This window comes from Zingiber officinale, chromosome 1B, assembly GCF_018446385.1.
Source record: "Zingiber officinale cultivar Zhangliang chromosome 1B, Zo_v1.1, whole genome shotgun sequence".
In the NCBI taxonomy this organism is placed as follows: domain Eukaryota; kingdom Viridiplantae; phylum Streptophyta; class Magnoliopsida; order Zingiberales; family Zingiberaceae; genus Zingiber; species Zingiber officinale.
The window spans coordinates 28,517,082-28,589,170 of record NC_055986.1 but is presented as its reverse complement, the minus strand read 5'-3'; the positions used below and the strand labels follow the sequence as shown (position 1 = coordinate 28,589,170).

At 41.5% G+C, this 72,089-nt stretch overlaps 2 protein-coding genes and 1 pseudogene across 2 annotated transcripts; all 3 read left to right on the top strand.

Moving 5' to 3' along the window:
• The first annotated feature begins 19,143 nt into the window (after window positions 1-19,143).
• On the top strand, window positions 19,144-20,476 carry LOC122054111 (transcription factor MYB61-like). The gene is made up of 3 exons (XM_042615943.1): window positions 19,144-19,406; window positions 19,495-19,624; window positions 19,698-20,476. Exons 1-3 carry the CDS (start codon window positions 19,274-19,276, stop codon window positions 20,281-20,283), a joined length of 849 nt encoding a protein of 282 aa, XP_042471877.1. The 5' UTR covers window positions 19,144-19,273; the 3' UTR covers window positions 20,284-20,476.
• Window positions 20,477-21,752: 1,276 nt separating this feature from the next.
• LOC122035865 lies at window positions 21,753-22,314 on the top strand (annotated as a pseudogene).
• A 272-nt stretch (window positions 22,315-22,586) lies between these two features.
• LOC122054099 (flap endonuclease 1-A) lies at window positions 22,587-27,177 on the top strand. The gene is made up of 17 exons (XM_042615932.1): window positions 22,587-22,849; window positions 22,940-23,056; window positions 23,250-23,308; window positions 23,444-23,503; window positions 23,583-23,636; window positions 23,733-23,781; window positions 23,877-23,924; window positions 24,123-24,188; window positions 24,363-24,413; window positions 24,494-24,613; window positions 24,676-24,760; window positions 25,931-26,012; window positions 26,151-26,259; window positions 26,333-26,389; window positions 26,490-26,536; window positions 26,618-26,672; window positions 26,852-27,177. The coding sequence occupies exons 1-17, from the start codon at window positions 22,838-22,840 to the stop codon at window positions 26,924-26,926; spliced, it is 1,146 nt and encodes a 381-aa protein (XP_042471866.1). The 5' UTR covers window positions 22,587-22,837; the 3' UTR covers window positions 26,927-27,177.
• Window positions 27,178-72,089: the final 44,912 nt, after the last annotated feature.

Here is a 72,089-nt window from a genome sequence, read left to right as displayed (position 1 = left end):
CAAGTATAACCTAGCTTTAGATGCCAAAGATATAATTGGTTCATTTCCGAAGGTTGCTTTCTCTTAAAATTAGAAGATGTGTTACTAATTTCCATTTGTTGCATCGTGGGAGTTATTTGATTTTAAATTGTCAACCATCATACCAGAATAGATAACTTTCCTATTTTTCTTGATAACAACTTTGTTATCAAAATAGACACAATATCTATAATAGTTTAGAAACTAAAATCAGGTTCTTTCTAAACTTGGTACGTAAAGATAATTTCTTAAAATCCATATTTTATTCTTATCATAAGATAAACATCTCCCACTGCAACAGCTACCACTTTTACAGTAGTGCCCATGTGGACGGTGATTTACTTTTCATTTAGTTGTCGGGTTTCCTGGAACCCTGCAATGAATTGCAGACATGATTAATGGCATCTTGTATCTACACTCCAGGTTCTGGTAAATAACACCACTAGACATGTTTCAACTAATGAATTAAATACACCTAAATTGTTCTTAGTTCTAAGAAGACAGTCTACCTTAATGTCCAAGTCCTATTTCCAATCATTACAATTGGGACTACTAAGTCTTTTCCTATAGTATGACTACTAGGGATTGACAAACATCCTAAGAATTACAAAAATATTTGGTCAAGATCAATTCCTTAAAATCTCCATGAATTTTGTGTATACAAAATCGAAGAGGAGATTTTATTCATTAATTTTATGATCTCGTCAACTTTACTTTATGACGAATAAAATTAATAGTTGATCTGTCTTTGATCAAATATTTGATCAAAACTCTTTGAATTTAAAATAACATTGATTCCTCAAACAATATTATTTAAATTTACCAACACCTCAAACACCATGAATTTTGCATGCCACGTTAGTGTGGACGTATACAAATTCAACATTTGTAAAAGGAGGGTTCTACCCATTAACTATCTTGTCAACGTATCTTTATGACAAATAAAATTATCTCAAACACCGTTAATTTTGTATGCCACGTTAGTGTGGACGTATACAAAATCAATCATTTGTAAGAGGGGTTTTAACCATTTAATTTTATTATCTTGTCAACCTAGTTTTATGACAAATTAATAGTTGGTTTCATTTGGTCACACAAATAATGGCAGTGACTCCGATGGGGAGGATACTATTAGATGTGTCTAAGTGTATACCATTACTTGACACTAAGTCCATTAATAAGATTATGCCCCTTCCGTTGGGGAAGATCACACGCTCTTAATTAACTTCCTATAGTCATCCAAAAATGGAAGTCTGTTCTAGTGATCCACAAACAAGCTCATCCGTTATGGAGGAAGGCACTCAGAGCCAACGCGCAAGCTTGTTTGCATCACTTACAAACCAGTAATGGAGACCATGGGATTTATTTAAAAATCTCTCTCCCACTTAGTTATTTATAAACGAGGAATTTTAACAATGCTAGCCTACCAGTCATGTATACTACCATGCACACATGACAATATAGAAGCAATAAATAGAAAATCTAATTTTCAACTATTATGGCTTTTATCTCTAGTTGTCCTCCGTGTGTTGTCATCCCAAGCTGCTGCCATATTTGGCCACCGCCACCGGGTCTAGCTGTCGCATCCATCTTGCTCCTAGTTCGCTACGCCTCTGGTCCTTAGAAGGTTCCACGCTTTGCAAGATTCGATCCATGACATAAATAGAATTTTACATTTTGATCCTATATTCCATAAAAGGAATGTACATGTATCTAGATCAAAAATAAAATCCTAATAAAACTAAATACAGCTTGTATTTTATAATACAATCATGCACATACAATAAAATGCCCTTGACATGTCCAAGGGTCCAATCACACATAATAACTATAAGCCATAATAGTTGGATCCTGCATCCACAAAGTTAGCACATCCTACTATTATCCTGCCTAAATTATGTATGACATGTGCATGATTAAACTAATACCAAATACACAGAGGCAAAACCCTAGCTCTGATACCAATTGTTGGAAAGCCTAGAGGTTCCACTGTACAAAAATTTTGTACAAAGGTCTGAACCTTTTCCTAGCTAACATGTGTTCTTTTAAATTAAATTTTGGATCGCCTGCGGAACTTAACACGTTTGATCCAAAACTTAATCTATTTGTTCTTTTAGGTTTTGACTTGGATCTCCTGCGGAACTTAACACGTTCGACCCAAACCACCTTAAGTTATTAATTCCATTAAATATTAATTTCCATAATTGGTTCCCAGTACTGACGTGGCGAGGCACATGGCCTTCTTGGATATGGGAGCAACCACCACCGACTAGACAAAACCTTTTATAGAAATCTAATATTTAATTTCCTAAAATAACTTTAGGTTAACCGAAAATAACCATCAAATCACAAGGAAAAATAAAACAAAAGAACACAACTTCGAAAAACATATTTGAAATACTAGAATCGTAAGCCTCTTGTATTTGATATTATTTCCAAAAATAACTAGTATGATGCGGAAAGAAAAAATACTAGTTATACCTTTTAGAAAGACCTCTTGATCTTCTACCGTATTCCTCTTCTAACCTCAGACGTTGTGTGGGCAACGATCTTCCGAGATGAGAATCCACTAAAGCACCTTCTTCTCCTTTCTTCAAGTTTCGGCCAAGCACAAAGCTTCCAAAAGATGAAGATCTTTTTCCACCAACCAAGCTCCAAGGGATACAAGCTTTCTCTCCTTCTTCTTCTTCTTCTCCAAGTAGTATCCGGCCACCACAAGAGCTCCAAGCAAATAGAGAAGGTTCGGCCACCACCAAGAGGAAGAGAGGTTGGCCGGCTACAACACCAAGGAAAAGAGGGAGAGAAATAATAGAGGTTGTTCTCAATGAAGCCTTCTCTACCCCCTCTTTTATAATCCTTGGTCTTGGCAAATAAGGAAATTTAATTAAAAACTTCCTTAATTCTTTTGCCATGAAAAGGAAAAATTTATTTAATTAAAACAATTTTCCTTTTCTCAATTTACATGGCCGGCCACACCAAAGCTACAAACAAGGAGAGTTTTAATTAATTAAAACTTCCTAATTTGTCTCCAGAAATTTATAAAATTTCTTCAATAATTTAATCCCTTCATGATTGGTTTATAAAAAGGAAATTTAATAAATTAAAATCTTTCTTTTAAACATGTGGATAAAAAGAAAGTTATCTCTAAAAATTAAAATCTCTTTTAATCTACAAATAAGGAAAGATATCAAATCTTTTCTCAATCTTTTGTAGAAACTAATAAAAGAGAATTATTAATTTTTAAACTTTCTTTTAAATCATGAACGTGGTTAAAAAGGAAAGTTTTCTTAAAATTTAAAATCCTCCTTTAATCAACAAATAAGGAAAGATTTCAAATTTTAAACTCTTTTTTAAACATGTAGATGATTTACAAATAAGGAAAGTTTTTACCAAAAATTAAAACCATCCTTTTAATCTACAAATAAGAAAAGAGATTAATCTCTTCTCTTAATCTTTTGTAGAAAGTTATAAAAGGAAATTTTTAATTTTTAAACTCTCTTTTAAAATCATGATATCCACATAAGAAATAATTTTAATAAAAATCCTTTTAATATTCTAGTGGCCGGCCACCTATGCTTGGGACCCAAGCTTTGGCCGGCCACCTCATGACTTATCCACTTGGTCTTGGCCGGCCATAGCTTGGGTTCCAAGCTAGCTTGACCGGCCCCATTGGATGGGTAAGAAGGTGGGTATGCGGTGGGTATAAATCTCTATATACTAGAGGCTACGATAGGGACCGAGAGGAGGAATTGGTTTTGGTCTCCCGATGAAATTAAGCATCCGTGTTCGCCCTGAACACACAACTTAATTTCATCAATAATAATTCATTCCACTAAAGAACTATTATTGAACTACGCACCAATCCCAAATTACATTTTGGGCTCCTTCTTATTATGAGTGTGTTAGTCTCCATGTGTTTAAGATAACAATGTCCACTAATTAAGTAAGTTACGACAACTCACTTAATTAATATCTAGCTCCAAGAGTAGTACCACTCAACTTCATCGTCATGTCGGACTATGTCCACCGCAGGGTTTAACATGACAATCCTTATGAGCTCCTCTTGGGGACATTCTCAACCTAGATCACTAGGACACGCTTCCTTCTATAATCAACAACACACACTATAAGTGATATCATTTCCCAACTTATCGGGCTTATTGATTCATCGAACTAAATCTCACCCATTGATAAATTAAAGAAATAAATATCAAATATATGTGCTTGTTATTATATTAGGATTAAGAGCACACACTTCCATAATAACTGAGGTCTTTGTTTCTTTATAAAGTCAGTATAAAAGAAACGACCTCTAATGATCCTACTCAATACACTCTAAGTGTACTAGTGTAATTATATAGTTAAGATAAACTAATACCTAATTACACTACGACCTTCCAATGGTTTGTTCCTTTCCATTATGGTCGTGAGCTACTGTTTATAATTTATAAGGTACTGATAACATGATCCTCTGTGTGTGACACCACACACCATGTTATCTACAATATAAATTAACTGAACAACTTCATTTATCATAAATGTAGACATTTGACCAATGTGATTCTTATTTCTAGATAAATGTTTATACCAAAAGCCAGGCTTTTAGTATACACTCTAACATGGTCAAGTGGCGACCTTAAACCCTGGTCTACCTCAATGGTCGAGCGACGACCTTAAACCCTAGTTTTCATCAACGGTCGAGTGGCGTCCTTAAATCCTAGTCTTTATCAACGGTCGAGCGGCGACCTTAAACCCTCATCTTCCTCAATGGTCGAGCAGTGACCTTAAAACCTGGTCTACCTCAACGGTCAAGTGGCGACCTTAAACCCTAGTCTTCATCAATGGACGAGCGACGACCTTAAACCCTCATCTTTCTCAATGGTCGAGCGGCGACCTTAAACCCTAGTCTACCTCAATGGTCGAGCGGCGACCTTAAACCCTAGTCCTCATCAACGATCGAACGATGACCTTAAACTCTAATCTTCATCAACGGTCAAGCGGCGACTTTAAATCCTAGTCTTCACCCAATCTTCATCAACGGTCGAGCGACGACCTTAAAGCCTTGGCTCAGTGAGCGGGCAAGCGTCGATCTTATAATTCAAGAATGATGAATGGCCAACCATGAAATATAGTGACCACAAAATCGGAAGGTCACAATATCATAATGAGCAACTCTGAAAACAAAATAGATCGATTGGCTAGATAGACTAGTCGTTGTCGATCGGAGGAGCCATTAGGCCACAAGTTTATGCAATGTTTGAAAGACAAGTTGAAAAAGCAAATACTAGAAGAAGATAAAGCTTAGCCGGATGGACAAGCATTCATTGAAACTTCAAAATTTTACAAAAATGAAACTCTCAACGTCACTCAAGGTAATCTAAGGCATCATCACACAGTGATTCAGTCAGCTTGTCCCGACTGATGACCTTACTCGATAAAGCAGCAGAGATGTAGCTGCCTATCTGGAGTTGGTTGAATGTCCCTTCTATTGCTAGGTCGAACATGCAAAGTGCTCGGTCGGCGACCTTATCGTTAAAAGCGTCTGAGCGGATGTAGTTTTTCTTCATAGCCTCAAATCGGCTAGGCTCAGCATCTTGATAAGCTTTCAAAGTCGCTCGGGAGGCCTCCAACTCTTCCTTCATGGTGGCCATCTCATCATTTTTTACGGAGAGTTGGCCTCGAAGGGAAGTTTCTTCGGGCGACTGGCTTTTCCATTCGGCGACTAAAAAATCTTCAGCTTCTTTGAATTTCTTAGTAAAAGTCCGAGCCTCTTTATTCTTCAAGTTCAAGTCTTTGATGGCCCGGAGTTTCCTCGCATTAGCTAATTCAATCTTGGCATTAAAGGTGCTGATTTACTTGTTAAGCTGAGCCAACAGAGAGGCCTGTTCTACACTCTTTCCTCGCTTGGCCTCGAGCAACTTAGTGCTCTTCGCTAGAGCGGCCCTCAGCTTAGCTACCTTAGCATTCATCTACTCCTGAGAGGTGGATGATTGGCCGCTCGACGCCTTCAATTTCTTGACCTCCTCCTCTAGAAAGGCGAGCCTCTGGCACATGGTCAGACTCTCCACCCAATACTGTGAATAATCAGGAAAGTATAAGCGTCGACTAGGGATAAATTGAGAAAATACAATAAAATACAACACTTACCCCAGTGGATATCTGAGTGTGGTTGTCCGCAAGCGCCCTCAGAGGCATCATCGCTGCACGGGCTCGGGCGTTAGCTCATATCTATGCGAGCGACCCCTGGATAATTATTTGGTGCTCAGGGGCTCGGGATTCAGCGGTAGCTGACTCAAGCCATTCCTCAGTTGGCAGATGAAGAACCGTCGTTATATGGTGCTGGCTGCTCGAGGTTGATTGGGCAGAGGTCACTCGGCCGAACGACCGAGACAAGGATGCCGAACGGATGCCAGACTTTTTGACCTTCGATGGCGGTGGCATGAAGGCCATTGGCGGCGCAAAGAGTTCCCTGCAACAGATCGGATAACGATGGTGTCCGATCAGATGACGTGGGGGCAACATTCTCTTGAACTGGAGTTGGGGTTGAAGTTTCAACCCGCTCGGCGGTCCGCACTACCGAAGAAGCGGAGCGTGATGAAGGCTCCACCTGGCATCTCTTACGCCTGATCAGTGGCTCTCTTGAGGAGGCCGAGCTCGAGACCCCCTCAACCTGAATGATCGGAAGCCGTTCGGAGGGAGGGTGTGATCCACCAGCCGCTCCACCGCTTGGCGTCTGGTTGGCTGCCCCTCCGCTCACCAAGACTAGAGCCGCTTCGCTCTCGTCTTGTGGATCTTCTTGAGAGCCGACTGGCTGCAGACCGCGGCTCTCCAACTCCTCTACAGCAGCCGCATTGATCGCGACATCCACAAGCTTAGCGCTCCGGCCAGACACGCACGTAGTATGACTTCAGCTGCAAAAAAGGAAGAAAAATCAGTTAGAATCAAAGGAATGAGTGAAGAAATTGCATACCTAGGCTGGACGGAAGCAAGGTGCAGATCGAACTCATGCCGAAAATGTAGAAGACACCCTCCAGCAGCAACTTGTGGATGTCATAGTTTTGACCTGCCAACATTGAAGCTACGTTGAGGTAGTCCGATCGGCTCTTGTATTATTTCAAGGGAGGTTGACTCGCCACTTCGAGCTACCAGTTAGTCTGGAAGTCTGGCCACTCGAGAAGGCGTACAAAAAAGTATTCCCTCCAATGTTTGTTGGAGGTCTGCATTTTGTCAAAGAAAATTAGGCCCACTCGGGTTTGGAAGAGAAAAGTCCCCGGCTCGGATAATTTGGGATAATAAAAGTAATGAAAAATCTGGGGAGTGAGAGGAATCCCATGCAGGCGGAACAGAATCACTACCCCGCATAGCAGCCGAAAGGAGTTCGACACTAATTGATGAAGGGAGATGCAAAAGTATTTACAAACGGCAGGAAAGAATGGATGAATGGGAAACCACAAACTGGCAGTTAACTGATCCCTAAAGAAACAAAGATACTCGAGCGACGGATAATTTGGTCGATCGGAAGGATAAGGAAGAACAACTTTGTAGTCAGAAGGAAACTCAAAGGCAGTTGTCAGGCTCTCAGCATCACCGGCGTCAAACCTAGACTCAGTGGAGGTGTACCAAGGCCCAGGGACGTCGACGGGAGGTTGTGAGGAACTCGCCATCGCAAAAACGCAAAGGAGAGCGAATAGATGCGATTGGAAGGGAGAAAAGCTTACTGGGGTGTCGCCGGAGAGCAATGGAGGAAGAAAAATCGCGGAGGAACAAGGACAGAATGTCGCTGGAGGAAGGAAGTCGCTGAGAAACACAAGCGGTTATTGCCGAAGAGCTCAAGGACGGGGATGCGAAGGAGGAGAAGGTGATGTGCACATGCTTATAAGCCTCGGGGCCCGCCGACCGGAGCCGTCCGATCTAGGTTACGGAAACCTAGGTAGAAATTGGACCATTAAATTCAAAGCGTCAAATGTCATATCACCAGCGGATATCCGCCTGTCATGTCAAACGTGCGGCGACAGCGGGCAGGACACATAGCGCCTCGCCACGGGCCGACATTTAATAGAGGCAATTAAGGAGGTATGGGTCGTGCTCAGCCATCATAAGTCGGGATTTACACGGTCTCCCAAAAATATGATTGACGCCAGCCCGAATTGCGCTCGCCCAAGGCATCGCAAGAAAAGGTTTTTTCAAGCATGAATGTTCGTTGTGCTGATCGACGTAAAGAATGGGGCATGCCGCCGAATGACAGCCTCCAACATGTCGATCGGTGGTAAATGCTGTTAACATTGGCTCAGTTACAGAAGAGTAATCCCATAGCTGATCGACGAATTGTGTTGAGCAGATCAGAAGATAAGGAACGTCATAAACCAAGCAGGTGAAAAGCTTCACAAATAATTTTGTCTAGTCAGTCAGATTTGCAGTCTCCTTCGACTAGACTTAAGGGGGAGGCATGTGATTGGGTGATAAGAAGGGACCCATCTTGTGGGGGATAGCTGTCACGGTGGAGGTCAAAGTCAAGGCGGTCAATGCTCAGATATCATCGGTCGGTCGGGCAATCAGGTCAACGCTCAGATATCATCGGTCGATCAGGCGATCAGGTCAACGCTCAGATATCATCGGTCGATCAGGCGATCAGGTCAACGCTCAGATATCATCGGTCGGTCGGGTGATCAGGTCAACGTTCAGATATCATCGGTCGATCGGGCGATCAGGTCAACGCTCAGATATCATCGGTCGGTCGAGCGATCAGGTCAACGCTCCGATATCATCGGTCGGTTGGGCGATCATGTCAACGCTTAGATATCATCGTCTAGTCGAATGATCAGGTCAACAATCAGATATCATCGGTTGGTCAGGCGATCATGCCTTGCCTGGGGGGGGGAGAAGTTTCCGATCCGATCCTGCCTTTGACATGAGGATGTGTCAAATGACCCAAGCTTAATGGAGTAGTGGACGCCGGACGGAAGATGAGACAATATACAGAAGCCGAGCCGAGCAGCTACCCCGCTTGGCTAGGCGACAAGACTCGACATTGGCAAAGCGAAACTTCGGCCGAGCGAACGTAACACAAGCATAAGGGAGTTCTGACTGAGCGGACGTGACACATGCAACGAAATCCCTGGCCGAGCGGGTGGTACACAGGAATAGCGAAGTCCCGGCCGAGCGGCTATTCCGCTCGGCCTAGAAGCAGACCCCCTGTGTCATCCATCGACATCCTTTTGGGAGTTAGTGCCGCTAACACCAGGCATGATCAACCAGAAGATTGTACGGCGGAAGCTTCCACTGTTACTTCAGAGATATGCTCGGTCTGTTAAGGTATTTTATTAGACACATTTTACTAACAAGTATTTTCAGGGAAATTTTTGAGGCGCGCACCCACCTAGGGAAGCATGCACGCCTGCTACAAAAACTCTATATAAAAGGGAGTCCAAACATCGACGAAGGTACGCAATAGACACTAGTCATGCTACTGTTCATTCTTGTTGTTGCTCCGCCTTCTACTTCATCCCCGATGACTGACTTGAGCGTCGGAGGGCCAACACCGGGGACCCCTTCCTTGACTCGACACTGACGTCATCTGTGTTGCAGGGTGGAGCGAAGTCTACAGGCGGTCAGTGGGAGCGATACATCCCTAGCTTTCTATCTCATCGACTTTCGGATATGATCACTCACATACGAATCAACTTAATTCAGTGTAATTTGAACCTTAAATTTGTTGGTGCAACCTTAGGTCAAGGTTGACCTGGTTGACCCGACTCGAGTTGACTTGACTCGAGTTGTATTTTGATGTTTGACTTGGGAAGATTGTCGGTGCAACCTTAGGTCAAGGTTGACCTAGTTGTGTTGCATGTTGATGTTTGACACTCGTGAGAGAGTTCTATTCTTGATGTGGGACAAGAATAGATGTTTGGGAGATTATTGGTGCAACCGTAGGTCAAGGTTGACCTGGTTGACCTGATTCGGGAAAAGTCCAAGTATGGAGACTTGGCACGGAAAAGTCCAAGCAGGGAGCTTGGCACTGGAAAAGTCCAAGTATGGAGACTTGGCACGGAAAAGTCCAAGCAGGGAGCTTGGCACGCGAAAAGTCCAAGTATGGAGACTTGGCACGGGGAAAGTCCAAACAGGGAGTTTGGCACGGGGAAAAGTCCTGGTGAGTGAAGCCAGGCAGTCGGGAAATCCTGGTGAGTGAATCCAGGTGAAAATCCTAGTGAGTGAAGCTAGGTGAAGGTGAAAGTCCTGGTGAGTGAAGCCAGGAAAATCCTGGTGAGTGAAGCCAGGTGAAAATCCTAGTGAGTGAAGCTAGGTGAATGGGAAGTCCTAACTGGGATGTTAGGCAGTGTGGAAAATCCTGGTGAGTGAAGCCAGGTGAAAATCCTAGTGAGTGAAGCTAGGTGAATGAGAAAGTCCTAACTGGGATGTTAGGCAGTGTGGAAAGTCCTGGTGAGTGAAGCCAGGCAGTGGAAAGTCCTAACTGGGATGTTAGGCAGTTGGAAAGTCCTGGTGAGGGATATTAGGCAATGGAAATCCAGTGGGTGAAAGTCCCGGTGAGTGAAGCCAGGCAAGGGAAAATCCAGATGGATCGGATGATCGGACTTCTGTTGAAAGTCCAAGTAGGTCAAAGGATTGACCGGACACTTAGGGAGTTCTAGCAGGTCAAGGGAGTGACCAGATGTTAGGGATGAAGTACCAATAGGTCAAGGTTGACCGGATATTGGTTGAAGTCTTGGGACTTGGTTTGGGCTAAAAAGCTCCGGATCGGTCACCAAACCGATCCAGGTGATACTTGTTGCTCGATCGGTCCGTGACCGATCGATATCAAGCTCTGTTCGTTGCTATCGATCGGTGACCGATCGCCAAGCGAGGCAAAGAGAGGCGGTGATCGGTCCACGCATCGATCAGTTACGTCCCGATCGGGGACCGATCGAGACGATGTCGCTGAGGTTGGGATCGGTGCGGACCGATCCAGGCTTTGATCGGTCCACGCACCGATCGTAACCCGCACAAAAGGTGGGCGTCAGAAGGCGATCGGTCCGGGACCGATCGAATAGGTCCCGATCGGTCCCCGACGATCAGCACTGCCGGCGTCGCAACGCCAGACTTCTTCGTGTTTTCTTCGCTTTCGCAGTTATAAAGGAGGCTACGGCGAGCCAAACGCGTTTTCCGCTTCTTCTGAATCTTTTCGCTTCGCCGAGCTTTGGTTGAGCTCTCATTGTGCCGAGTTCTGTTGAACTCGTCCTGCTGCGTGGTTTTCTAGCTGAGTTTGGATCCAGAAGCCGCTTTTCATCAAGGTTCCATCGACAACAAGAGGCAAGCAAGTGTATTACAATTTCTATTGTTCTTGTTTGTTTTCTCCATTGTTGTACTCCTTTGTTTGCTGTTGCAAAAGAGTGTGGCGAGGTTTCTCCACCCATAAGGAGTTTATATTAGCCGGTTCTCCGGGGACTCATCCACCGACGGATTGACCGGACTCGTCCACCTTACGGACACGCCGAGGAGTAGGAGCCCTAATCTCCGAACCTCGTTACATCCATCGAGTTTGAGGTTTGATTTCTTTCTTTGTCGCTTCTATTGTTTTATTTCCGCTGCGCTAACTCGACATTGTAGAAAGAATCGAACGAATTGGGGTCGGCTATTCACACCCCCCTCTCTAGCCGTACAAAGGATCCTAACAAGTGGTATCAGAGCGAGGTCGCTCTTCATCGGATTCACACCCGTGGGAGCACAAGCGCTAGAGATGGATCAATTCGGAGAAGACATCACCATTCCACCCTTCTACAACGACAACTTCGCATATTGGAAGGTAAGGATGATGTATTTTCTTAGGACTAATATGTGGAATTGGTTTTGTGTACAAGAAGGGTTTACTCCTCCAATGGATAAAGAAGGAGAGCCTCTAGAGAAGAACAAGTGGACAAAGGAACAAGTCCATCAATCAACGATCAACAATGAGGTAACTAAAACAATTGAATTTTCATTACCTACTAATATTTTGCGTAAGATAGGTGAATACAACAATGCCAAGGAGTTGTGGGATAACTTGGCCAAGTTCCATGAGGAGAGCTCAAATTCAAGCCATGAAGAGGAGCTAAGTGAGCCAAGTAGCTCACATCATGGAGGGAGCGAATTGGGAGTTGAGGGCTACTCAACATCCAAGGAAGAAGAGGAGGAGAGTTCCTCTTGTTCAAGTTCGGAGCAAGAAGAAGAGACATCTACCTCCGGAAGGGATGAGGAAGAGAGCTCACACCCATCCCCAAACCTAGGTAACTCAATCATTTCAATTTCAAATAAGTTACATATAATATGCTTTGAGTGTAGGGAACATGGACATTACAAGAGTAAGTGTCCAAAGAGGGTAAGAAAGACTCCACCGGCGCCAAAGTTCAAGGAAGCCGGAGTCCCAAAACGCAAGGGCAAGGAGCACATCGTGTGCTTCCAATGCAAGCAAAGGGGACACTATAGGAGCCATTGTCCGAAGGGGAGGCAACCTCACAAGGGCAAGAGACCGGGCACATCGATAGGGGGAGCTAAGGCAAACCCTAAGGTAACCTCTAAGGTTCATTATTGCAATTCTAATAAAACTCATGCTAGTAGTTTTGTTGCAATTGTTAATAATGATAAGCATGTTAACTTTAGGAACCAATACATGTGCTTAGGAGCTAAACATGTTAGCCTAGGTAAGGATAACACTAGAAATACCAACCCTAGGATTAACGCTTCTAAAGTTAAGGAAAACCTAGGTAGAAATCCCAAAAAGACTAGACACATGCCTAGGAATATCTCAAGAGAAAATGACAAATTAAAACTTGAGGTATTAGAGAGGGAAAATCAAGTCTTGAGGTCAAGACTTGATAATTTAGAAAAGGCTCTTAAAAACATGGAGAAGTCATCTCTAGGGTTTAAGGGTCAAAAACCAAAGCCCAAGGACAAGAAAGGTTTGGGTCACAAACCTAAGTCCCAAGTGGTCAAGCCCACTTACCACAATGTTCCATTCGATTATGGAATAAAACCTAGGGCTAGGAAGATCACCACCAAGGTCACAAGGGGTCACCCCTAGAGTTGATCTTGATGAGACCCAAATGACCAAGGCTTTAAAGCCTAAGAGGGTCATTAGGAGGGTTGCTAGGGAAGTCATCCCTAGTGAATTTTTAGTGAACCCAATGAGCTCAAGTAGGTATTGGGTTCCTAGGAGCATTTTCTCTACCCCATAGATGGGTTAGAGAGTGTCAACTCCAAGAAGAAGGGTAGTTAACCCAACTTTGAGGAAATTGACACTCAAGGAGCATTTTCAAGGTTTTGGGAACCTTTGAAAATGAAAGGGGATAATCTTTATCATTCACTCCTTGGAAGAGTAAAGTGTGCCAAAGTGAGAATATTTTAATCTTATTTGGCACAATTTAAGGAAACCTAGAGAAAAACCATAATTGGGATTTTGGTTTTCTCTTAGGGATATATGGGCAATCTAGGATTAGAATTTAAGTTAACTAAGAGATTAAGGATACTTAGATAGGTAATCTAGGTATTTTATTTGTGTTAACTTACCATGGTTGTTTGCCATATGACATGTCATGACATCATGTTTAGTTTTATCATCATTTGAAATGTCATGATAGTGCTAGGCTAGTTTATATGTCATGCTTTATTTAAGTTTTCAAACTTTATGCCATGACATCATGACATTGGCACATGTTTTTACTTATGATATCATTATATGCCATGTCATCATCTCTTGCATTATAATCAATGTAATTGATTTAAGGAAAAACACATTTTGATATTGAGATCAAATTGATGTTTAGAAAATGCATGAGAACTTAGCCTAAGTTGACCTTAACCCATATCTCACATCAAATTGACTTGAATGTGGTTTGATACACTTTAGATGTGTGTGAGATATTAGGATCATGAGTTAGGATCAAGGTGCATAATTCTTGTACCTAGATGACCCTAATTCAAGAAATGGAGGATCATAGGGAAAGCTTATGTACAAGTCATGTACATTTAGCCCTAAGATTATGGTCCTAAATTCAAATGGTTTTAAAAGCATTTTAAAATTGATTTGAAAAACCTTGATGAAGCTTTCCTAGTGATAGCATTCATCATTGAACATTATGATACAAAGTTGAGTTAAAACTTGAACTATTTCAAAGTTTTGAACTTTGTATCAAGATTTGAAAATGGAAACTATTTTCATAGAAAATTATTTTTCCATGGTAGTGTATGATATGAGGAATGTATCCTCAAAATTTCACAATTTTTCGAATTTTCTGGAATTTATTAGGGGTTTCTGAATTTCGGGAGAGGAAAAATCAGAAATCCCTGTGATCAGGGTCTGGAGCGGTCGCTGGACCGATCCAGGGAGGGCTGGATCGGTCACTGGACCGATCCAGAGTGCTGTGGATCCAGTGAGGTCTGATAGCGTGCCAATGTGCTGAAATTCGACTGCATGTCTGAAATTTCGGCTGAAAGTTGGTTTTTAGATTTCTAAAGGTTTGAAACTCTCCAAGACATTGTTGGTGCAATGGTCAAGGGGGAGTTGGCCTTTAGGGGGAGTTTTAACTATTAGTCAAGGGGAGTTGACTTTTAGGGGGAGTTTTTACTCCTTGAGGATTAGTGATATGGGATTATCACTAAGTGGACTGTTGAGCTTAGTATCAAGGGGAAAATAAGAGTTTCAATGAAAGGTATGAGACTTTAATTAGGAAGAAACTCTTGACCTTGATACCCTCCTTATTCTTTTTGATGTGTGTCAAAGAGGGGAGAGTGTTCATTGGAGAATTATTGGAGAACCCAAGTTAGGTTATCGGTTTAACCTAAGCTAGGGGAAGATTGTCAAGGAATGTTCGAGGAAGAACATTGGAATACTTTTTGATGTGTGTCAAAAAGGGGGAGAATTATTAGAGAACCCAAGTTAGGTTATCAGGTTAACCTAAGGGGAGAATGTCTAGAGAATGTTCAAGGAAAGAACATTGGACATTGGAAGATGGTTGGAAAACCTAAGTTAGGTTATCGGGTTAACCTAACTTGATTATGGTTTTGTCAAACATCAAAAAGGGGGAGATTGTTGGTGCAACCTTAGGTCAAGGTTGACCTGGTTGACCCGACTCGAGTTGACTTGACTCGAGTTGTATTTTGATGTTTGACTTGGGAAGATTGTCGGTGCAACCTTAGGTCAAGGTTGACCTAGTTGTGTTGCATGTTGATGTTTGACACTCGTGAGAGAGTTCTATTCTTGATGTGGGACAAGAATAGATGTTTGGGAGATTATTGCAACCGTAGGTCAAGGTTGACTGGTTGACTGATTGGAAAAGTCCAAGTATGGAGACTTGGCACGGAAAGTCGGCACGCGAAAAGTCCAAGTATGGGGACTTGGCACGGAAAAGTCCAAGCAGGAGCTTGGCGAAAAGTCCAAGTATGGAGACTTGGCGGGGAAAAGTCCAAGCAGTGGAGCTAGGGGAAAGTCCCGTGAGTGAAGCCGAGCAATCTGGTGAGTGAATCCAGGTGAAAATCCTAGTGAGTGAAGCTAGGTGAAGGTGAAAGTCCGGTGAGTGAAGCCGGGCATTGGAAAATCCTGGTGAGTGAAGCGGTGAAAATCCTAGTGAGTGAAGCTAGGTGAATGGGAAGTCCTAACTGGGATGTTAGGCGGTGTGGAAAATCCCGGTGAGTGAAGCCGGTGAAAATCCTAGTGAGTGAAGCTAGGTGAATGAGAAAGTCCTAACTGGGATGTTAGGCGGTGTGGAAAGTCACAGTGAGTGAAGCAGGCGGTGTGGAAAGTCCTGGTGAGTGAAGCCAGGCAGTGGGAAAGTCCTAACTGGGATATTAGGCAATGTGGAAATCCCAGTGAGTGAAGCCGGGCAAGGGAAAATCCAGATGGATCAGGGATGATCGGACTTGGTGTTGGAAAGTCCAAGTAGGTCAAAGGGATTGACCGGACACTTGGCGAGGAGTTCTAGCAGGTCGAGGGAGTGACCAGATGTTGGGATGAAGTACCAATAGGTCAAGGTTGACCGGATATTGGTTCGAAGTCTTGGGACTTGGTTTGGGCAAACCCAAGCTCGGATCGGTCACCAAACCGATCCAGGTGATACTGTTGCTCGATCGGTCCCGTGACCGATCGGATCTGAAAAGCTCTGTTGATTCGATCGGTGACCGATCGAACAGAGGCAAAGAGCGGTGATCGGTCCACATCGTCATCTGATCGGCGGGGACCGATCGAGACGATGTCGGCGAGGTTGGGATCGATGTGGACCGATCCGGTCGATCGGTCCGCATCGATCGAACCCGCAAGGTGGGCGGCTGAAAGGCGATCGGTCCGGGACCGATCGAATAGGTCTGATCGGTCCCGATCGATTCAGTGCCGTTGCGCGGCTGACTTCTTCCGTGTTTTCTTCGCTTTCGCGTTATAAAGGAGGCTACTGCGAGCCAAACGTTTTTGCTCTTCTTCGCCGAATCTTTTCGCTTCTGCCGAGCTTTGGTTGAGCTCTCATTGTGCTGAGTTCTGTTGAACTCGTGAGTTTCCTAGCTGAGTTTGGATCCAGAAGCCGCTGTTTCATCAAGGTTCCAGTCGACAACAAGAGGCAAGCAAGTGTATTACAATTTCTATTGTTCTTGTTTGTTTTCTCCATTGTTGTACTCCTTTGTTTGCTGTTGCAAAAGAGTGTGGCGAGGTTTCTCCACCCATAAGGAGTTTATATTAGCCGGTTCTCCGGGGACTCATCCACCGACGGATTGACCGGACTCGTCCACCTTACGGAGACGCCGAGGAGTAGGAGCCCTAATCTCCGAACCTCGTTACATCCATCGAGTTTGAGGTTTGATTTCTTTCTTTGTCGCTTCTATTGTTTTATTTCCGCTGCGCTAACTCGACATTGTAGAAAGAATCGAACGAATTGGGGTCGGCTATTCACACCCCCCTCTCTAGCCGTACAAAGGATCCTAACAAAATTTTCACCTTCTACGACTCACTCATAAGAGAAAGTCTCTTCTTATTTATATGTTTATAACATCAATACTTAAAGCATCCACAATGCTTCATCGTTATAACACTCACCACCTCATCAAAAAATATAGAGTCCACTGCCACATACTCATTATAACATCTTTCTTTCACTCACATTCCTTTTAATATTAACCCTAATTATTTATGGGTCTCACAATCTATTCAATTATCTTAAAATTATATTATATTAAATAAAATTTTATGTATACATATTAATAAATATTTATAGATGAAATTTCAAACTAACCGTTAGTTAAAAATAACTGTTAAAAAAGTAATCTTTTTATTCAATTATTAATTTTAAAATTTTAATTTTTTAATAAATATTTTTTTAAAAAAAAAAAACACACGCTTGGTTAGAACTGGCCCACCCCCACATTGTAATTGAACGCATTCAATTATTTGAACCCATTCAAAATGGGAAGTATACTAATACCGTCCACAATGGATGATTAACATCAAGGGATATTATAATACCCCTATTAACGAGTATTACATATGCTCTTATGATACGTTATATTACTTGTGAGACCGTTGCTATTCCTCTCTTCATTTTCATTCACATGTCCAACATGCATGCTGATCTTAATTAAGCTACTCACGTACAAATCCCATTAAGTTCCGGACCACGACGTAAAATGTCTTCGGTGCAGACGGAGCAAACCGGAGGAGCCTCCCCACACATGAGTTGGCGTCGACTGTTTCATTCTCATTTTCCGGGAACCTTCTTTGGCACCTCCCTTTCAGTGCGCATACAGTCTCGCAGCATGCAACGTGGACCCGGTTCATCTTCGCTGAGGACAAGAAGGCATCGAAAGGACGAGGCGCGTTCGCATCGCCAATATGCTGCCTCGCTATCTTCCAGCTGTGGCCAAGTAATTACGGTTCCCCGTCAAACTTCCTTTGCAATTTAGTCCATGCTTCGTCCCAATAATTGATGGCTGTGTGCTCTTTTTTATGGCCTTCCAGGGACAGCATAAGAGGACAAGCGCGGCTTGGCACGGTCGTATTTTTTTAGCAGTCATGGAGGCGACGACAGGAAGAGGAAGTATAAAAAACAGAGCAGGCATTCCAATGCCTGATTGTCCGCATCCCGTGCATGGAATAACAGTCAAAGTCCTCTTGAAGCTGATGAACTACGGTGGATGCATTTTTAAAAGACTGATTTCCTCACTTTATTATCTTATCTTGTATTGATTTCAAGGACTGGACCAGTCTTTGCAACAGCTGCGAGTACTATTCTCTTACTTTATTTTCATATAATATTGATGTTTGGACTTTAGGGCAGATGGTCCTTTAAAAAGGTTCCGGGCGGTGAAAGCGAATGTGTTCTTTAAGGATTCGACGTAAAGTTAAAGCTATTAAGTCAACTCACTATATGTAAGTTCTTTGAGCTTGCTTGAATGGGCAAGAATTTAACGAAAATTACTTCATATCAAATGAATCGACCGATTGGATTCGAAGGCTTAACAATTTTTATTTCGGCTTATAATTGGGATCACATGAAACAGCATCGTGCCACCGAAACAAAATTAATAATTGACGACAAATGGAATAAATTAAACTATACTGTGGAATAACTAATTAAGGCTCGGACTATTGCAGTTTAATGAGTTGAGGGAACGAAATAGTATAGAAAGATTCCTAACTATTTAATAAGAGTTTGTCCTCGCAGACAATCGAGATTATAACAAAAAGATGTACTCAATTGAATTAGCTTTCAGATAAAGGCAAACACAAGGCACTCGTACCATGGTAAAAGGTTTTTGAGTGCCAAATCGAAGCATTCTCCTCGTTTCATGCATTCACAATCGTCGAGCCAGTTCTTCTGTCTGCCCAAGACTTCTGGTAACTCCAACGAAATCAAAGGCCCGCCTCATTTGACCACTAAAGTCGGCTGCCCACGTTTTACCACGAGCACTACTAAATTAGAGTATCATCTTACATGTAGGAGGGAGAAGAGAGTTGCATGTAGATGAGAAAAATTAAAAAAATTTATTTTAACCACGTCAATTCGTCCACGTTGGACGTTGCCAAGTCAGATCAACCCATTTCAATCTTGTGCAAGCCAAATATGATAGAGTTCATTACGGGCTATGTCGAGCGCGACCAGTGACATTATAAATCCATGGATGGCCTGGCTGGACCTATTTGACACCAACAGCCACCATCTCCCCTGCTTCTTTCCCTTGTCTTTCTCTCTTTTTAGCTCAGGCCTCATTCTGTCCGATCAATCTCATTGCCCACGTTGGAGAGCACTTCATGGGGAGGCACTCTTGCTGCTACAAGCAGAAGCTGAGGAAAGGCCTGTGGTCGCCCGATGAGGACGAGAAGCTCTTCAACCACATAACCAAGCATGGCCATGGATGTTGGAGTTCTGTCCCAAAGTTTGCAGGTATATCTCCACCCAATTCTGTTTGTTTATTCGTGGCCTTTTCGTTGTAAAGAAAGAATCATCGAGGGGGAGCAATGGAAAATCTCAGGTTTGCAGAGGTGCGGGAAGAGCTGCAGGTTGAGGTGGATAAACTATCTGAGGCCTGATCTCAAAAGAGGCATGTTCTCAGAGGAGGAGGAGAGGCTCATAATTGAACTCCATGCAGCGTTAGGCAACAGGTGCATCGGATTAACGCGTCAAATTTCTTCCATTGCTGTGACATTTGACATCTTTTTTCCTCTCTGTGTTCAGATGGTCGCAGATTGCCTCAAGGTTGCCTGGAAGAACCGATAACGAGATCAAGAACTTCTGGAACTCCTGCATCAAGAAGAAGCTGAAGCAGAATGGCATTGACCCTGACACCCACAAGCCACCCAAAGAGGATAAACCCCACAAGGATGAGCCTGTCGCTCCATCAATCATCGAGAATTCAGATTTGTCCAACTCCGGGACGTCCGAAAGCCAGTCCTTGAGCCAGAGCCTGCCGCTCCGGTTTGAGCAAAGCGACATGGCTCTGAATGTGATTCCTGAGTTCAGTACTGGCTACAACAACGACAACACTCTCACTTCAATTATGAATCTCCCTCAAGATGCTTCATTTCAGCCTTTCCAGTACTTGGAAGGTGGTATCGATGTCAATCCGAGTAGCAGCAGTGGGAGCAGTGGGAATAGCAGCAGCGCAATGCAGTTGCAGAGCTACTTTCCATGGTCAGAGTTGCTGCCCGATGGAGGTGCTGAAACCCACATCGGAGATGAGCCAGAGGACCTCAAGTGGTCAGAGTACCTCAATGGCACCATTCGATGCATGTACGGGATGCACAAAGATAGCAGCATTTGAATTCTTGGCACCGTGATTGAATAATTGAAAGACGTGTTGAATTTGTAAGGTGTGTGAATTGCGTGCCGTAGATTTTTTATTTTTTATCCTCCTCATGTACAGAAGGACTACTCATCATATCACAGTTCTTAACTATGTGAACTTTGAACTTGGCAGAAAATAAAAGCCTTCTGCTCTGGCAGATTGATGTTGATTTTCCTTTCTTTTCTTTTCGATGACTTAACAAGGAGAATCTTTGTGTTAAGGTGAGTCTGCATCAGTTTCCTACTTCATAAACAGCAGCATTCAAGTGATGGGATTGATGTGTATCTGAAGAATGCTATTGCCAGTCAACCTGGTGCAATTATGCGAAGACAAGTGCATTCGGCTTTCTACATGTACCTTCTTCACTGCTGTCTTAAGACCAAACAAAAATAATAATAAAAAAAATGTGCGAATTGGAAGGATGAATGTTTAGGTCGTGGAGGAGGCTTCCTGGTTGCGTGTTGCATTCTGCCATTATCAATGGAGACTTCTAGTGTCGTGATGTTTTTATTAAATGTATATTCCGAAGCATCGAATACCATTGACTTTAAAGACAAGGACAGGGAAGGAACAATAAGATAGTGATGAAAGAATGAGGAAGAACAAGGTAGCGAGTTCTCGAGCATCGCCAAGTCGATCTATGCGGCTCATTTCACATGGGCAAAGCATGTGAACTCAATAATTAGATCACAGAATCTAATTATTGTAGCATAAAAATGATTAACAATTTCTCACAATTCAAGAGGTAAATTACAGATCAATTTATTTATAATCGACTGTCAAATACCTACAAGATGGAAGAAGTTTATGTAATCTAATTATGGAGCTGGTTTAGGGAGTGCCATCAGAATTAAACGAGTCGTCTTCCTCCCATCGGCAGCATCATATGGTTAAATTAAACACAGCATCGTTTAATGTTAATAGAAAACTTTGCAGCTAAGTTAGTAGCTGTTGTACCTACCAAACTTGCAGGTCAAAATCTATGATAGCAACTTTGCAAACAGTCACGTCAGTCATCCAATTTCCATATAAAGTGGTAGCCAGGGAGGTAATGCAACAAAAGATTGAAGAGATATCAGCAATTGATCAAGGCGCATTATGAAATTTTTAAAAGACCATCTAATTTTCAGAGAGCACTCATTTCGCATTTTTCTTCTTCCGCGGTATTATTTTCAAATAACATTGATGCTAAATTTCAAAGAACCATATTGATTTTCAAAAAATAGTAATACAGTGGCGCTATATATATTTCAAATGTTAGCACCACTTAATGGTGCTAGTTTTAGAATTTATACATAACCAAAGTAATGATTTTTGACAATCAACATGACGATGACGTTGTTTTTTAAAAATCAATACTGTGGTATTAATTTTTGAGATGTAGTACCATAATAATTTTGTTATTTAAAATCTAGCACCATAATAGTGCTACAATTGGAATATATATGTTTCATGGAGAAGAACATTACAGTACATGTATATGCTTCTGGCTGGAATCTTATTAAAAATGGGAGCATATGGATTTATTCGAATCAATATGGAATTATTATCCCACGCTCATTCCGTATTTTTTCCCTGGTTGGTAATAATAGGAACTATTCAAAATAATCTATGCAGCTTCGACCTCTCTCGGTCAACGGAATTTGAAAAAGAGAATAGTCTATTCTTCTGTATCTCACATGGGTTTTACAATTATAGGAATTGGTTCCATAACTGGAATCGGGCTCAATGGTGCTATTTTACAAATACTCTCTCATGGATTTATTGGTGCTGCACTTTTTCTTTTTTTTGACGAGAACGACTTGTGATAGAATGAGTCTTGTTTATCTCGAAGAAATGAGGGGGGTATCGATCCCAATGCCAAAACTTTTCATCATGTTCAGTAGTTTTTCAATGGTTTCTCTTGCATTGCCGGGAATGAGTGATTTTGTTACAGAATCATTAATTTTTTTTGGAATAATTACTAGTAAAAGATAAAAATTTCTTCTACTTTCTAACTATTCTTAGATATGGACTATGAGCAACCTATAAAATAAATATAATCATCTTTCTGCTCCAATTTAAAAAATTTAAAAGTGAATTACGTCTTTTAAATTTTGCAACTTTAAATACGCATCGGTATTGATTTCATCCTATTCTTTTAAATTTTCACTTCCATCCGATTAAAAGTTTGATACTGAAATCCGGTGTGACTGCAGCGGCTAATTGGGCCTAATTGGGTCGCAGAGGCTAAACCCGGTTTGTTTTGAATTAACGGATCATTCGAAGTCCGAATCGCACTCAAACTGCCTAGTCTGCTAGGGTTCGGTTCGAGTCGATCCGGTGGACCTTCGGATTGAAAGGGAAGGAAGACGGGGGTTGAAGATCACAGGAGTCCAGACTCCAGAATGAGTCTGTGAAGCGGGAAAGGACGAAGATAGCGCGCCTATTCTTTCCCATTTTACCATTTCCATTTCCATTTCCATTTCCATCACCGTCTCCTCTATCTCCTCTCCGTGATCTACACCCAAGCCTCTCCGTTGAGGTCGCCATGGGGATAAAGGTAAGCTTTCACATCCGTATGCCTCTGCGATTGTCAACCTCACTTACTTAGCCATGGCGTGGTTATCGCTCCCTGTCGCTTTGCTGTTAGGGTTTGACGAAGCTCCTTGCGGACCACGCTCCCAAAGCTATGAAGGAACAGAAGTTTGAGAGTTATTTCGGTCGGAAGATTGCAATCGACGCCAGCATGAGCATCTACCAGTTCCTTGTCCGTTTCTATCCCTGATTTTTAGTCTTTTTTTCTTCTTATTTTTTTGGATTATGCTTTTGGATATGCCATCCTCTTCTCGGGTTAGGGTTTAGGGTTTTAGATAGTGGCTGTTGAGCTTATATCTCCTGTTTGTACCACCCACACTTTCCTCTATCAAATTTACAACTTGATGCACTTTTCTCGCATCTAGATCGTTGTCGGAAGAACTGGCATGGAAACTCTCACTAATGAGGCTGGCGAAGTTACAAGGTGATCTTACACTTGTATTCCATTGTGTGGTCCGTGATAAATGTTAAAAGTGATCTAATTTTGAGTGAAATTTCTTCTTGGCATGTACTTGTTTATTTCTTCTTCTAACTCTTGACATTTGGTATGGCTGATAAGTCATTTGCAGGGGATGTTCAATCGAACTATCAGATTATTAGAAGCAGGTATCAAGCCAGTGTAAGCCCATTTGCATGTCTAAATATCATTTTGTTTCTCATTCAGCCACCATATTTTATTATCATCTTTGTGATGCCAGATATGTATTTGACGGCCAGCCTCCAGAGCTAAAGAAAGAGGAACTTGCTAAAAGGCAAGTCTTTACAGATTTGTCATTGTTTTCCCCCCTATTTTTCTGTTTTTTTTTTGGCAAGATAATGATAATCTATAAGCTTATTTTATTCTTTAGATATTCAAAGAGGGAAGATGCAACTAAGGATTTGAGCACAGCAATCGAGGTCATTGCTTGTGCATTACAATTACCTTTATTGGGGCTCTTTAGCCTGCTAGAATTTCTTTTGCCGCTTTAGTTGGTTACTTTTGTTGTTTGCAGACTGGTGATTTGGAGGGAATTGAAAAGTACAGCAAAAGGACTGTCAAGGTAATCTTTGATATTGCTATTTTATTGGAAATTACCATGAGGATGTTGTTGACTATGATGCAATCGACGTGAAGTTAGCATGCTGATTATCTATTTCCTTCATATGTAACATAGAGTTTCTTTAAATATATTTAGAACTTTCATATTACCTTCTTGAATAATTTGATTCCAGTAGCTTACTGTAGAGTCTTTTCATAGGTAACCAAGCAACATAATGAAGATTGTAAACGTCTCTTAAGACTAATGGGTGTGCCTACTATTGAGGTAAACTAGTCCACTTTCACTTGTTCAATTCTTTATCCTTGCACGAGAATTTGAACTAACAATGACACAGTTTTGCTTTCTCATGCCAACATTTCCTAAAACTGCATGCAGTTGCTTAATATATAAGTATTTTATCACTTGTTTTAGTAGCTAACTCATCTTTATGATCTAAAGGCACCCTGTGAAGCAGAAGCTCAATGTGCAGCTCTTTGCAAAAGTGACAAAGTAAAATGATGCATTGTAACATATTATATTTTGTTTTTTTTAACTTTAATATCCTAAACATATTTCTTATTAATCTCTAGGTGTATGCGGTTGCCTCAGAAGACATGGATTCTTTAACTTTTGGGGCGCCGAAGTTTCTCCGTCACTTAATGGATCCTAGCTCCAAAAAAATCCCTGTGATGGAATTTGAAGTTTCAAAGGTATATTTATTCTGCTTATTGCTAATTTAATTACTGCATTTATTCTCATCCTTACTTTTCAGGTTCTTGAAGAACTAGAACTCACTATGGATCAGTTCATTGATTTGTGCATCCTCTCTGGATGTGATTATTGTGATAGCATCAAAGGTAAACTCGTTTATCAGATATTGCACACTCAACAAGTTTAACATACAAGTATAGTATTCTACTTGTTCACTGTTTATGAAATTTGATAACTAATGTACATTCAAATCTCTATTACATTAATGCTTGTGTAGTTGAATATGGTGTCAGTGCTGCAACTGTTCCATGTTTATATTGCTCTTCCATGTCTATGTTACTTGGACTTGATATAGCGTTCAACATGAGTATGATTGCAATTTCTGACATGGCCATTTTTACAAATTTGTACATGTGCTGAATAGGGTTTGAGTGTTTACTCTTAGTGTCAACTGTTTGGGTGTCATTATCCAAGTTTCTATATCCAACACAGATTTGGACAGTTATTTCATGCTTTGGATTTTTTTTTAATGTTTGATCACTGATTCTGTTTAGTTGAAGGAAATAAAAACTCTGTTTCTGCATTGGATGTTCCATGAAATAAATTATACACATGATGCTATTTTCAAAAATGTTTTCACAACCTTTCTATTTAATTGGCATTGCCTTTATTGATTTGTTTATGTCGTTATTTATTATTAAAAAAAAAGGACTGCCCAGTACCCACTATGCGGGTTCCGGGGAAGGATCCATTGTATGCAGTCTTGCTCTGCTTTTCGCAAGAAGCTGTTTCCAGGATTTGAACTTGGGACTTTTTGGTCATAAAGTAACAACTTTACCATTGTGCCAAGACTCCTCTTCTTATTGTTTATTATTCTTCCTAAAAAAAGTTTTGATCCATTACTACTCTTTCGGGTTTAATGATCAAAATTGCATCATTCTGTAAAAGCAATTTTATTCTCTTACCAAGTTTTATGCCATATTTGTACTCCTTAAAATCGTGTGATACCATCCTCAGCTATGCTAGTCATCCTTTTTCATGATTTCTGCATCTAGAAGTTTTGTGTCAACAAAAACAAAATAATGTTGCTTACCTTTCTATGGTTGCATTTTCTGCTTTAGGTTCTTTTTGCATTTTTGATATGCTCTATATTTCCAAAACTCATATTTATGTGCGTAAGACATTCATTGCATTTTTATTTCTTCTCCCTAGAATATGTATTCTTTTTACTATGTACATAATATACATAGCAGCTTTTTTTATTATTTTCTTTTGTAACTTCCTATGCATTGTTGCTAAACGAATGACTCTGTCAGGCATTGGAGGACAAACAGCTTTGAAGCTCATCCGTCAGCATAATTGCATAGAGAATATCTTGGAGAACATAAACAAAGAAAGGTGCTCCAATTTCCACGTTCACTCATGCAAGATTTAGTTGCATCACCTTCAATTGTTGTGGTGTTGTGAAAATTAAGATCCATCAGGATTCTGATGTGGTCCTTGTGGTTTCTCTTATAAAACTTGGTATAATTATAGATATCAAATTCCTGAAGAGTGGCCTTATCAAGAAGCTCGACGCTTGTTCAAAGAACCAAATGTGATCATGGACGTTCCAGAACTAAAGTGGATACCTCCAGACGAGGAGGTAGTAATGAAAATTAATTAGGTGCTAATAAGTCCATTAGGCTTTTTTACACATTATTCCTCTCTCTTATCAGGGTATTCAGAACTTTCTGGTGAATGAAAATGGATTCAACAGTGATCGAGTTGCTAAGGTATTTGTCCTCTTCATAGTGATTTAGTCTTCGTTAATAGTTGATTGTGTAAGTCCCCATATTAAACTGTTTGCTAATCTCACCTCCTAAAATTTTCTAGGCAATAGAAAAAATTAAATCGGCCAAGAACAAATCTTCCCAGGGCCGGTAGGAATTCTTTTCTATCTTGTCTGAACTTTGGTGTTGCTTATGATCAATGTAGTCATTTTGATTTTAATTTTTTTCCAGGTTGGAGTCCTTTTTTAAACCTGTTATAAATGCATCCGCCCCCACCAAAAGAAAGGTATGCTTCTGTTGGCACCTTTTGTGTGTGCATGTTTTCCTTTATTTTTTTCCCCAAAAAAACCTCATCACATTCTAGGTTTGTGTTTTGCTATCAATTAGTGGTTCTTTAATTATACAAATGACATTATAAAAAGATTATTCTGTACTTTCAATTCTGGCACTTGCAATATTTATCAGGAGAGTGACAAAGCTTCAAAAGAAACTTCTACCAACAAGAACTCTAAAGCTGGAACTGCAAAGAAGAAAAGATAAAAAGCTCCCTCATCCCTCAAAAATTGTAGTATGTCATCCTAGCAGATAAGATCTGTTGGCTCAGATTCTAAAGATCCTAAGTTTCCTTATCATACTGTTTTGGCATATGATTCTCACTGGCTGGTCATGTTTCTGAGAACTTTGGTGCACGATGCACCTTTGCTAATTTCTAAGTGTGCTTTATGTTATGTGTCTGACCAATTCCCAATTCAATCCATCAAAGATCTCATCAGGTTACTAATTTTTTCTCATTTGAACTGATTTGAATGACATTTAACCTTTGTTGAGTGTGTTTTGATGTATGTTGTGTGGATGACCTCTGCTATGATTAGAATGAAAATTTTGCTTGTATTGGTCATCAATGATCTTTGCTATATATGATAGGTGGTCAAAATATACATAGAGATAGAGGATACTTTTGTGGCTAGATAGTATTTGTTTAGTGTCATTTTATTATTATTTTTTTGTCGCCTTCAATTGTAACCATTCCAAAAGTTTAACCAGGATGACGCATTTTAAGAGGCAAACCTTCTTGTAAGGGGTAGGTCAACTATGGCCTGTTTGGTTGACATCAATAGGCAAATATTTTTTTAACTACATTCGCTATGGTTAATAATTAATGTACTGGTTAACTAACTAAGGTCTGTAAAAGATTTAACTAGCGTTAGAAAGGAACAAAGATTAAATAGGGTTTAGCAGCAGTTTAGTAATTTAGAGATTGATCACATGGAAACTAATCCAATTCAGAATTGTTCATATATACAAAAAAAGAGTAAAGTAATTAAGCAGTCACTGGAACGTTCTTGGATATCAAAGTAAAGGCAGGAGGTTAAATATATTTGCATTAACAAAAAAAAAACACTTTTCTTTGTCAATTTGTGTTGAATTTAGGCCATTAAACGAAAGTATTTTCTTCAACTATATATGATATACAAATTAAAAGTTGATATTACTTATTCCAAATAGTCTTGTAGTATGTTTTCCTCGTAAATTACTTCTCCTTTGAAATCATTATGAAGTCTTGTGCATCATGATGTTTTGGAAAAATCGAGCCTATGCCAATCCCAACCTAGGCCCGAGATTGGGTCGACCAACTTTAATATATATAAATGTTTTATTTTTTTTATACAATTGTGTATATTAATACTTTATAGTCTTTTATAAGGTCCCATTAGATATTATCAAATTTTACAAGCGTTGGAGAGTTGGGGTTGTATGATCAAAATCAAATTTAGGGTTATAATAGCATATAAACCCTAAAAGGCCCTGATGGTTAAGATAAAAAAAAAATCAAATCCATAGATAAAGTTGTTCATCCCTTAATTAATAATGAATTATTAAGCCTTTCACACTTTGTGTGAAAGGAAAAAAATATATAATCTGACAAACATGTTTCCCCATTAATTTATAAATGCAGAGATATTTATTTCTTCGAAGATTAAAATGCCAAGCAATGTATATTAAACACAGATTGCATATTTGCCAAAACTCGCACTCATTAATATATTCTTTTATAAATCAAAGGATGATGATGAATGTTCCTACCTATGAACGAAGAATGTGTTAGCATTTTTGGGTAGTTTTAATATAGTCAACTAAGTTTAGATTGATCAGTTAGATTTTGTTATATTTGATCTTTATGTCTAAGTGTGCAGGAGCTTATGAACATAAGAAGTCGAGCCGAAGACGCAACTAGCGAGAAGGATGACACGGGAAGAGAGTTGACGGTCTCAGTGCATCCGAAGGACGAGATGCTGCGGAAGAGTACGACGGCAGACAAGAAGAACGCGCGCGGCGGTCCAAAGGACGAGAAGCCAGGGAGGAAAGCTGCTCGAGGAGAAGGTCGGAGTTGGATTCGGGTGAGCTCAACTCTGATTAGCCGGAGCATCACCCATACGAAGAGATCAACAAAGGAGCTGATCTGCTGTATGGAAGGTGCCTTCCATGGCTAGAAGGCGCCTTCGATGAACAATACGAATGCGCCTTCCAGCCTTTGAAGACACCTTCCAATAGTTGTTAGTCACGGATAGAGTTTTATCTGCAGCAGATAAAATTTATCCAATGAAAGACGCCTTGGACCTCATTGGAGGCGCCTTCAAGCTGCGGATAGAGTTTTCCAAGGGCTATAAAAAGGCCCCTGGACTTAGGGAATAATTAAGAACTTCTGTATTAACTTTCCTAGAATTCTTGAGTTGCCACATATATAAAAGGTTTCTCCGCCTTCAACGAAAGAGATCTTCTAGTGCTTTTTCAACGTCTTGGATTAACAACCACCTATGTTATAACCAAGTAAAACTCTGACTTTTTATCTACTCTTTTTTAAGTTGTTATTTCTTTTATTATTGTTATTTTTATTGTGCTACTAATCAAATCAAAAGAACGAGAAGGGGTTATTTTTTTCTGGTAAATAATTTACCCCCTCTTGTCGACCCCGCTGTACCAACAAGTGGTATCAGAGCCCAACTACTTCAGAAGAACTAACCACTGACTGAAGTACAAAGACGATGACCGGACCGAGGATTTATTTGCCGAAGTTAAAGGGAGACTTCCCGCAATGGAAATGTCGGATGGAGGTATTTTTTTTTAAAGAAAAATGATATGCTCAAGGAAAAAATCTCAATGAAAAACTCAAGGATAGACACATAAATTCATAGGGCTCACAAAAAGTGAAATGGTGGGCCATGAATTTATGTGTCTATCCTTGAGCTTTTTCTTGAGCATATCATTGCTCTTTTTTTAAAACATATTTTAAAATTCTCTTAATTATGAAATATGACTTTGTAGCCCCCACGAACCAACAAGAGCTGAGAAAGAGAAGCATTCATGGGCAAAGAAAGAATAAGCGGACTTCATAGCTAACGGACGAGTCGAATTCCATTTGATGAGCGTGCTACCTCCTCAGGAAGTCAGTAGAATCGGTGCCTATAAATTAGCAAAGGATATTTGGGAGAAGTTCTTAGAGCTACATGAAGAAATACCTGAAGTAAAGCTCGTGAGACAGGACCTGCTCCAGAACCAAATCAGCAACCTCCGGATGAAAGAAGTGTTGGAACCCCGAGGTGTTTTGATGTGATCAAACAAGTTAAGCTAGGTCCTGCGTTGTTTAACCCTTGTGTCTAAGTGTGCAGGAACTTAGGAACACAGGAAGTTGAGCGAAAGACGCGGCTAGCGAGAAGGACGGCACGGGAGAGAGCCGACGGGCTTGGTGCGTCCGAGGGACGAGGTGTCCGCGGAAGAGTACACCGGTGGACGAGAAGAACGTGCACGGCGTTCGAGGGACGAGAAACCGGGAAGGAAGGCTGCTCGAGGAGAAGGCCGGAACATGGGTTCGGGTGAGCCCTATTCCGGATGGCCGAGATCACCCAAGCTAGTGGAGCCGGAACAGAAGACTCGGACCGAGACGAGCTGAACCGAAGCGGAGCGACCAGACGGAAAAAGTCAACCAGAGTTGACTTTTGGGGTCCGGGGCGCCCGGAACCATCCGGGGCGCCCGGACCCATCCGGGGCGCCCGGAACCATCCGGGGCGCCCGGAATGAGGTTTTTGACCAGATCGAGTCAAACTCGATCTGAACGTTGGGGGATAAAGTTTTATCCCCCCAGGGCGCCCGGAACCCTTCCAGGCGCCCCGACCAAGGCTATAAATATAGCCTTGGTCCAGAAGCAATCATCAATTCAGAACAACTACTTGTAATCCAGTGCTTTCATTTGTGTTATTTCTTTCTGTGCTTTCAAACGCTGTAAGAGGCTACTCCGCCCAGAGGAGAATCAATTAGTGCGCTTTCTTTGCTTTGGATTAGCAATCCTCTGATTGCAAACCAAGTAATTCCTCTGTGTCTATTTTCTGTTTTAATTAGTCTCTGCCTTTTTAAATTACAAGTTCTTTTAAATTAGTTGAATATCCGAGAAGGGTTTTTTTTGTTTTATTTTGTAGGGCAATTCACCCCTCCCCTCTTGCCGGCCTCCAAAGGGACCAACAAGTGGTATCAGAGCAAGGCGCGCTTCAGGAGGACTAACCGCCGATCGAAGCAACAAGATGGACGGACCAAGCATCGTCCCACCAAAATTCGAGGGGAACTTCGCAGATTGGAAGCGACGTATGGAGGTATTTCTAAAAACAGATTTTGAAATTCGGTTTATTATGAAATATGGTTTTGTAGCTCCAATAGATAAAGATGGAAAAGAAAAAGAAGAGAGCGATTGAACAAAGAAGGAGCAGAATGAGTCGGTAGCAAACAGCCGTGCGGAACATCACCTGCTGAGCGTATTACCACCTCAAGAGGTCAACCGCATCGGAAACTATTTATCCGCTAAAGAACTCTGGGAGAAGTTCCTGGAACTCCACGAAGGCACGTCCGAAGCAAAGCTCGCTAAAAGGGACATCCTCCGTAACAAATTAATGAACATCCGTCTGGAGAAAGGTGAGAAAGTAGCTGGTCTACATGCAAAGGTAAAAGAACTAGTTACTGGTCTCGAAAATCTTGGTGAAACGGTAAAAAACCGGGACACTATACGCTACGCGCTCAATGCGTTTCCAAGAACTCCGGAATGGACATCAATCGTCGATGCCTACTACATTTCAAAAGACCTAGAGGTAAGTAATTTAGAAGAGTTGTTTTCTACCCTTGAATTACACGAAACTAGATGTGCAGAGATATCAAAGGACACAACCCAGACTATGGCGCTGAACGCAACCAATAAGGATGAACCCGAGTCAGACTCCGAAGACGATCAAGAAGCGTACATGGTAAGAAACTTTAAAAAGTTTTTTAGATCTAATAAATTTAAAATGCATAATAAAAAGAATCAAAAAGATAGAAGAAAGGTGCGGTGCTACCAGTGTCAGAAGGAGGGACACCTAAGGGAAGACTGCCCAGAATTTAAGAAGGTCAAAATGAAGACACCCAAGAAACACAACCTAAAAGCAACTTGGGACGACACTTCTTCATCTGAATCAGAACCTCAAGAATATGCTGGGATAGCGCTGATGGCAAGTTACGAAGGGCAAAGCTCATCAGAACCTAGCATCGATGAAGGGGGAGCGACCTCAGATGAAGGCAGCGAAGCAGGGGGAGATTCAGGCTTCAAATCTGATATGGTAAGTGAGGTATGCCTCTTACCCCCTGATCAACTTTATTCTGGCATTAAGGCAATGACTAAATCCATGTATAAATTAGAAAATGAAAATATCAAATATCAAATTAAAAAATGAAATTTTGGAAACAAAAAGAATATTAGCAAAATCATGTCTTATAGAGGGTTTTGATAAATTGAAAATTGAAAATGAAAAACTAAAAGAAGAAATAGAAAGATTGAAAAAATATAACAGTTCAAATATTTCTACTTTTAGAAATTATAGAGGTTTAAATTGGTACTATAGATTTCATCAAAGTCAAATTAGAAATATATCAAAAATCTATGTACCTAGGAAATACTTGGTTAACCCTGTAGGTAGGAACCTCTACTGGGTTCCAAAAACCTGTTTAATTTAAAATTAGACTTAGCATTTTCAGCAAGGAAATTAAACGACTAATTTCATTATGAGGCTTTGTCTAAGGAAGTGGTTGTTGCTCCAATAACCAAGAAGGCCTAGTGCCTCGCCACGACCTGGAAGCCAAGTATCGAAATGAAAAGTTTAATTGACTAACTGAAAAGGCATTAATTTAATTTACCTAATGCTTTAAAAGAGTTATTCAATTTGTGTTAGAAAATATTTAAAATTAATTTTAAAAAAAAATAATAATAATTTTTTTAAAAAAAATAAATTTTTTTAATTGACTTAGAAAATTTCTGAAAATTATTGACTTAGATATTTTTTAATTAACTTAGAAATTTTTCTATGAATATTGTCTTAGACATTTTCCTTTGAAAATTGCCTTAGAAATCTTTTATGAAACTAGATAAAAGATATTCTGAATATTGACTTAGAATTTTTTTTAACTAAATATTCTCTTTTGAAACATTGCCTTAGAAATTAATATTAATTGCCTTAGAAAGTTTTATGAAAATTCACTTAAAATTTTTTTTTACCTTAGACTTGTTTAAAGAACCCCTATTTTTAATGTGATCAAAGGGGGAGAAGAATGTTAAGTCTAGGGGGAGGTATATAAACTTTTTTATGAAATATCTTTGGACTTAATTGCAAATAAATTATTTTTATTGCATCTGTTTTTCCCTAGCTTAACTTGGGTTGCTCACATCAAAAAGGGGGAGATTGTTGGAACCCCGAGGTGTTTTGATGTGATCAAACAAGTTAAGCTAGGTCCTGCGTTGTTTAACCCTTGTGTCTAAGTGTGCAGGAACTTAGGAACACAGGAAGTCGAGCGGAAGACGCGGCTAGCGAGAAGGACGGCACGGGAGAGAGTCGTCCGAGGGACGAGGTGTCCGCGGAAGAACGCTCGAGGGACGAGAAACCGGGAAGGAAGGCTGCTCGAGGAGAAGGCCGGAACATGGGTTCGGGTGAGCCCTATTCCGGATGGCCGAGATCACCCAAGCTAGTGGAGCCGGAATAGAAGACCCGGACTGAGACGAGCTGAACCGAAGCGGAGCGACCAGACGGAAAAAGTCAACTAGAGTTGACTTTTGGGGTCCGGGGCGCCCGGAACCATCCGGGGCGCTTGGAATGAGGTTTTTGACAAGATCGAGTCAAACTCGATTTGAACGTTGGGGGATAAAGTTTTATCCTCCCAGGGCGCCCGGAACCCTTCCAGGCGCCCCGACCAAGGCTATAAATATAGCCTTGGTCCAGAAGCAATCATCAATTCAGAACAACTACTTGTAATCCAGTGCTTTCATTTGTGTTATTTCTTTCTGTGCTTTCAAACGCTGTAAGAGGCTACTCCGCCTAGAGGAGAATCAATTAGTGCGTTTTCTTTGCCTTGGATTAGCAATCCTCTGATTGCAAACCAAGTAATTCCTCTGTGTCTATTTTCTGTTTTAATTAGTCTCTGCCTTTTTTAATTACAAGTTCTTTTAAATTAGTTGAATATCCGAGAAGGGTTTTTTTTGTTTTATTTTGTAGGGCAATTCACCCCTCCCCTCTTGCCGGCCTCCAAAGGGACCAACAAGAAGGAGAGTCAGTAGCACAACTGCACGCTAAGCTAAAGGAGTTAATAATCGGACTTACGAATCTTGGAGAACAAGTAACAAATCGAGATTAGTTAAGGTATGCCTTAAATACATTCCCAAGAATACCTAAATGGACATCTATAGTAGACTTCTATTATATTTCCAAAGATCTCAAGGTAAGTACATTAGAAAATCTTTTTTCCACTTTTGAATTACATGAGTCTCGGTGTGTAGGACAAAGAAAGGAACCAAGTCAGAACCTAGCACTGCAAGCCTAGAAGGGCGGACCAGATTCAGACTCCGAAGCATCCATCGACGTAGATGAAGTGGCATTACTGGTAAGAAAATTTAATAGATTTATTAAATCTAATAAATTCAAGTCGTATACGAAAAAGGACTTTCGGAGCAAAAGGAAAATTTGATGCTACAATTGCCAATAAGAAGGTCACATCAAGGACGACTATCCCAAACTAAAAAAGGAGAAAGACAAGGGCAAAAGACTAACAAGATCGAAACTCAAGAATTTAAAGGCAACATGGGATGAATCTTTATCCTCTGAGTCTGAGATCAAGGCCTACGCGGGACTAGCCCTGCTGGTCAGCCACTAAGAAGAAGATGAAAGCAGTTCAAAGATGAGCATTGATGAAGGGGGAGGATCTTCAGAAGCGGGCTACGATGAAGGGGGATTATCAGAACACGAGGTAAAATACGTGCATTGCCTCCTGAAAAGTTATTTCAATTTATTAAGGTACTCTCCAAGAATTTAGTAAAACTAGAAAGAGAAAATACTAAGATAAAATTAACCTTAGCTAATTCATGCCCCATAATAATGTATGATAATTTAATAATAGAAAATGATAAATTGAAAACACAAATAGAAAACTAGAAAATGACTATACATGTTTGAAGTTAAATAGTTATCAAAAATTAAAATTTATAAATTATAGTAGAATCAACTGGTATATTAGAAATCACTAGGGATAGATCAGGAAAATCCCTAGAAGTTATATACCTCCAAAATTTTTAATAAATCTAGTAGGTAAGAAACTATATTGAATTCCAAAGTCTTTTTTAGATTAAAATTTATTTTTAAAATTATCTCAATTAAAAAATATTTTTTCTGTTTATTTTCTGAGTTAATTTTTTTATATACTATTTGATGATTTAATCTACAAATAGAAATTTTTCAATTTTTTTTTTTACTATTGAGTAATTTTTTTTAAAAAAGAATACTTTAAAATTTAAAATATTTTACAAACTTAAAATTTAAAAATATTATTTTTTTGATAAAATATAATATTATCAGTTAAAAAAATTTAAAATTTAAAATTCAAAATAAATAGAAATTTGAAAACTTTTTTTTATCATTAAACTAAGATTTCTTGTTATGTATCCCTAGAATTTTCTGAAAATATATCAGCTTATTGAAAATTCTTGTAATGTACCCTTAGAAATTTATATAAAAAATTTCTACCTATTTATGTTATTTTCCTTTTGTGATATGATTAAATGGGGAGAAATATGTACAAGGTAAGGGGAGTAAGGACATTCTTTTGTTTTTACGAAGTTTACAATTTTTATTAACTCGTTTAATTGCCATAATTTTTATCCTTGTATTTATTTTTGCAATTAGCTTGTTTAATTTATTTCTTTACTATATTATTGCATTTTAAACCTTAACTTGAACTTGGATTGATACACATCAAAAAGGAGAAAATTATTAGTACCCTGAGATAGTTTTAATGTGGTCAACTAAGTTCAGTTAGATTTTGTTGTGTTTGATTCTTGTGTCTAAGTGTGCAGGAGCTTAGGAATATAAAAAGTCGAGCGGAAAACACAGCTAGTTAGAAGGATGACACAGGAAGGGAGTCGATGGGCTCGGTGTATCCAATGGACGAGATGCTATGGAATAGTACATCGGCAGATGAGAAGGACACGCGCGACGGTCCGAGGGATGAGAAGCCAGGGAGGAAGGCTGCTCGAGGAGAAGGTTGGAGTTGGGTTCGGGTGAGCTCAACTCTGGTTAGCCGAAACATCACCCATATGAAGAGATCAGTAAAGGAGCTGATATGCCGTATAGAAGGCGCATTCCATGGCTGAAAGGCGTCTTCGATGAACAGTACGAAGGCGCCTTCCAATAACCGTTAGCCGCGGATAGAGTTTTATCCTCAGCGGATAAAACTTATTTGATGGAAGGCGCCTTGGAGCACATTGGAGGCGCCTTCAAGTTGCGAATAGAGTTTTCCAACGGCTATAAAAGACTCCTGGACTTAGGAAATAATTAACAACTTTTGTATTAACTTTCCTAGTAATTCTTGAGCTGTCAACATGTGTAAAAGACTTCTCCGCCTTCAATGAAGGTGATCTTCTAGTGCTTTTTCAATGTCTTGGATTAACAACCACCTAGGTTGTAACCAAGTAAAACTCTGGCCCTTTGATCTGCGCTGCCGCATGCTTTCGGCATTGACCTAGCCCCCAATCTGCATTTGCATGCGCTTTTGATGCGATCCAACCTCCTCCGAGTCACCGCAGTGTGCACCTCGTTATTGTTTTTTGGCCTTCTAGCCGATATGGTGTTTCGGCTTTAGCGTTGTTATTATGTTCCGACCTTTGAGCCGAGATTATGTTCCGGTCTTCGCGCTATTGTCTTATGCTAGCCTGTGTCATGTTCTGGCCTATGTGCCATTATCTTATCCTGGCTTGCGTGTCGCTATCATATTTTGGCCTGCGTGCCACCTTCTAGGCCCATGCTGTGGGGATCTTACGGTTGGATAGAAGGGATGATTAGATAGCTAGGTCACCCCCCCGTGCGCAAGTTCCCTTTCTTCTCTACACGGTTAGTTTGCACAAATGGAAATGAAACTAAAACAATGAAAGCAATAAGTAAGAACACAAATGCTAACATGATTCCTTTACGTGGTTTGGAGATTGTTTGCTCCTACCCAACGGTGTGTCTTTGATGTGGACGAACCCTTGATCCTTCAGTGTATCAATCCCCGACAATCTTCGTCTAGAGCTTTTTCCTTCTCAGTGGAGCAAACCTCTCACAAAGGTCTCTTCCTCTTTACAAGATGAAACTTAGGATTGGAGAGAAAGAGAAGACTTGGAAGCTTTGGGCAAAGACTTAGGGGTTATTCAACAAGCATGAGTAACCTCCTTCATGCTTCAAAACTACTTATAAATAAGAGGAGAGAGTTGATCATCATATCAACTCATCTCGGCATTAGTCGACTGACACTTCCATCAGTCAACTAGTGCAACCGTTGGACATACCCAACTACTACTTGGCAGAATCAGGGTTTCTACCAACAGTCACTTACCAGTCGATTGGTAAAAGTACCAGTCAACTGGTCGTTGCTGACTGAGTGAACAGAATGCTTCTGTTCTCTCCCAGTCGACTGCTCAGTCTATTGGACTAGTCGACTGTCACTTCCAGCAGTCAACTGGTCCCGGTTACATACTTACACTCATCCTCTCCGGAGTCGCACTTTGAAGTCCTCTTCCTCGGCCTTCATCTTTCAGATGCACCTAAGCCCGTGACTCCTCTTTATGCATTCTTCGTGTTTCCTTGAAGTCGACTTCCCTCGGCTCCACTCCGTTGCTCCTTGTCCGGCGGTCCCTTGGATGTTTCCACATAATCCTTCACCGACTCAAGGATCCAAGCCTTTGGATGAGCTTCCCAAGCTTAGTTGTACCAAGCTCCTCATGTGTGTTTCTGTTAGGATGTATACTAAAAGCCTAGCTTTTGGTATAAACATTTATCTAGTAATAAGAATCACATTGGTCAAATGTCTATATTTATGATAAATGTAATTGTTCAATTAATTTATATTGTAGATAACATGGTGTGTGATGTCACACACAGAAGATCATATTATCGGTTCCTTATAAATTATAAACAGTAGCTCACGACCAAGATGGAAAGGAACAAACCATTGGAAGGTCGTAGTGTAATTAAGTATTAGTTTATCTTAACTATATAATTGCACTAGTACACTTAGAGTGTATTGAGTAGGACCATTTGAGGTCTTTCTTTTATACTGACTTTATAAAGGAACAAAGACCTCAGTTATTATGGAAGTGTGTGCTCTTAATCCTAATATAATAACAAGCACATATATTTGATATTTATTTCTTTAATTTATCAATGGGTGAGATTTAGTTCGATAAAGCAATAAGCCCGATAAGTTGGGAAATGATATCACTTATAGTGTGTGTTGTTGATTATAGAAGGAAACTGTGTCCTAGTGATCTAGGTTGAGAATGTCCCCAAGAGGAGCTCATAAGGATTGTCATGTTAAACCCTGCAGGTGGACTTAGTCCGACATGACGATGAAGTTGAGTGGTACTACTCTTGGAGCTAGATATTAATTAAGTGAGTTGTCAGTAACTTACTTAATTAGTGGACATTTGTTATCTTAAACACAGGGAGACTAACACACTCATAATAAGAAGGAGCCCAAAATGTAATTTGGGATTGGTGCGGTAGTTCAATAATAGTTCTCTAGTGGAATGAATTATTATTGATAAAATTAAGTTGTGTGTTCGGGGCGAACACGGGATGCTTAATTTTATCGGGAGACCAAAACCAATTCCTCCTCTCGGTCCCTATCGTAGCCTCTTAATTATAGAGTACTATACCCACCTATACCCACCTTCTTACCCATCCCATAGGGGCCGGCCAAGCTAGCTTGGAGACCAAGCTAGGGCCGACCAAAGTTTGGTTCATGGGTGCTTCAAGGTGGGCGGCCCTAGCTTGGGTTCAAGCTTGGTGTGGCCGGCCCAAATTAAAATAAAAGGATTTTTATTTTTAAAATTTTTCTTATGTGGATAACATGATTTAAAAGAGAGTTTAAAAATTTAAATCTTTCCTTTTATAAGATTCTACAAAAGATTAAGAGAAGAGCTAAATCTCTTTCCTTATTTGTAGATTAAAAGGTTGATTTTAATTTTGGTAAAAATTTTCCTTTTAACCATGTTCATGATTTAAAAGAAAGTTTAAAAATTAATAATTCTCTTTTATTAGTTTCTACAAAAGATTAAGAAAAGATTTGATATCTTTCCTTATTTGTAAATTGAAAGGAGATTTTAATTTTTGAGATAACTTTCCGGAAATTATCCACATGTTTAAAGAAAGATTTAATTTATAAAATTTCCTTTTAACCAATCATGAAGGGATAAAAATTATTGGAGAAATTTTTTATAAAATTTCCGGAAGCAAATAAGGAAGTTTTAATTTGTGTTTAAAATTTTTATTTGCTTGGAAATTTGGTTTGGCCGGCCATTATAATAATGAGAAGAAAAATTATTTTTAATTAAATAAAATTTTCTTTTTCATGGTAAAGGAATTAAGGAAGTTTTTATTAAATTTTCCTTATTTGCCAAGACCAAGGATTATAAAAGAGGAGGTAGAGGAGCCTTCAAGGAAGAACAACCTCTATTCTTTTCCTCCCTCTCTTCCTTGGTTTTGGTGGCTGGCCCTATTTCTCTCCTCTCCTCTTGTTGGCCGAAACCTATCTTCTTGGTGGAGCTTTTGTTTTTGGCCGGATCAAGGAAGGAGAAGAAGAAGAGAAAGCAAGCCTCGTCTCTAGCATCCCTTGGAGCATTGGTAGTGGCCAAAATTCTTCATCCTTGAAGAAATTTATTGTGGCCGAAATCTAGAAGAAAGAAGGAAGGTGGAAAGGTGGTTCTCATCTCGGAAGATCGTTGCCCACACAACGTCCGAGGTTAGAAGAGGAATACGGTAGAAGATCAAGAGGTCTTTCTAAAAGGTATAACTAGTATTTTTCCTTTCCACATCATACTAGTTATTTTTGGAAATAATACCAAATACAAGAGGCATGCGATTCTAGTATTTCGAATTTATTTTCGATGTTGTGTTCTTTTGTTTTTCTTTTCCTTGTGATTTGATTGTTCTTTTCGGTTGACCTAAAGTTATTTAAGGAAATTAAATATTAGTTTTCCTTAAAAGGCTTTGTCTAGTCGATGGTGGTTGCTCCCATATCCAAGAAGGCTATGTGCCTCGCCACGTCAGTACTGGAAGCCAATTTTGGAAATTAATATTTAATAGAATTAATAACCTAGGTGATTTGGATCGAAAGTGTTAAGTTCCGTAGGAATCCAAGTCTAAACCTAAAAGAACAAATAAATTAAACTTTGGATCAAACGTGTTAAGTTCCGCAGGCGATCCAAGTTTAATTTAAAAGAACACATGGTAGCTAGGAAAAAGGTTCAGACCTTTGTACAAAATTTTTATACAGTGAAATCATTAGATTTTCCGAGTAGCAACTAACAGTTTCACCAAGTCCTGCATGACTCAAACACACATATCAAACCAATATGAAATCCTAACTTAAACTCTTTGACACACACATCAAAACCATGATCGTATCGATCAAACCTAAGTCGATTGCACCAACAATCTCCCCCTTTTTGATGTGTGGCAATATGTTTAAGTTAGACACAAATAATAACTTTGAAAATTACTAGCAATATGTAAACATGAAGCATAAAGCCCAAGCTTCCCCTTAACATATGCTCTCAACCTTAATTTTCAAGTTTTGCACACAAGTAGGTTTCTAACTTAAACCTACCCATTTCTCCCCCTTTGATACCATAAAAAAGATTGTACCAAACAATCATGCATACCATTACATCAAATGTAGACTAAATGAACCACAACTAGCTTCTGAAAATGCTGGAAAACATGTACCAGTTGACTGCAAACTGTTGTAGCCGACTGACACTTACTAATCTAAATTTCAACATTCTGAAGTCAACTTCAGAAATGCATAAAAAATTCTAGAAAATTTGAAAAATTATGAAATTTTGAAAACATATTTATTTTAAGGTCCTCTAACTAGGGAAAATATATTTTCATGAAAAGTCAATGTATTTTTAAAATTTTGACCCAAAATCAAAAACTTTGAAAACATGAAATTGTGTATCAATTTGAAACCTAGTTTTGCAAGCATATGTTTCAAAATAGCTATACCACGATAAATAAAACATAGAAATGTTTTCAAAGCATTTAAAATATCCAACTATGATCTATGAGAAAGATGTCTATTAATTAAATATTTATTTTCCCCATAGTTGGTCTATGATCACTAAAAATTGATACATTTCATAACTCATCAAAATGCCATAAACATAAGTGAATTATTTGTATCATCCTATCACCTCACATCTATGTTTAGAAAATAATGCAAGTAATTGTGAGATGAAATAAAGGTAATATCTACTTAGCCCTTTTTATCATGACTTTCTATCAAGACTAAGTGCTCCCCTTTTTGGTCTCAAGTCAACCATATATAAAAAATGGAATTATGACTTCCATGGCTGACTTGACCCAAAATCCTCTAACCCTTGAGGATTGATTTTGGTACCTAATAAAGATTCTTCTTAATTGGGTTTACCAAATACTCCTTGGGAATCCATTTTCTATCTATTGTCTTTGTCTTGGGTTGCCTCCTAGCAATTAGACAATGATAGACTTTTTCATTATTGGATTCCTTATACCCTAAACCCTTTTTGTTGAAACTTGCCCTTGGGCTCCCAATAATCATGTTTAGGGTATTTGAGCCAATTTTAAATTTTCTAAGGGTTTTGGTGAGGTGTTCTACCTTTTCCCTTAAAGCGTTATTTTCTTCTTCTAAGCATGAATCATTTGAATTTGTAGAAGAAACATGTATATCATTATCCTTAGTAGTCATGAATTCTAATTTTTCCTTAAGCATGCAAATATCATGTTTCAAAGACTTATTTTCACTTTTAGCCTTAAACAAATCATCATTTGTACTTTTAATAATTTTAATTAAAACATGGGGAGGAATATTATGTGTCTCACTACCGAGAAGTCCGAATCCGAAGTTTGACCTCCCCCTTCACTTGAGCTCCCTTCTTCATCTTCACTTGAGCTCTTTCCTTCTTCATTTTTGGATGAGGTGGAGGCTACATCATCAATTCCCATTACAACAAAATGGGAAACATGGTGTTCTTCTTCCTCCGATGAAGATGGATCATCCCATATTGCTTTTAGGTTTTTGACCTTCTTCCCTTTTTCTTTTGACTTCTTCTTCTCTTCCTTCTTTCTTCTTCAAGAGAGGGCATTCATCTCTTATATGTCCTTCTCCTTATCAATTGTAACAAATGACTTTCCTTGTTATACTCTTGCATCTTCAATTTTTTCTAGCATGAGATTTGTTAGTAGAAAAAGTTTTAAATGATTTTCTCATCTTCCTTACCATATATGCCTCTTGATCGCTATCCATTGAGGCACTTGACTCCTCAGAATCGGATGATGAAAATTTCTTCTTCTTCCCCTTTCCCTTGTTTGCCACAAGGGCTACTCCTCTTGATCTATTGGCTTCTCCATCTAATCCTTCAATATAAGTCTCATGGAGCTCCATTGTTTAGAAGAATTCATCTAGAGACGATTTCTCTAGATCCTTTGAAATATAGAATGAGTCTACAATTGAGCTCCATGTCAAGGTTCTTGGGAAAGCATTGATAGCTTTCATCATAATGTCTCGGTTGGAGAGTTTCTCACCTACACTTGTTAGCCCACTTAAAATTTCTTTAATTTTAGCATGAAGTGAAGATACCCTTTCTCCTTTTTCAAGCTTGATATTGGTGAGTTGAGTTCGAATGAGGTCTCTTCTTGCTAATTTCACTTCCGATGTCCCTTCATGAAGCTCCACTAGCTTTTCCCATAATTCTCTAGCGCTTGAGTAGTTTCCAACCTTTGTTACTTCTTGTTGGGGAAGGACATTTAGTAGATGATGTATTGCGTTTGAATTCGCTAAATGTTCTTCCCTTTGCTTCTTGCTCCACCTTATTTTTTCGAGTATCTCATGTTGGTGCGATTAGCACTAACGGTCTAACTCAGATTTTGATGAATGATAAAGTAGGTTAAGTTAGTTTCATTGTGATCTAACTCTTTGACCAAGTGTGCAGGAGAAGTCCAGTTAGGTCGACGGGTCGACCGGATAGCTGACACGAAGTCTAGATAGGTCGACGGGCTGACCGGATGTTTGGCACGAAGCCCAGCTAGGTCGACAAGCCAACTAGATAGCTAGCACGAAGTCCAGACGGGTCGAAGGGACAATCGGACGTCTGGCAGGTAAGTTAAGGTAAGTCACTGGAGGGGAGTGACTGTGAGGACGTGTTCCCGGGAAGGGAACTTAGGCGCCGATCCAACTTAGAACAATTTCGGAACTCTAAGTTGAGATCTTGACTAGATTCCAGTCTCGATGGGATGAAATCTAATTAATACTCTGTTTTATTATTATAATTATGCTAACACTTTATTTTGTAGGGTAATATAATTTGTATTATGCTTGAGACTAACATATTCTTGCTGGGAGTTGAAGCTGCTGGAAAATGGGGTCCGGGCGCCTGGAAGGGATCCACGCGACCAGAGCCTCCTATATAAGGAGGGTGAGCCCTGGAGCAAAGAACAACTCACTACAACGCCATCCAACACTTGCTCTGTCGTGTTGTGCTCCTGCGACGCTGTGAAGCTTCTCTGACAACGCGTTGTTTCTTCTTTTCCTTAATTGTTGTCAGTACTTCATTTTTTAGCATTCCTATGCTTTCATTTTGTAATAACTTTTTCGAATTGCTAGTGGATTGCCCAACGAAAGCACTCGACGAGTGCGAGCCTTAGAGTAAGAGTCGACAAAGGCTCCGAACCAAATAAAACGGTTCTTGTTAGCATTGTGATTTCGTTTTTCCACTGCGTACTCATCTTTTGATCGATATTCACCCCCGACTTTCACGCTCCAACAAGTGATATCAGAGTAGGTACTGTTTTGACTTGGTGCAACCACCAATCAGACAAGGGGGGTGAGATTTTTCTTTAATTTTTTTTTTTTCAGTTTTTAGTTTTACGCTATAATCCAAACTGGTATTATTACCTTTTTGAATTTTTTTTTGTAGCAATTAAGCTGAACTGGTGCAACACTAATCCATTTTTAGATGTTGTTTGTTTAAATACCACACTACTAATCCAAGACCAAGTCTTGGGATTCCGTGTTTTCTTTGTGTCTGTGCAAGGTAAAAAATGTCTCAAATCGAAGGTTTTAGCACAGTCCGTCCCCCTCTATTCAACGGGTATGACTTTCCTTACTGGAAGAAGCGAATGAAGGTCTACTTGAAGACCGACTTTGACCAGTGGTTCAGTGTCACCATAGGCTACAAGGTGCCGGTCGTGTAACGACCCGCCTTCTACTAGCTAAGCTGTAAGGCCGATCGCTACAGTTATGCTGTGCTAACTGTGCGGAAATTCTGATCTAATTTAAATTTTAGTTGCTAACTGATAACCATTCTTGGTTCTACATGTACTGATGAATGTAATCTAAGGGATACAAGGCGTATCCTACATCCCCTATGGACTAGAAGCTGATCTGCTAAGTTTCTTAGTCAAACTGAACTTCCCAATCGATCCAGACTAAGCTGGGTCGATTGCTCTATGTTGGATCGATCCATGGATCGATCCCGACTGCTACTGTGCTCGGGTGATAATCTGGATCGATCGACTGATCGATCCAGGCTCACTAATCGATCCAGTGATCGATCCCGCGTGCTTCTGTGCACGGGACTTCATTTGGATCGATCGGCTGATCGATCCAACCTAGTCAATCGATCCAATGATCGATCAAAAACCTTTCTGTTCGCTAGGAATAGCTTGGATCGATCGACCGATCGATCCAGAGGCCTTCTGTTCGCGACAGCGTGTGACTGGATCGATCAGCTGATCGATCCAGAAGCCTTCTGTTCGCGGAATCGGCCCTCAATCGATCCGGGGATCGATTGGGGACCCCCGATCGATCCATGGATCGATCAGAGTTTCTGATTTCGCACTGAAACTCTGATTTCAGCACTATTTCGTACCTCAATCACTCCTACAAACTCTACAACAACTGGAAAACATTGTAACACTATCTACCGACATTCTAACATCATGAAAGAAGTGTTCTAAACATAATAAGGACATGATTAACTAATTCATAACGATGAACAAACTAAATTGCAAAATGCTAAATCTCTAAACAGTTCTAGTATTTAGATAAAACTTGTTAAGTTCCCTAAGATCTTCTTCCAGGTTCCATCCACACACATCTTCCCCTGCATTGACCTCCAGCCTCCACTGCTAGTCTATTTTCCTTTTACCTGTATCTGCAGTATAAGGAAAATAGTATCTGTAAGCTAAAAGCTTAGTAAGAAACCATCTACCTCACTAAAACATGCATACGATGCAAATATGATTTTAAATCATGCTGTTTGAAAGGATATGCTAAGTATACTGAATAAACTAAACATGGCATGACATATAGGCATACAATCAAGGCATATCTAAAATTGAACATGATATCAATCACATGGTATCAATGAAGAACTAAGCTGATACTAAACCTAAGCTACTGCTAGGACTGTACTGAATTCACGAACTAATTTGTGAAAGGTTGAAAACCATATACATATAGTAAGTAAAAATACTAAACATGCTGCTGATGGGCCCTGACAACTGTACTTGCTGTGCGCGCATCCCTAACTAGACCCGGGATTGCAAGTTCCGAATCTAGTAGGGTTTACTAGGTTAGCTAAACCTAGGGACGACTATAGGAGCTCAACCCAATGGATATCTAATCCAGTACAGTGCCACTGAAAAGTAAAATACTGAAATAGCTAATACTATTTTGCTGAATCTAGGTTATCTGAACCTAGAACTAGGTTGTCTGAACTTAGAGGCGACTGTGGGAGCCCACCCATTTGGACATCTAGTCTCATAAAAGCTGAAAGAGAACTGATCATGCTAATTAACATGTTCTATGGCATTTAACTAAATGGCCATTGTATCATAAGGCTGTGCTAGGCATTTTGTCGAGCATTTGACGCTCTCTAACTCTCCTCTCGATCAGGGAGACCACCTCTAGGCACCCAGCAGCGTCTAAACCCCTATCTACAGAGGATACACGTGCTCGGCCCATCTAGAGATGCTCACTAATCCCTAAATCTGTGAGAAGAGTTAAAGTACACCCTATATGCTGACAAAATTCATTAAAACTAATCTAATGCATAAAAGAAAACACGCGAGAGCTACTTATACTGCAGGTGAGGGGTTTCTTACCTTGTATGCTAGATTTCTTACAAATCTAATCGCTAGAACTTCCGGTGGAGTCGACTTCTCGGCGACTCGCTCGCGTCCACGTGTTCTACTCACGGAGGGGAACGTCCTTGTGCCCGAGATGTCACCGGAAGGCACTCCTATGGCCCTAGGGATGAAACCCTAGGCTTGCTTGGGTGTTGGCGCCGAGAGAAAGAGAGGAAGAAGGAGTTGGCGTCGGTGAGGGTTTGGAGAGGGAGAAGTTGCCGAACCAAATAAAAGAAATAACCCAAACCAACTTAAGTTTTTAATTTATATTAAGTGGGTAACTAGGCCAAACTCCAATATAAATATAAATGTTTCCCTTCTCTTTCAGCACGGCCCTGCTGGGTTCACCGGTTACTAAGGCTAACTAAAGGTTTAGCGGACCCGAGAGGTCCCGGGTTCAATTCCCGCTTAAGCCCTTTTTATTCTTCTAATTATTTTTGCTACTTCCGCTACTCGGAAAATTTCGGAAAAATATCTAATAATTCCAGAAAAATCATAGAATATTCCTAAAATAGTCTTGAGAATTTTCGGGCATTACAATCCCCCATACCTTATAAAAAGTTCATCCTCAAACTTAGAATAATTCTGGGTACTTCTGTCTCATGCTGGCTTCTGTCTCCCAAGTTGCCTCTTCTGCTGTGTGACTGTGCCAAACGACTTTGACTAATGGTACTTCCTTGTTCCGCAATTTCTTAACTGCTCGATCTATTATCTGAATAGGCCGACTATCATAGCGGAGGTCTTTGCGGATCTGTACCGACTGGGGCTCAATCACCTGGGTGGCATCTGGGGTATGCTTCTTCAGCATAGAGACATGAAATACGTTGTAGACAGCTGCCATTTCCTGGGGTAGCTCTAGCTCATATGCTACCTTGCCCACTCTTCTGCTCATAAGGTATGGTCCCACACATCTGGGACTTAGCTTGTCCTTCTTCCCAAAACGCATTATTCCCTTCATGGGAGCTACTCTGAGGAACACTGAATCCCCAACTGAAAACTCTAAGGGTCTGCGCCGTGTATCAGCATAGCTCTTCTGGCGGCTCTGAGCTGTCTCTACCCTCTGGCGGATCTGCTGTATAGCTGCTGTGGTATCTGCTACTAGATCTGTTTGAAGTTCTAGTTCTTTCTGTTCACCACTCTCATACCAGCAGACTGGAGATCTACACCTCCGCCCATAGAGAGCCTCGTAAGGCGCCATGTCGATAGTTGCTTGATAGCTGTTGTTGTATGCAAATTCTGCTAAGCTCAGATATTTGCACCAACTTCCCTTGAAGTCTAGGGCACACGCTCGGAGCATATCTTCGAGTACCTGATTTACTCGCTCCGTCTGACCATCCGGGGGATGGAATCTTGTCTGAACTTTAACTTAGTGTACACACTCCCGTAAGTGTGATGTGAACTCTTGTCCATCGAAATGATGGTTCGTGGGACTCCATGTAGTCTGACGATCTCCGGAGGTACAATGAGCTAGCTTCTCCATGGAATAGGATATCTTGATAGCTAAGAAGTGGGCTGATTTAGTCAACCTATTACGGGTATCAAAACCATTCGTGGTTCCGGGTAGTCCCACTATGAAATCCATAGAGATATCCTCCCACTTCCATTACGGAATCAGATGCAGGACTCCTCCTGTCGATGTTACGCCTTGACCCTCGGCGGGTGAGGCAGATGCTAACATATCTGGCGATGTCTCGCTCATCCGGCCACCAAAAATGGTTCTTCGGTCTTGATACATTTGGTGGAACACGGATGCATCGCATAAAGTCTTGTGAGCCTCATCTAAAATCTCTCGTAGCTCCTCGATCCGGAACACAGTCTGTCACCAAAATGCAACACCCATATCGGACACTCTGAATCCTCTACTTTCGATTACGCTAGTCCTTGCTTGATTTTCCGAATTTCGGGGTCCCGCTCCTGAGCTGATATCACCAAGCAAGGTAGACTCTAAGGTCATAGTAGAGAGCTATCCAACGATGAGTTCGAGACCGAAATCTACGATCTCCTTCGTAGGGGCGGTGACACGGTTGAGATGATAAGGTAGCTGGATTTTCTGCTAAGTGCGTCGGCTACCTTATTGGCTTTCCCGGATGGTAGAGGATGTCTATATCGTAGTCTTTGACCAGCTCAAGCCATCTGCGCTATGTCCTTCTGAGTGAAGAAGTACTTGAGACTACGATGATCTGTATACACTCTGCCCGAGCTCCATATAAGTAATGTCTCCAAATTTTGAGGCGAACTGCTGCAAGCTCAAGGTCATGAGTAGGGTAATTCTTCTCATAATCCTTGAGTTGTGGAGGCATAGGCGATCACCTTGCCGTTTTGCATCACCGCTCCTAGTCCCAACTTAGAGGCATCACTATAGATGTCAAAGGCTGGTGTTGTCTCGGTAGTGCCAAAATGGGAGCCCGGTCAATCTCCTTTTAGCTCATCGTCTCATCCTCATCCTTTGAAATTTCTGTTCTTTGGGTAAGAGGCATCGCTGGGAGGCTATCTGAAGAAGTCCTCTACAAACTTTAGTAATATCCTGCTAATCCTAGAAAGCTCTGATTTCGCTAGCGTTCTTAGGTCTCTTCCAGTTACTTATCGCTTCTATCTTGTTGGGATCTACCATAATACCATCCTTTGATATGATATGACCCAGGAAGGACACTGATCTAGCCAAAATTCACATTTCGTGAACTTGGCGTATAGTTGGTTCTGCTGAAGTGTCTGTAGCTCTGAGTGTTCTTCCTGAGTTCCTGAGTAGATAAGGATGTCATCGATGAACACAATAACAAAATTATCTAAATACTCCTTGAATACTCTGTTCATGAGATCCATGAATGTAGCTGGAGCATTGGTCACGCCAAAGGGCATGACTACGAACTCGTAGTGTTCGTATCTGGTTCTGAATGCTGTCTTTAACCTTCACCTGATGATAACATGATCTGAGATCTATCTTAGAGAACACTGCTGCTCCCTTCAGCTGGTCGAATAGGTCATCGATTTTGGGAAGGGGATACCTGCTCTTGATCGTGACTTGGTTCAGTGATCTGTAGTCTATGCACAGTCGCATGCTTCCATCCTTCTTCTTCATGAACAATACAGGTGCTCCCCATGGTGAGTGACTCGGGCGTATGAAACCCTTGTCAAGCAGCTCCTGTAGTTGCTCCTGAAGTTCCTTCAGTTCTGCTGGAGCCATGCGATAAGGCGCTTTGGAGATAGGATTTGTACCAGGAATGAGCTCTATCTCAAAGTCAATCTCCCTGTCTGGTGCTAAGCTTGGTAACTCTTCCGGGAAGACTGCTGGGTAGTCACATACGACTCGAACCTCTGCTAGCTGTTGGTTCTTGTCCTGGCTGGCGTTGACTACATGTGCTAGGAATCCCATACATCCTGCTTTCATAGCTGAAAGAAACTTCTTGGCCTTTCACTTTGGTTCTCCAAATTGCATTGCCACTTCAGGTTGGAAGATGACTTTCCGTTCGGCACTCTATGGTAGCACCGTATCGGATCGGAAAGTCCATTCCAAAGATAACATCATAGTCGGTCATCTCTAGCACTATCGGATCACAAAGAGTTCTCTCGCTATAATGGCCTTGCCCGAGCCGTGGATGCCATGATCTCTCCAAGGTAGTGTCACCACTGAGTATCTCGAGGGTATTTCTAATTTTTCGGAGAACATCCCGGCTATATATGAATGAGTTGCCCCAGTATCAAATAGAACAGTAGCACTATACTGTAAAATGCTAATCTGACCTGTGACAACTGTCGAGGCATTGGCTACGTCCTCTCTGGTGAGTGAGTAGATCCTCACATTCGCCATAGCTGGAGGTGCTACTAATCTGCCCTGGCTGATAAGTGGACCTTCTAGAGCGGCTTGCATCTGATACAACTGAGCTGGCTGGCCTGCTGTGGCTGAGGAAGAACGGTCTTGTTCGGACCTTGCTTGGCCATGTGCCCTTCTTGTCCACATTCAAAACATCCTCGTGTGCCCTTGCGACAAACCCCAGGTGGAATTTCCCACAAGTAGCACACTTTGGATAACTAGGTCGCTTGCGGATGGTCCTCCTTTTGGTTCACTCCCCGATTTGCGCTTGCTGTTGGCTTCCGTTAGAGCTGTGACCTTGCTGTTTTGAGTGTGAGAGTTTCCTTGGCCTTTGGACTCGAGGAGACTTGCTGCTTTATCTTTGGTAATGCTCGTGGTCAAGGCACCGCTCACTAACTCCTCTCGTGGTTTGTGGCCTATGTATGCCACCACCACGCTTCTATCTCGGCCTTAGCATCTTGAGCATCACCAGATTCGTTCCTTCTCTATCCGACTAGCTCGGGCATAGACGAGCCAACTGTTGAATTTCTTCACGCTTCCTCAACCGAAAGGTTGCCCTGACGAACTCGGTGAACTCGTCGTAGTGGCGGTTTGTAACCGTATGTGAAAGAACTCCTCGAAGAATTCTTTCAAGTCATGACATCGGTTCCTTGGGCGCTGTTCGATTCTTTCCACCACATCGTCGTCTCAGGCACACTTCACCTTCGTGTTACGGCGGTCCGAAGCTCCATCGTGCTCTCCGGTGTTTTGAACCAGGCTGTGCGTCCCATGGTTCACTAGTGCCCGAGAAGTTCTCTGGCTTGATTCGCGCCACTGGATCGGATAGGCTTCCTTTCTTAGCTCGATTCTTTGGGGTGTCTTGGTCTTTGTCGGTCTTGGAACCTCTAAGACTTCGGAGTCGTTAGGTTTGGTTCGGGGTATCACGATTAGCCTTTAAGGTGGCTATTTCTGTTCACGCTCGAGCCACTAATCTTTGTAAGGTCGGGACGAGGCACCGAACCCTCTTCTCTAGTGCTAGTGCCCTCGTGCCATTTCTAAAGACATAGAGGACAAAACATGAATAACTATTACAATCATAATTGTATAACTATCGTTATCATGTTATATACTATCACATACTATCATGCAGCAGTTTATCTATAAACATGAACTATAACAAGGAAACAGAAAGCATAAATAATGTAGAGGTATTCTTACTTGGAAGCTGCAGGTTCAATGCTGATGTGTGTGTAGGAAGTATGGAATTCTGCTCTGATACGACTCTGTAACGACCTGCCTTCTACTAGCTAAGCTGTAAGGCCGATCGCTACAGTTATGCTGTGCTAACTGTGCGGAAATTATGATCTAATTTAAATTTTAGTTGCTAACTGATAACCATTCTTGGTTCTACATGTACTGATGAATGTAATCTAAGGGATACAAGGCGTATCCTACATCCCCTATGGACTAGAAGCTGATCTGCTAAGTTTCTTGGTCAAACTGAACTTCCCAATCGATCCAGACTGAGCTGGGTCGATTGCTCTATGTTGGATCGATCCATGGATCGATCCCGACTGCTACTGTGCTCGGGTGATAATCTGGATCGATCGGCTGATCGATCCAGGCTCACTGATCGATCCAGTGATCGATCCCGCGTGCTTCTGTGCACGGGACTTCATTTGGATCGATCGGCTGATCGATCCAACCTAGTCAATCGATCCAATGATCGATCAAAAACCTTTCTGTTCGCGACAGCGTGTGACTGGATCGATCAGCTGATCGATCCAGAAGCCTTCTGTTTGCGGAATCGGCCCTCAATCGATCCGGGGATCGATTGGGGACCCCCGATCGATCCATGGATCGATCAGAGTTTCTGATTTCGCACTGAAACTCTGATTTCAGCACTGTTTCGTGCCTCAATCACTTCTACAAACTCTACAACAACTGGAAAACATTGTAACACTATCTACCGACATTCTAACATCATGAAAGAAGTGTTCTAAACATAATAAGGACATGATTAACTAATTCATAACGATGAACAAACTAAATTGCAAAATGCTAAATCTCTAAACAGTTCTAGTATTTAGATAAAACTTGTTAAGTTCCCTAAGATCTTCTTCCAGGTTCCATCCACACACATCTTCCCCTGCATTGACCTCCAGCCTCCACTGCTAGTCCATTTTCCTTTTACCTGTATCTGCAGTATAAGGAAAATAGTATCTGTAAGCTAAAAGCTTAGTAAGAAACCATCTACCTCACTAAAATATGCATACGATGCAAATATGATTTTAAATCATGCTGTTTGAAAGGATATGCTAAGTATACTGAATAAACTAAACATGGCATGGCATATAGGCATACAATCAATGCATATCTAAAATTGAACATGATATCAATCACATGGTATCAATGAAGAACTAAGCTGATACTAAAACTAAGCTAAGCTAATACTGAGCTACTGCTAGGACTGTACTGAATTCACGAACTAATTTGTGAAAGGTTGAAAACCATATACATATAGTAAGTAAAAATACTAAACATGCTGCTGATGGGCCCTGACAACTGTACTTGCTGTGCGTGCATCCCTAACTAGACCCGGGATTGCAAGTTCCGAATCTAGTAGGGTTTACTAGGTTAGCTAAACCTAGAGACGACTATGGGAGCCCAACCCAATGGATATCTAATCCAGTACAGTGCCACTGAAAAGTAAAATACTGAAATAGCTAATACTATTTTGCTGAATCTAGGTTATCTGAACCTAGAACTAGGTTGTCTGAACCTAGAGGCGACTGTGGGAGCCCACCCATTTGGACATCTAGTCTCATAAAAGCTGAAATAGAACTGATCATGCTAATTAACATGTTCTATGGCATTTAACTAAATGGCCACTGTATCATAAGGCTGTGCTAGGTATTTTGTCGAGCATTTGACGCTCTCTAACTCTCCTCTCGATCAAGGAGACCACCTCTAGGCACCCAGCAGCGTCTAAACCCCTATCTACAGAGGATACACGTGCTCGGCCCATCTAGAGATGCTCACTAATCCCTAAATCTGTGAGAAGAGTTAAAGTACACCCTATATGCTGACAAAATTCATTAAAACTAATCTAATGCATAAAAGAAAACACGCGAGAGCTACTTATACTGCAGGTGAGGGGTTTCTTACCTTGTATGCTAGATTTCTTACAAATCTAATCGCTAGAACTTCCGGTGGAGTCGACTTCTCGGCGACTCGCTCGCGTCCACGTGTTCTACTCACGGAGGGGAACGTCCTTGTGCCCGAGATGTCACCGGAAGGCACTCCTATGGCCCTAGGGATGAAACCCTAGGCTTGCTTGGGTGTTGGCGCCGAGAGAGAGAGGAGAGGGAGAGGTGGCGTCGGTGAGGGTTTGGAGAGGGAGAAGTTGTCGAACCAAATAAAAGAAATAACCCAAACCAACTTAAGTTTTTAATTTATATTAAGTGGGTAACTAGGCCAAACTCCAATATAAATATAAATGTTTCCCTTCTCTTTCAGCACGGCCCTGCTGGGTTCACCGGTTACTAAGGCTAACTAAAGGTTTAGCGGACCCGAGAGGTCCCGGGTTCAATTCCCGTTTAAGCCCTTTTTATTCTTCTAATTATTTTTGCTACTTCCGCTACTCGGAAAATTCCGGAAAAATATCTAATAATTCCAGAAAAATCATAGAATATTCCTAAAATTGTCTTGAGAATTTTCGGGCGTTACATGTCGACAACTCTGGAAATCCACTGGACCTGGAATTGTGGACTCCGGATATGAAAAAGAAATCCTTGATAGACTTTAAAGCTCTTAACACACTACAATGCGGGCTGACGAGGGAAGAGTTGAACCGAGTGGGACCACACCAAAATACGAAGGAGTTATGGGACAAGCTGGTCAAACTACATGAAGGAATGAGCGACGCCAAGGTAACTAAGCATGACCTTCTTTTAAATAAACTGTTTAATTTTAAAAGACAGGAAGGAGAAACATCAATTCAACTTCATGCGAGGATCAAAGACATCCTCAACGGACTTCACGCGATAGGCCACCAGATGGAGAATTGCAACTTAATCAGGCACGCCTTAAGCACGTTTCCATGAAATACATTGTGGGCATCCATTGTGGATGCCTACAAGATTTCAAAGAACCTTTCTAAATTAAAATTAGATGAGTTATTTTGCGAACTTGAATTACACGAGGAGACTAATGCCAAAGCCGAGAAAGGTATCGCTTTGTTTGCAGGTTCCTCTAAGGAAAGGATAAAAACCAAGCCTGAACCTGAAGATGAGTCCGACCAAGATTCTGAAGACGAAGAGTACCTGGTGAACCTAGTAAGGAAGATGTTCATCAGGAGGAAGAAGAACTTCAGCAAAAGGGACCTGCAGAAGATCAACTCCCTGACTGAACCAAGGAATGTGACTTGCTTCGGGTGCAATAAGAAAGGCCACTACAAGAACGAGTGTCCGAGATTGAAGAGTGACAAGTTGAAAACAACCAAGAAAAAGACTCTCAAAGCAACCTGGGGCGACTCGTCTTGAGAAGAATCGGAGGCCGAAGATCAGAAGCATTAAAGTCACCTCGCGTTGATGGCTCGCGAAGAAGAATTAGAGGACGAATTGGAAGACGGGTCCAAACCCGAATCGAGCCACGAGTCCGTACTCATTTCCGAAGGTCCCGAAGAGGTATACCATAGCTTAAATAAGAAATTTTTTAAAATTATTACTTGTTTAGATAAAAAATTAACTGCAATTGAAAATGAAAATAAATTGCTCCTTGAGGAAAACCAGAACCTCAAGGAACAAATCATAAACTCTAATCCAACTCAAGACCTAACACTTGAGGAGGAAAATTCAACACTAAAAAGAGAAATTAATAAATTAAAAGGACTTTTAGAAAAATTTACAACAAGATCTAAAAATTTAGATCTTATTTTAAATAGTCAAAAGGCCATCTACAATAAAACCAGACTTGGCTACAAGTCAAGTTTAAATAAAACGTTTAAATCACTAATAACCCAACACAAACAACAAACTAAAGCTTGAGTTCCAAATGCGTGCTTAACCACGCAAGTAGGAATTAACCAATATTACATACCTAAAGATAAAATAAACTATATAAAATATGATAAACCAAATCAAACCTAAAACACAAACCTAGACTAACTAAATCAAAATCGAAATATTGTAAAACTCGTCAAAAATTAAACTATCATCAAGTTAAATATAATTATAAAAGTAACAGACATAAACCTAGAACTAAAACTTGAAAATACAGGATAATAATTCAGGAGGAGGCTTCAGAATAGCTGGCACCTCCAAAACTAACCTACCCGATAGGGTAATCAAAAACTAACCTACCCGGCAGGGTAATTAGGACTAGTTTAAAGGGATAACAGTTTAACTTGACCAACGGTACTGGTGAAGTTTTGGATGATAGTACATTAGGAAAACTTTGTTTATGCATGTCTAAGAAGATATGACTTCGACCTGTTGCATTTGGCTTAATGGAACTAACCGAAGCTACCCTTTACGGATCCTAACCAGTTAGACCAAGGTTTTGTATTAAGTTCGGTGAATATGACTATTTGGAAAACCTTGAAGGCATGTGATCCGGTGGTAAGAATTCGGAACCCCATAACGAGGGGTCAACGCCACGGGGAGGTCAAAGGACCCAGTGGCCCGCCGGAGAAGGACGAGCCGACCGGACTTGGAAGAAAGGGACATCTGGTAGTAAAAGGCACCCTGGTAGGGACCAGGGTTCCGACGCTCAATGAAACAGTACATAATGACCGAGCGGAGGGACGTGCCGCCCGGCCGACGCAGGGAATTAAGGCCGTCCGGACGACGTTCTTCGCCCGGTCGGCCGGACGGATGTCCCGGCCGGGCGGTGGGTAAAGGATGGGAACACCTCCTGACAGCCGTCAAGTCGTATGGCTACACCATACTCCTAGTCTGACAACGGGGTGTCCTGTTGTCCCATCGAAGACATGCTCGGACTGTAGCAGTATGGTGTCAGGTAAGCTCTCTGACAAGTGCATACCGAGGTATGGGTTGCTGACACGTCTGCACCTCGGTGAACGTGTATTAGTTCTCTCCTCGCTCTATATATAGAGCCTCTTACTTCGCCGGAGGTACGCGCAAGAAACATCTCTGGAGCCACCCTTTTACACTGTTTGCTTGCCTGACTTGAGTGTCAGAGGGTCGCCGCCGGGAACCCTTCCCGGCCCGACTTCTGTGCAGGTCCGCCGGAGCTTCGCGTGACCCGACAGAGGCCTACGCCATCGACTAGGAGCGCACCACGTGCCCAGCGTCCTTTGGTTCGGAGATTCGGACAGGATCAATTTGGCGCCGTCTGTGGGAACGCTCCTGCATCCGATCGGAAACAATGGACGAGGCTGGAAGACCGCATATGGTGCCGCTCTCTCAAGAGGAGTTGGACGCTCTGATCGAGACAAGGGCCGCCAAGCTCGTGGAGCAAAAATAGAAAGCCGCATCCGAGCGGCCGGAGCAGCAAGCAACATCAGCATCTGGTGGCCGAGCGGAAGCACCACCTGCCACTGTCGCATTTCATCGGGCTCTGTTCCGCACCCCTGAAGCCGTACCAACTCACAGAGATAGGGGGTCTTCTTCGGATGAAATGCCTAGACGAGATGACAGGAAGGGGAAAGCCCCCCGAGCGAACGCATCGCCCGAGCGGATCAATCGCCAATTTTCAGAGGCTATTCTACGAGACCCTCTGCCCAAGCACTACATGCCTCCGACGATCGGCGAGTATAATGGGACAACCGACCCGGATGATCACCTGGGTAAGTTTGATAATACGGCAACCCTCCATCAATACACAGATGGAGTAAAGTGCCGAGTTTTTCTCACCACTCTCTCGGGATCGGCTCAATGGTGGTTCCGGAGGCTGCCGGACGGATCCATCACAAGCTTCAAGGACTTCCGAACGGCCTTCCTCCACCACTTCGCCAGCAGTCGGCGCTATCAAAAAACGAGCGTGAGCCTGTTCGCCATCAAGCAAGAGGCCCGGGAATCGCTTCGAGCTTACATCCAGCGATTCAACCAAGTAGCGATGGACATTCCAACGGCCACTTCGGAAACCATGATGAACGCCTTCACACAAGGCCTAGTGGATGGAGATTTCTTCCGATCGCTCATCCGAAAGCCGCCCCGGGATTATGATCACATGCTACATCGGGCTAACGAGTACATCAACGTGGAAGAAGCACAGGCGGCCAGGAAAAAAGAAACTCCAGCCGAGCGGCCTCCTCGATCCGAGCGGAAACAACACGCCGCTCATCGTGCAAGAGGTAGCTGCCGCCCGGCCCAAGCCAAAGAAGAGATGGACCCCAATGTTCTGCTCCTTCCATCGGACGGATACGCACAACACAAGGGATTGTCGAAGTCTTCCTTCGTGGCTCATCCCGTTCCCCGGAATGCCGAACGACGGTCTCCTCCCATCGACAGGAGACCGGACGCGACAGAGACTCCGATCGGCATCGTTCTCCAAGGCAAGAGAATCGCCGAACGTCCAGTGAACGGTCTCGTCCGCTCGGGAAGAAGAAAATAGAAGCAATACTTCCCGAGGCGAGATCAACGTTATTGGCGACCGGAGGAGACTCCAACCGAGCTAGAAAGGCGAGCGCCCGGCAACTCTAGACGGGCGAGCGGACCCAAAATTAGTTTCGGGCCCGGGACTTGGAAGGAGTTGAAGTACCCCACGACGATGCTCGCTCATCAAAGCGGTAATAGCCAATTACACTATTCACCGCGTATTTGATGACAGGGAGCTCGATCAACATCATATTCAAGAGGGCGTTCGATCACCGCAAATTGATTGAGCCGAGTCGCTACCCATGACGACTCCGCCTACGGGTTCACTAACGGTTCACGATCCTACTGGGAGAAGAGCCAGAGGACAAGAACAATAAACTTCATGGTGGTTGACTCTCCTCGTCCTAGCGTCATTTTGGGACGGCCAAATTCCAGGCGCCTCAACTTTTCATCAGAAGATCAAGTTCCCTGTGGAGGACCAAGTGGGAGAAGTACGAGGAGACCAGTTAGCAGCTCAGCGATGTTACATCGAGATGGTCCGAGCAGAGGCCAATTCTGCTCGAAAAACGCCCCGGGTCGAGGTAAACGCCATCACCGAAAAGCCACCCACTTTAATTTATGAGGAAAAAGAGGAAGTACAGATTCATCCAACCCGATCGGAGGCCACAACCTTTATTGCGTCCGACCTGGAGGAGAAGCAGAAAGAGGAGCTGATCCAATGCCTCAGGAGAAATCATGATGTCTTCGTCTGGTCGACACATGAGCTGTCCGGAATTTCGCCGAGCATCGCGCAGCACGAATTACATGTCCGACCGGCGGTAGAAGCAAAGAAAAGAGATTTCGGTGTGAATGCCATCATCCGGAGGTGGAAAAGCTCGAAGCCATATCTGTGGTCGAGGTGGCGAGTATTAGTCTCAAGCCGGGCAACAAATGGAGAGTGTGCATAGATTTTCGGGATCTTAACAAGGCTTGCCCGAAAGATTTTATCCTCCGCCCGGATAGATCATCGGTGGACTCTATGAATTAATCAGATGCTCGACGCCTACTGTATCACCAAGTCCGCTTTGAAGATCAAGAAAAGTCGACCGTGACTTATTGCTATAATGTGATGCCGTTCGGATTGAAGAATGCTGGAGCCACATATTAGCGCTTGATGAATAAGGTATTCAGAGAGCAGATCGGGCGGAACCTAGAAGTTTATGTGGACGACATTCTACTTAAGTCCGTCCGAGCGGCCGACCTCTTCAGGGACATGGAAGAAACCTTCCGAACGCTGCGCAGGTATGGAGTCAAGCTGAATCCTCAGAAGTGCCTGTTCGGAGCGAAAGGAGGACGTTTTTTGGGATACATAGTGACCGAGCGGGGCATTGAAGCCAATCCCAGCAAGGTGAGAGCTCTACAAGGGAAGTGCAGCGTTTGACCGGTCGGATAACCGCTCTGTCCAGATTCATCTCCAAAACCGCCGACCGGAGCCTCCCTTTCTTCAAAATTTTGCGCAAGGCCACCAAGTTTCACTGGGATGAAGAATGCGATCGGGCGTTCGAAGACTTGAAGACGTATCTGAACTCTCTCCCGGTATTAGCCAAACCGACGGCAGGTGAGCCACTTTATATGTATTTGTCTTCAACCGAGCATGCGATCGGCTCAGCTTTAGTGAGGTCGAGCGGGGAAGAGCCTGTATATTTCCTTAGTCACATTTTAAAAGATGCTGAATCTCGCTACACTGGGCTCGAAAAGCTAGCATTCGCTCTGGTCCTCGCCGCTCGGCGCCTTCGTCCATACTTCCTGGCGCACACAATCGTTGTCAAAACCAATAGCCCGCTCGGACGTGTGCTACTAAATCCAGAGGCATCCGGACGGCTCATCAAATGGACGACAGAGCTGAGTGAATTTGACATCCAATATCAGCCCCGCTCGGCTATTAAAGCTCAATCCAAAGGCCGGAGCCGGAAGCTAGGTGGAGAATATATGGATGGATCATCCACTCGGCTCAGGAGCGAATATTGCTACTCTCTCTCAAGAAGAAAAGATGCACTTATCCGTCCTGCTGGATTACAAAGCTACCAACAATGAGGCAGTATGAGGCCCTCATAGCTGGTTTGCAGTCGCCAGCATGGGGAGCCAGTCGGGTAACCCTCCACTGATTCGCACTGGCGCCAGGCTCCGCACCTTCAAATCATAGCGCCGGCTTAAGCTCTACTGAAGCCTTTGAGAAGCTCAAAACTGATTTTAAAGTTGTTGTCCGAAGATACCCGTAAAATCAAGCAGATGAATCGGCCAAGCTCATGAGCTCAATAACGCCGCCGCCATTCAGCCCCAATTGAAAGATTGGTGCAGGCGACACGTCAACCGAATGGAGGGCCTTACATTTCCAAGCGATTGGCGGACACCCATCATAGAATTCCTCCGCTCGGGCGCCGCACCATCCAATGAGTATGAAGCCCGGCTGCTAAGGAGGAGAGCCGGTCGGTTCACACTTATCGGCGATCAGCTTTACAAAAAAGCTTTCTCTCGGAAGTACATCAAGGATCATGCGGAGGGCATCCGGGCGGACGCTCGTTGGCCAAGAAGATCCTCTTGGCCGGGTACTTTTGGCCAACCTTGCAAGCAGACGCGGCTCGAACAGTATCTACATGCCTTTCGTGCCAGAAGTATTACAAATTCTCCCACCGACCGGCCAAAGAAATGAAGGCATCCACCGTTTCATGCCCGTTCGATCAATGGGGAATGGATATTGTCATCCATTTCGGGCGGCGCAGAGAAATTTTTGCTAGTGGCTACTATTTTCCAAGTGGGTGGAGGCCGATACCGTGGCGAAGATCACCGAGCGATGGTCAAAATTCATCCGCAACACATCATCTCGGTTCGCATCCTCGCCGATTGGTTTCGGCAATGGGCGGCAATTCAGCAAGGTGCTAGAGGACGTGCAAAAGTTACGATCGAGCAACATTTCACGTCCGTGGCTTATCCCCAGAGCAATGCCGAAGTAGCAAATCGGGAAATTCTTCGTATTCTGCGCGTTTGGAGGAGTTGCCGGGAGTCTTGTGGGCCATCCGAACGACGCCGAAGGAAGGGACGGGCGCCACACCGTTCCATTTGGTGTATGGCGGCGAGGCAGTCATTCCGGTTGAAGTCGGCGTTGAGTCCGTCCGGATCCAGAGCTATGATGATGGGAACGCCGAGGGGAGGAACATGGAGCTGGATTTGGTCGATGAGGAGCGAGCTAAGGCGTCCGTTCGGCTGATGGCATACCGGCAGCGGATGAAGCAGAACTACAACCGCCGAGTAATCCCCAGATCATTCCAGGTCGGCGATCTCGTCTGGAAGAAAGTCAAGCCTGTCGGCGACGTCGGCAAGCTTGAAGCTCCTTGGGCGGGTCCCTTCAAGGTTATTGAAAAACTCCGCTCGGGCGCTTACTACTTGGAGGATGAGGACGGGCGGCAGCTGGATCGACCGTGGAGTGCAAATCATCTCCAGCCTTATCGAGCTGGATGAAAGGTGCACGATTGTAATTTATTCTAGTGTATATGCTAGTCGCCTATATACTTGTAATGCAGGAAGCAAAAAGATGAAAACACATTGAGCGTTCTCCGCCGAACGGTTTACTGAGTGAAGACCCCTTGCCATTCGGCAGGGGCATATAAATTATCCGAGCCAAGGGCTCGAAGAGCGAAGGCCCCCGAGCCGATCGGCCGGGAGGTTTATATCCAAGCCAAGCGCTCGAAGAGCGAAGGCCCCCGAGCCGATCGGCCGGGAGGTTTATATCCGAGCCAAGCGCTCGAAGAGTGAAGGCCCCCGAGCCGACCGGCTGGGAGGAGTATATATTTAGATTCATAAGCGAATGACCCGTGCTGTTCGGCCGGGCATAAATATTGTTCGAGCGCGGGATATGATACAAAGGCCAAGGTCGCTCAGCCTGGTGAGGAGTTAGCCTTGAAAAGCCGACGAGCCCCGTCGTTAAAGATCTAGAGCCGCGCCGACCGGCTATAAATATCCGCGCCGTCGAGCTCCGACGTTAAATATCGAGAGACGAGCCGGCGTCTGTAAATGTCCGAGCAGAAGACCGACGAGCCCCGTCGTTAAAGATCGAGAGCCGCGCCGACCGGCTATAAATATCCGCGCCGTCGAGCTCCGACGTTAAATATCGAGAGACGAGCCGACGTCTATAAACGTCCGAGCGGAAGATCGACGAGCCCCGTCGTTAAAGATCTAGAGCCGCGCCGACCGGCTATAAATATCCACGTCGACGAGCCCCGTCGTTAAAGATCTAGAGCCGCGCCGACCGGCTATAAATATCCGCGCCGTCGAGCTCCGACGTTAAATATCGAGAGACGAGCCGACGTCTATAAATGTCCGAGCGGAAGATCGACGAGCCCCGTCGTTAAAGATCTAGAGCCGCGCCGACAAGCTATAAATATCCGCGCCGTCGAGCTCCGACGTTAAATATCGAGAGACGAGCCAGCGTCTATAAACGTCCGAGCGGAAGATCGACGAGCCCCATCGTTAAAGATCTAGAGCCGCGCCGACCGGCTATAAATATCCGCGCCGACGAGCCCCGTCGTTAAAGATCGAGAGCCGCGCCGACCGGCTATAAATATCCGTGCCGTCGAGCTCCGACGTTAAATATCGAGAGACGAGCCGGCGTCTGTAAATGTCCGAGCGGAAGACCGACGAGCCCCGTCGTTAAAGATCGAGAGCCGCGCCGACCGGCTATAAATATCCGTACCGTCGAGCTCCGACGTTAAATATCGAGAGACGAGCCGACGTCTATAAATGTCCGAGCGGAAGACCGACGAGCCCCGTCGTTAAAGATCGAGAGCCACGCCGACCGGCTATAAATATCCATGCCGTCGAGCTCCGACGTTAAATATCGAGAGACGAGCCGGCGTCTATAAATGTCCGAGCGGAAGAAGACCGACGAGCCCCGTCGTTAAAGATCGAGAGCCGCGCCGACCGGCTATAAATATCCGTGCCGTCGAGCTCCGATGTTAAATATCGAGAGACGAGCCGGCGTCTATAAATGTCCGAGCGGAAGACCGACGAGCCCCGTCGTTAAAGACCGAGAGCCGTGCCGACCGACTATAAATATCCGTGCCGTCGAGCTCCGACGTTAAATATCGAGAGACGAGCCGACGTCTATAAACGTCCGAGCGGAAGACCGTCGAGCTCCGACGCTAAAGATCGAGAGCCGAGCCGGCGTCTATAAAAGTCCGAGCGGCTCGCATGCGAAAATCCAGCAAAAACCCCTTTGAGGTGAGGCGCGAAGCAAAAGATGGTTAATCGGAATTGAAAAGGCAAACAACAAGCCACGTCTGCGCGCTGAGCGGCTGCTCAGTCGCATGATGAAAGACATTAAAGACAATTCATGTCTGGCATAGCGAGGTGCCAAGCGGGCTAATGTAAGGATCATTGCTCAGTTAGATCGGCAGTCCAGTCAGTCAGACTTCGCCTCCTTCGACTAGACTCGAGGGGGAGGCAAGTGATCCGGTCGTAAGAATCCGGAACCCCATAACGAGGGGTCAAAGCCACGGGGAGGTCAAAGGGCCCAGTGGCCCGCCGGAGAAGGACGAGCCGACCGGACTTGGAAGAAAGGGACATCTGGTAGTAAAAGGCACCCTGGTAGGGACCAGGGTTCCGACGCTCAATGAAACAGTACATAATGACCGAGCGGAGGGACGTGCCGCCCGGCCGACGCAGGGAATTAAGGCCGTCCGGACGACGTTCTTCGCCCGGTCGGCCGGACGGACGTCCCGGCCGGGCGGTGGGTAAAGGATGGGAACACCTCCTGACAGCCGTCAAGTCGTATGGCTACGCCATACTCCTAGTCTGACAACGGGGTGTCCTGTTGTCCCATCGAAGACATGCTCGGACTGTAGCAGTATGGTGTCAGGTAAGCTCTCTGACAAGTGCATACCGAGGTATGGGTTGCTGACACGTCTGCACCTCGGTGAACGTGTATTAGTTCTCTCCTCGCTCTATATATAGAGCCTCTTACTTCGCCGGAGGTACGCGCAAGAAACATCTCTGGAGCCACCCTTTTACACTGTTTGCTTGCCTGACTTGAGCGTCGGAGGGTCGCCGCCGGGAACCCTTCCCGGCCCGACTTCTGTGCAGGTCCGCCGGAGCTTCGCGTGACCCGACGGAGGCCTACGCCATCAACTAGGAGCGCGCCACGTGCCCAGCGTCCTTTGGTTCGGAGATTCGGACAGGATCAGCATGGTTACTCTAATGATGTCCAAGTGACTCACCATAGCCCAGAAGTTTATCCAAAGAATACATGTTTGTTGAGCCCAAAGTTAAATCTGAATCTAACACAAAGTTAAACCAAACCCTAAAAATCGAATTTAACTCATCTCACATAATTATAAGATTCCCTGATTAAAAATTTAGATCGGGTGAGATGACTAAGGACCTAAAATTAAATAATATTAATTAAATTAAATAATAATAAATTAAATTAACTTAAATTAATATCAATATTAAATTAAATTAAAAATAAATCAATATTAAATTAAATTAAATTAATATTAAATTGAATTAAATTATATAATATTAAATTAAATTAACTTAAATTAATATCAAATTGAATTAACTTAAATTAAATTAATTTAAATTAATTTAAAAATTCAATTTCAAAATTATTTTAAACTTAAAAAAATTATTTTAAATCTTTTTAACTTAAAAATTATTTTTAAAGACTTAAAAAATTATTTTAATTTTTTAAAAATTATTTTAACTTAAAAATTATTTTAAATCTTTTTAACTTAAAAATTATTTTAACTTAAAAATTATTTTAAAATATTTTTAACTTAAAAATTATTTTAAATTTAAAAACTTTTTAAAAATATTTTTAACTTAAAAATTATTTTAAACTTAAAAATTATTTTAAAATCTTCTTTTTGGCTCAAAAAATTATTCTAAGAAATTAAAAATTGTTCCTAAGAATCATTTTAAGTAAAGTTAAAATCAAACTCAGACTAACCCTAACTCCTATCCATTGTAGGAAATCAAGTGGATCTTGGACAGTGGTTGCTTCAAACATATGACTGGAGATCACACCAAATTCACCCAACTTATCTACAAAAGCTTAGGAACAGTTGCCTTTGGAAACAACGACAAACTCAAGGTAATTGACATATGTAACATTGAACTTAAAATTAACTTTATTATTACAAATATATTACTTGTTGAAAATTTCAAGTATAATCTTCTTAGTATTAGTCAATTGTGTAACACTAGATATAAAGTTAGGTTTTTATCTTCGGAATGCCTAATCAAGCACTTAGATAACCCTTCGATAAGTCTAAAAGTGTTTAGAAAAGACAACATCTATACAATTAAATTAACCACTTCTTCAATTAAGTGTTATTTAATACAAAAAGAAGAAACTTGATTATAGCATAGAAGAATGTCACACACAAATTTCAGAAATATAAGCAAATTAAAAGGACTAGTTAGAGGATTACCAAAATTACCTAAGTTAGACTCAACAATATATAATGCTTGTCAACAAGGAAAGCAAACAAAATTTATTCACAAACCAACTAATCAATCTCAAACCAACTCAATACTAGAACTTTTACACTTAGACTTATTTGACTCTCATGGGGTCAAATCAATAAATGGAAGTTTATATTGTCTAGTAATAATAGACGACTATTCTAGGTTCACTTGGGTAAAATTTTTAAAAAATAAGGATGAAACTTTTGAAATATTTACAAACTTTTGTAACCAAATTGAAAATGAAAAAGACCTTAAAATTAAAAGGATTACAAGTGACAATGGGGGTGAATTTAAAAATCATAACTTTAATAAATTTTGTCTTGAAAACGGATACCATCACGAATTTTCGTGTCCTAAAACACCTCAACAAAATGGAATTGTAGAAAGAAAAAAATAGAACTCTACTTGAAGCCTCTAGGACAATGCTAAATGAATATAATCTACCTAAGTACTTTTGGGCAGAAGCTGTTAGTACAACCTATTATGTGTAAAATAGAACAACACTAAATAAAACACATAACAAAACCTTCTTCAAAATATATTATAATAAACAACTCAATATAAAATACTTTAAAGTATTTGGGTGTCCAGCTTTCATACTAAACACAAGAGAATACTTAGGAAAATTCACTTCTAAAATAGAAAATGAAATTTTTGTAGGATATTCACTGAATAGTAGGGGTTACAGAATATACAATAAGGTTACGCTAAGAATTGAAGAAACCACCAATGTAAAATTTGAGGAATCCAAACAAAACCTTGAACAAACTCAACTTCAGCCAATTGAGTTTATTCAAGCCAACAGTAATCAAGAAGGAACCAATCACGAAGAGGAAGATGGACCTCAAGAGAATCAACCTCCTAGAACTATAAGAGTAAATCCAAATCATCTAATTGACCAAATAATTGGTGACCTAGACCTAAGAGTTTAGACTAGGTTATCCTTTAGAAACCTAAGTCAAATATCTCTGATTTCAAAGATCGAACCCAAAACCATAGCTGAATCTTTACTTGACCCAGACTGGGTCATAACTATGCAAGAGGAACTAGCTCAATTTGAAAGAAATGAAGTTTGAAACTTAGTACCACCACCCAAAAATAAGAAGATAATAGAAATAAAATGGGTGTTTAGAAATAAATTAAGCGAAACTGGGGAAATTACTAGAAACAAAGCTAGGCTAGTTGCTAAGGGGTTTAGTCAAGTAAAGGGACTTGACTACGATGAAACTTATGTCCTAGTAGCTAGATTAGAGTCCATTAGAATGTTACTCAGTTATGCAACCCATAAAGGGTTCAGGCTGTATCAAATGGATGTTAAATCCGCCTTTCTAAATGGACTAATAAAAGAAGAAATATTTGTAGGACAGCCACCTGGATTTTAAAGTCTAGACCACCCTGACTATGTTTTTAAGCTAAAGAAAGCCTTATACGGACTTAAGCAAGCACCTAGAGCATGGTATGAAAGGTTAACCTCTTTCCTAATATCAAAAGGGTTCAACCAAGGTTAAATCGACCCAACCTTATTTGTTAAGTCAATAAAAGAGGATATTTTTATAGCCCAAATCTATGTAGATGACATAATCTTTGGTTCAACCAACTCAGAATTCCTAGAAGAATTTACAAATCTAATGGAACAAGAATTTGAAATGAGTCTAGTAGGTAAATTAACTTACTTTTTAGGACTACAAATCAAACAAACAAATGAGGGTAATTAAATTTATCAACAAAAATACACCAAAGATTTACTAAAAAGATTTGGGATGGAAAATACTAAAGAAATAAAGACACATATGACAGTTAACACAATTCTAGATGATGACCCTAATGGAAAACCAATTGACTTAAAGTACTATATGTTGGGGTTTTCGGGCCGCAAAAACTACTTTTTGCGTTGCGGAAACCCCAAAACCCCCATGCCACGGATCCGTGCGAAGAAATAAAATTTCAAAAAACATTCACGTACGAGTTTCTAAGCCTAGATCTACACTAGATCTACAAGGAAGAAAGGTTACCCTTGATGTGAAGCCCTTCGCGTATCCCGCTTGTCCAAGTGATGCCGGATCTCGAGGTTGTCAAGTGTACAACCCTCTATGTGTATCCACACGAACAAGTCGATGGAGAGAACCTCTAAGGATGTGCTAGCAACCTTAGAAGATCAGTAACCATGGAGGAGAGGGAGAGAAGAGAAGAGAAGAGCTTGAGGAAGAAGATGGGAGTTTCAACACAAAATGAAACTTACCCCTTGAATGAAAGTGGCCGGCCACTTTTGAGTGGTTTGTAACCTCCATGGGATGCCAAGAGTCACAACTCTTGGTAACTCCCATGAGGTGGCATTCCACTTAAGCAACCATGATGATGTGGAGCATCATCATTGGCCCACTTAATGCCAACTCACCAATGAGGTGGCAAATGGTCAAGTCAAACTTGACCCTTCATCTTCCTCTCAAGTCAAGTCAAACTTGACCACTTCTCTCCCATGGTTGATCAAATCTAACCATTGGTTCAAGTCAATTTTAATTTAATGAATCTCTATTCATTGAATTAAATTGATTCAATGAGTCTAAGTCCAAATTAGACACATTTAATACATGAACCGAATTGAGTCCAACTCAATTAGTCTAATTTGGATTACTCTTAATCCAATTTGGTTCATCACATGAACCTAATCCTTTAGGTTCATCAAATGAACCTAATCTCCATATAATTGTCCTTTGTGTGTGACCCTATAGGTTCTTGTAACGTTGGCAATGCTCCTAAACCCATTTAGAAGCATAAGTAATGAGCGGTATCTAGCAATACATCATTACTACCCAAGTTACAAGAATGTTGAGATCCAACATCACCTTGTAACTACGAATTGTGACTCCTTACAATATATGACAAGTGTCCTTCTGTCCTTGACATCTAGATTGATCAATGTGAGGCATAGACCGTGTCATCCTCTAGTCAATCTAAATCTTGAAATCCAAGTAGACTCACTCAATCAAATGAGCTCAATATCTCATATTGACTCATTTGGGCATGGCCATACACTTCGTGGTCTCACTCTATCAAGAATATCGATGTCACTCCAGTCATATAGGAGGGATAGATCCCATCTACATCACTCACATCCCTCCGCATAATTTGTTACATACCCAGTAATCGCCTTTATAGTCCACCCAGTTATGGGTGACGTTTGACGAAGCCAAAGTACGTAACTCCTTATGTAGGGAACCATGGTGACTTCAGGTCCAAGAACTAGTAGTCATACTAATAGCCACATGAGAAAGTATATGACACTCATATAACGATCTATGATACTTTCTCATGGCGGGTCATTCAGTATATATTCTCCAATGTATACCCATGTGTCAACTTGATATCTCCATATCCATGACTTGTGAGATCAAGTCATCGAGTTGACCTACATGCTAGTCTCGTCGCATTAACATTGTCCCTGAATGTTAATACTCGACTAGGAATGATTAAGAGTAGTGTTTCCTATATCATCTCACTATCGATTCAACCAATCGATTGATATAGGTAAGAACCTTCTACTCAAGGACGCTATTATACTTAGTTATTTGGCACCAATACAAGTAAGTATAATAACCAAAACAAATGCCTTTATTCATATATAGAAGAATATGATACAATGAGTCCATACTACAATCATCAAATGATTGGCTCTAGGGCTCTAACTAACACTATCGGAGTGCCATAGGTAGCCTACTATACTTAACTGCAAATCGACCTGATATTTTATTTGCAGTTAGTATGTGTACTAAATACTAAACTTGTGCTAAAGAGTCTCATTTGACTCAAGTCAAAAGAATTTTTAGATATCTTAAAGGAACATCAAATGTAGGAATTTGGTATCCTAGAACTAATAATTTTGAATTAATAGGTTATTTTGACTCAGATTACATTGGGTATAAATTAGACCGCAAAAGCACAAGTGGTGGATGTCAATTACTAGGCCCATCACTTGTTAGCTGGTTTAGTAGAAAGCAACACTATGTTGCTCTGTCTGCAACTGAGTCAGAGTATATAGCTATAGGAGAGTGTGTCGCACAACTACTATGGATGATGCACACCTTAAAAGATTTTAATTTAAACCTTACAAATGTAAAAGTATTAATTGATAATATTAGCTTAATTAACTTAACAAAAAATCCTGTGCTTCATTCAAGAACCAAACATATTGAAATTAGACACAACTTTATCAGGGATCATGTCACTAAAGGAGACATTGAACCCAAATACATTGAGCCCAAGTCTAATCTAGCTGATATATTTACCAAACCCCTCCCTGAAAGTGAGTTTAGCAGTCTATGTCGGAAATTAGGAATGTGTTTAATAGACTAGAATTTTTTAAAAATTATTTTCAAAAATGTTCTTTTTAAATTCTAGGATAAAAATGTTTATGTTTTCAAAATTTCCCATTTTTAGAATTTTTGAAAATCAGATTTAGCCTTAGAATAAATCAATCCCTTAGAAAGTATGCTCCTATAGATCTAAGGTTTGAGCATCTCACCAACATATTAGGGCTAACTTGTTTGTGTATTTCTGAACTTAGAAAGGGGTGAGATGTATAGGCAGATTGCCTAGACTTAAGATGCTTATTTCAGTGCATCAACACAAGTTTGGGCATTAAATACAAAACACATATCAATCAGGTTAAGTTATTCAGTTTAGTCAAACACTAACTGATTACAATTGACTTAACCTGACCAATCAAGTGAAAGCTGCTATCCTCTGATAGTCAGTAAATAACTAATTGGTTAGTCAGTTTCTTTTTTATGTCAAGTTCAGGGGGAGAATTAATTCAAATTTCTTTTATTTAGTTTTCCTTTATTGAAAATATTTTATAAAATTAGTTTTGAAAAACATTTTTTTACATCCACTTTTAAAAAATATTAACCTTTATAAACTAAGTTTTTGAAAATTAGATTTTACAAACTCAGTTTTGAAAATTGAAAATTGGATTTTGTTGACTTTGAAAATCAGAGTTTGTAAACTTACCTTTTATAACCAAAGATGAATTTTATACAAATTTATTTTTAAAAATTTATATAAACTTATTTTAGAAAAACTAACTCTTTCAGAACTTAATACTTGAAAATTACTAAAATTTAAAAATTAGCTTTTTGGATGTTACAAACTTAGCTTTAAAATTTTATAAAATTGGCTTTATTTATCTTACTTTTTGAAAATTAGCCTCTATACAACTTATGTCTGAAAATTGTTCTTTAATTTTATCTTCCATTTGCAAGCTTATTTTGAAAATTAAGTTGATTTTCAACCTAAGTTAGCTATTTTTCAAAACTTAGTTATTTTGAAAAACTTAAAAGAAAATTTTAAAGTAAAATTTTCTACTTTAAACTCCCCCAAGTGAATATGATTTTACTTCGGATTCTTTATTTTTAAACATGTATTTTTATCTATCCTATGTTTTTTGATGAATGTCAAAGGGGGAGGGTTAGGTGATTTAAGTTAGTTAGCAATGAAAAATTACCAAAAATAAAACAAGACTAACTTAACATCATTGCTTGTAAGTGTTTATTTATTGTATATTTTTTCACTAACTTAACCAGGTTGTCGTTACATCAAAAAGGGAGAGATTGTTGGTGTGATTAGTACTAACGGTCTAACTCAGGTTTTGATGAATGACAAAGTAGATTAAGTTAGATTCATTATGATCTAACACTTTTACTAAGTGTGCATGAGAAGCCCAACTAGGTCGACAAGCTAACCGAATAGCTAGCACGAAGTCTAGATAGGTCGACGGGCTGACTGGATGTCTGGCACAAAGCCCAGCTAGGTCGACGGGCCGACCAGATAGCTGTCACGAATTCTAGATGGGTCAAAGGGATGATCGAACGTCTGGCATGAGGTCCAGATGGGTCAAAGGGCTGATCGGACGTCTAGCAGGTAAGTTAAGGTAAGTCATTGGAGGGGAGTGACTGTGAGGACGCATTCCCAGGAAGGGAACTTAGGCGTGGATCCAACTTAGAATCATTTTGGAACTCTAAGTTGAGATCTTGACTAGATTCTGATCTCGATGGGATGAAATCTAATTAATACTCTATTTTATTATTATAATTGTGCTAACACTTTGTTTTGCAGGGTAATATGATTTGCATTATGCTTCGGACTAACGTTTTCTTACAGGGAGTTGAAGCTGCTGGAAAATGGGGTTCGGGCGCCCGGAAGGGATCTAGGTGCCCGGAAGGGGTCCGGGTGCCCGGAGTGCAAATTTTATCTCCTCACTGCGTCGCCACGTGGAGCTCTATGGTTGGCTGAGCTACATCACACTCCAGGCGCTGGGAAGAGATCCGAGCGCCCGGAGCCTCCTATATAAGGAGGGTGAGCCTTGGAGCAAAGAACAACTCACTACAATGCCATCCAACGCTTGCTTTACCGTGTTGTGCTCCTGCGATGCTGCGAAGCTTCTCCAGCAACACGTTGTTTCTTCTTTTCCTTAATTGTTGTTGGTACTTCATTTTTTAGCATTCCTGTACTTTCATTTTGTAATAACTTTTATGAATTGCTAGTGGATTGCCCAATGAAAGTACTTGGCGAGTGCGGGCCTTGGAGTAGGAGTCGACGAAGGCTCCGAACCAAGTAAAACGGTTCTTGTTAGCGTTCTGATTTTTTTTTCCACTGCATACTAATCTTTCGATCAATATTCACCCCCCCCTCCCCCTCTATCGACTTGCACGATCCAACATCTCATTGTTGTGATCCCTAGGCATTTCGAAACCATTTTCCATGATTAGCATAATATCAAAATCAGTTTCAAAAAATACCTCCATTCTCTTCTTCCACCAAGAGAAGTCTCCTTCGAATTTAGGTGGATGGATGCTTGAACCGACCATTTTGATGAAGTACTCTTCTTGGCGATTAGTCCATTGAAGGGCATCCTCGCTCTGATACCATTTGTGGGCATCTTGTGGTCGGCTAGAAGGGGGGTTAGATAGCTAGGTCACCCCTCCCCCCCAAATTCCCTTTCTTCTCTACACGGTTAGTTTGTGCAAATAGAAATGAAACTAAAACAATGAAAGCAATAAGTAAGAACATAAACACTAACATGATTCCTTTAC

Excerpts from the sequence above, each read along its gene's own strand:
- LOC122054111 (XM_042615943.1), top strand. The coding sequence starts at position 19,274 with ATGGGGAGGCACTCTTGCTGCTACAAGCAGAAGCTGAGGAAAGGCCTG. Across the intron at positions 19,407-19,494 it reads TTCTGTCCCAAAGTTTGCAG|GTTTGCAGAGGTGCGGGAAG; the intron begins GTATATCTCCAC and ends GGAAAATCTCAG. Across the intron at positions 19,625-19,697 it reads CATGCAGCGTTAGGCAACAG|ATGGTCGCAGATTGCCTCAA; the intron begins GTGCATCGGATT and ends CTCTGTGTTCAG.
- LOC122054099 (XM_042615932.1), top strand. Across the intron at positions 24,414-24,493 it reads CTCTTTGCAAAAGTGACAAA|GTGTATGCGGTTGCCTCAGA; the intron begins GTAAAATGATGC and ends ATTAATCTCTAG. Across the intron at positions 26,013-26,150 it reads GAGAACATAAACAAAGAAAG|ATATCAAATTCCTGAAGAGT; the intron begins GTGCTCCAATTT and ends GTATAATTATAG.